The sequence below is a fragment of the Cupressus sempervirens genome, chromosome 2, assembly GCF_028749045.1.
Source record: "Cupressus sempervirens isolate cs-2001-9-10 chromosome 2, ASM2874904v1, whole genome shotgun sequence".
NCBI lineage: Eukaryota > Viridiplantae > Streptophyta > Pinopsida > Cupressales > Cupressaceae > Cupressus > Cupressus sempervirens.
Genome location: NC_143119.1, coordinates 351,133,655 through 351,205,743, shown reverse-complemented (window position 1 = coordinate 351,205,743; position 72,089 = coordinate 351,133,655).

The window sequence follows — 72,089 nt, the reverse complement described above, 5'->3', positions numbered from 1 at the left end:
GAGGTATAAGTCATGTTGCAAAATTTTGATATTTTAAAATTTTGTATAGAAGTCAAATAAGAGCTTATGTATGCTCATAAGTATAAGAGTATTAATGTATGGCCAAGTGTTATTGACACTCATGTCAAAGGGGGAGATTGCTAATTTTAGATTGGTTTTGACAAGTGAGTGTCTATACACTTAAGTCATTTACTTAGTTCATTTTCAAACAAGTAACATATGTTGAGCACAACATTTTAATTTAGAGGATACCAAGTAAACATTGAGTGCTGAGTCATTCAAGAGCTAAGAAAGATAGTATATTTTGAGTGTTTTAGGAGTTTGAGCAAGCAATGCATGCTGAGTAACACAATTTTTTCATAGTTGTTTGTATTGGTACAAACTACTATGTAAACCATTTTTGAGCCAACTTAGAGATTTAATTACAATATTTTGGTGATAAAGATGATCTTGAATTGGAATTCCTATGTATAACATGCACGCAATGAGGTAAAGGGAAGGTTTAAGTGGCAATATGGATGAATCACAACTGTTGATTCATACCTAACCCTAAGTCACCTAGGTCTTCTTAAGGAGGACAAACTATAAACTTATAGAGAGAGTGAAAGGGCATAAATGAATGATCAAGGAGAGTTTTTCACACACAAACAAGGAAATTCATGGTAATCAAGGCATTATGATTTGAATTGCAAAATTAGTTAGAAGAGAATAGAGGAAAGAAGAAGTAAATAATAGAGAGACATCTGATCAAGAAGGATCAAGTACACAAAAAAATAGAGGTGATTTTTCATCAAGCATTAGAGTGCTAACTATAGGATCATTGTTGAGACATTCTAATAGGTGAATTAGTTAAATCTTTTAACAGAGAAATCCTCTAACAAGATACTTACATAATTGTGAGTTGAAGTCCTTTTACCATGCACATTTCTAATAGGGTGTTGAAATCCTCTAACAAGGTAAGGCCTAATAGTCTTTGTAAGCCTTTAACAGGGCAAACCTTTCATAGGGTAGATCATGGTTCATGATCAAACATTGTAACCTTCATTGGATACAATTTATTACTATAGTAGTAAAGATTTGTGTGTGTCATCCCCACCCTAGTTTTACCTTCTCATTGGAGGGTGTTTGGGTTATCATATCTGGTGTCATATATGTGTGAATGCTTACTTTTTTATATGCTTTAGATGTATATTCTTTACATGGTATTTTAATTTACTTATTGAATATGAGAAATGGATGTGCGGTGAATATTTTATGTGTCAAAGTTTAAAGCATTGATTCACAACCCCTCAAAAGTTTACCTTTCCTATTGTAAATTCCAATAGGTTGTTATATGAGAGAACCTAAGGAAGATAAGGAGTCTATGGTATTGCTTCATCATAGACTGAACAAAAGAGACTGCTATTGGAAACCAAAGCAAGAAGACTTAAGGGTATGGATGGTTGAAGGGTGAACAAGCTATCAGAGTTGAAGTGTGTGAAAGCCAAACATAATGGATGACTAAAAAAGAGATTTTCAACCTGCAATATGAGTTGTAAATTATTGTTAGATCAATCCTTACTAGTACTTTCTAATTATTGTATTAGCGTTAGGTAAATCCTTTGGATTAAGGTTAACCTAACAATCATTTGTAAATCCTTTAACTGGGTGACATTCCAAGTGAATGATCTAAAGTCCTCTAACAAGGATCACTCCTAATAGGGTGATTGATATCCTCTAACCAAGTCACATTTAACAATGTGTATTGTAACCTTTAACAAGGTTGGCCTTTAGCAGGGCATTACTTCAAAAGAGTGAGAATGAGTAGCATGTTACTGGTGGTTTTTCACAAATTTGGTTTCCACATAAAATCATTGCGTCAAAAGTGTTATTAAATTTGTTATGTTTCATGCTTACATTTTTGCAAAGTTCATTTGATTATAACCTACAATTTTAAGCGATTGTATGATTTAATGGATGCATGCAGGATGAATATGTTTTATAGATATGGGTTCACTAAGCTTTGAAATTTTTTATTTTACATCTGGACTTTGGATAACTGATTCACCCCCTCTCAATTTTTCTAAAGAACTCCAATAATTGGTATTAGAGCCATTTTCTTAAGAGAAATAGTCTAAAGGTACTAGGAACAAAAAGATAAAGATGTCAAAAAGAGAGGTACCCAAGCTTAATAGAGATAACTTTTCTACATGGAAAAGTCTAATGAAGCTATACTTAAGAGGTCTTGGAGATCATGCACAATTTACTATTTCTACTAATCATGTTGATCCTGTTGGAGCCCTAACTACTAGAGATCTGAAAAAACAAGAAAGAACACAACCAAGAAATTTTGGAGATTTCCTCTCCCCTAAGTTATGATGAGTTCAATGACATAAAGGATTGTGATAGTGAAAAGAAAATGTGGGATGCTCTTCACACCATTTATATATGAGATACAAATGTTCTAAGAGCCAAATCTAAAAGTCTTAGAGGTAAGTTTGATGATATGAGAATGTAAGAAGGTGAGAATGTTGCTCAATATTGCTCTACTATAAAAGATGTTGTTAATTTTATAAGATGATCTACTAGTAAGATAGATGATGAGGCTATACTAAGAAAAGTTTTGATAACACTGCTACCCATCTATGATATTAGAGTTTCTACAATACAAGAACTGAGATGTATACCAAGTTCTAATCTGACTCTTGAAGGTTTGATAGGTAGGCTCACTACTTTTGAGCTATCTAATTTTGATAATTTCAAATATGATAATTTTGAATATGCTTTAAAAGCTAAGATATCATTAAATGAACCTAATGAGAAGAAGTAAAAAAAGGTAAAATATGTTTCTAGTGATAGTGATACAGATGAGGAGAACATAGAACAACTTGAAGCACTACTAGCAAGGAGATTTCATAGAGGTAAAGGAAATTTCAAAGGTAAGTTACCTATCATGTGTTTTAATTTCAATGAGGTTGGTCATATTGCTACTAGATGTCTAGAGAAGAAGAATTATAGAGGTGGAGACAAGCATAAAAGTAGAAGAGATGAATATAAAAAAGAGTACAAAGACAAAGGCAAGAAGTCTTGCTACATTGTAGAAGAGGAAACTAAATATGGATCTCACAATCATGATGATGAAGTAGTGTATGTTACAATGAATGATGAATCTAATGAGGATGAGGCAAATGCACTAGTGTCTTGTGTGAACAACAATGACATATGGATCATTGAAAGTGGGTGTTCACATAACATGGCTAGAGATAAAAGTAAGTTCATTACCATGAATTATTATGATGGTGATAGTGTAAGTTTTGGTAATGATGCACCCTATTTGATTAAAAGGAAAAGGTTCTATCAAACTCATAGAAAGGATTTTATGCGACAATGCTTATTATGTTGAAGGACTTAACTATAATTTGTTAAGTGTGTCACAAATAGATAGTTTGGGTTGTAAGGTTGAGTTTGAGAACAAATTTGCTAAGATATATGATAATGATGGAAAACTAAAGGGAAAAGGTGATCAAACTAGAGATAATCTATTATATCTTGATATGGATGATGCTGCTTGTCTAGTTGTAGAATTTGATGATGTGTGATTATGGCACAAGAGGTTATGTCTTGTTAATTTTGATAACTTGGTTTGTATTAGTAACATGAGAAGAGTAAGAGGTTTTCCTAAGTTGAAGAAGCCTAACAATATAATTTGCAAACAATGTCAGTTAGGCAAGATGACAAAGTCTACTTTTAAGAGTAAGGCTCATACCTCTAAAGGAATTTTGGAGATTGTTCATATTGACTTATGTGGACCAATTGGTGTGAAAAGCTATAAAGGTGATAAGTACATTATGCTATTTGTTGATGATTATTCGAGGATGATGATAGTTATGTTTATGAATAAAAAATTTGATGCTTTCCAAATGTTTAAGTGGTACTTAGCAAGAGTTAAGAAGGAAATAGGTAAAAGTCTAAAATGTTTGAGATTTGATAGAGGAGGAGAATTTACATCAAAAGAGTTTGAGATGTTTTGTAATGAAGAATCAAAACACATACATCTGCCCCTAGAACCCCTCCATAAAATGGAATTACTGAAAGGAGAAACAAATCTATAATGGATTGTGCTAGGAAACTCATGATGGAGAAGAATGCTACTTTAAAATACTGGAGTGAGGCTGCAAGTACAAATGCCTATAGCTTGAACTATGTGCAACTCAAGAAAGGTACACATTCAACACCTTTTAAACTATGATATGGATACTCAACCAATGTAAAAATATTTTAAGGTATTTGGAAGCAAGTGTTATATTCTCAAAGATTTTAGGAATGGTAAACTAGATGCAAAATGTGAACAAGGTATATTCGATGGCTATTCCACAAGATTTAAAGCTTATAAGTGGTTAAATACTAACACTGACAAAGTTGTGGAAAGTGAAAATGTGAAATTTGATGAATATACAAAAGTACATGAGGCTGAACCTATGAAGGAACCAAAGGAATATAAATAATTGTATTCTTTTATGAAGGTATGCTTTTTGACGAAGATGTTGTAAATCAAGTTGAAAATTAAAAAGTTTCAGTGACTGCCGAGTCACATAATATGAATGTCGAGTTACATATAGGAACTAAGCTATAATCAGGTGCCAAGTTACATAATGAAGTTGAGACACATTTAGATTATGAGATTAGTGTACATGAAAGATATTTTGAACTACCTGATAGAGAAGTACATAGTGATTCAAAAGTTGAGAGACCAAATGAGCAGAACAAAGATTGTCAAAGTATGTCAGAAGACATCACCCTGCTGGACAAATAATTGGAGATAAAGATATAAGGCCACTAACAAGGAACAAGTTGAGAAATGGAACATGTTTTCTTAGCATGAATGAACCTATAACACTAAAAGATGCCTTGGAAGATGTGGACTGGAGTAAAGCGATGAAAGAAGAGACTTAATAGATTGAGAAAAATAAGACATGGACTCTATTTCCTAGACCAAAAGATAAAAATGTGATTGACACCAAGTGGGTGTATAGAAACAAGTTAGTTGAAAATGGTGAAGTCATAAGGAATAAGGAAAGGTTAGTCTACAAGGGGTATGCACAAGAAGAAGGGATAGACTATGGAGAAATATTTGCTCCTGTTGCAAGATTGGAAGGAGTAAGAACTTTGCTTGCTTATTCTACATACAAAGGTTTCAAAGTTTACCAAAGGATGTTAAATTTGTATTTTCGAATGACATATTGGAAGAAGAGGTTTATATAGAAAAACCAAAAGGATTTGTTGATGCTAACAACAAAAACATGGTATGCAGACTACACAAAGATTTTCAATGGGGCTTTAAATAGAGTTGGGGAACGAGAAAAGACAAGGTGAGTAGAAAAAGAAAGCACCAAGAGCATGGTATGAAATGCTTCACAATTATTTTGTGAAGATTAGATTTGAGAGGACTAATAATATCAAAAATTTGTATTTAAATACATAGAAAGGCAAAGGAATTTTACTATGTGAAATTTTTGTTGATGATATCATATTTGGAGGTCAAGATACTTTATGTAAAGCTTTTGTAAATGAAATGAAGAAAGAATTTGAGATGTTTATGTTTGGAGAGATCAAGTTCATTATGGGTTTGCAAGTACATTAGATGAAATATGGCATATACATCACTTACTCAAAATATGTAAAGGAAAAAACTTTTAGATTGGAGGATTCCAAGCCAGTAAGAACACCTACGGTGACATGATACAAATTATTAAAGAATGATGATTTAGCTAAGGTGAATCAAACATTGTATAGGTCTATGATTGGAAAATTTCAATATGTAGTACATAGCAAACCTAATATTACATTATTTGTTGGAATAGTTCCAAGATTCTTTGCTAATCCCAAGGAGAATCATTTGATAGTTGTTAAGAGAATAATGAGGCATCTGAAAGGAATAGAAGACTATGGTCTATATTACAAGAAAAATGAAAATATTTGACTTGAGAGCCTACACTGATGCTGATTGGGATGGAAATATTGATGACAAAAAGAGAACTAATGGAGGAACATTTTTCTTAGGAAAAAGGCTAGTTACATGGACAAAACTGCATATCTCAATCTACTACTAAAGCTGAATATGTTGTTGTTGCAGTAAATTGTACAAACCTTGTATGGATGAAACAACTACTCAAAGGTATGAAGGAGGAAATCATTGAACCTATGATACTTTATTGTGATAACAAAAGTGCTAAAAATATATCAAAGAATCCTATGATGCATACAAAGACTAAGCACATTGCAATCAAGTATCATTACTTGAGAGAGTTAGTTCAAGATAAAGAGGTGAAAATAGAATATGTGAATAAAAAATAGCAAATAGCTGATATCTTCACAAAGTAATTACCTAAGGATGCTCATGAGTATCTAAGAGGTAAACTAGGGGTGATACCCCTAGGCTATTCAAGAAGTATGAGAAGTTCTATGCATCAAATGAGATGATTGACATATGTTACACATTGATGCAGTGGGCAGTGGATCTTAATTTAGGAGCTGCATAAAGTAATCAAAGAGTTGGAGCCACAAATTAGTCACAAGCTAGGTGACAGAGGAAGAAACTAAAAATGTTAATATCTTCATATTAAGATGACAAGCCTTTGACATTTTTGTCAAAGAGGGAGATATTTGTAACCATATTATATAGATATAATAGAAGATATAAAGAGAAATCTAAGGGAGATAGAAGGAACATGGAATAACTACTTAGCTGGAGATAATGTACCTACTAATTACTATAGATTAAGAAATCATTACATCTACCTAGTAAGGGGGAGATAGTGCTGAGGGAGATATAAGAAGTGATCAAGAGGGAGTCATAAGGATGAGTTGATTGTCTATTGATCACAATATAATTTTGTAACCTATACAGAAGATAAAAGCTATTGATAAAGGGAGAGATTTCAATACAAGGATTATTTTCTTTTTGGTATTATTGTTGGTTGTACTAGTTTTCCATCAATTCAAAAGAGGGAGATTGTTTAAAATAGATTGATACAAGCATGAGAATGTGTTTCAATTATTGTTTTGTCACTGTTGTCAAACCTGCTACTTGCAAGTAAGATAACTATTTAGATGATTTGAGTAGTATCATTTGCTTGATTGATGAGGAGGTTTTGATCAAATTAGATAAAAATAGCACCTAGAGGAAAGGTTGAGTTATGGTATGAAAAAGGAGTACAAAGATCAATTAAGATAGTGATGTTATAGTGCATTGATTATCTACTTAAGGTTGCAAAGGATGGGTACACTAACAAAGTCTAGAAGAACAAGTAAGAAGAATTGAGTCTATCAAGCTTGACTATGTGGATAGTAGGTGCCATGAAAAGTTAGTGCAAGATGAGTAGAAAATCAGTTAGAGCTGAGCAAAGTCAAATTTTAGTGTATGCCGAATGATAGAGTGTAAGCCGAGTAAAGTTTAGTTAGTGTCGAGCATCCATAAACTTTAGTTCATGTTGAGTGATTTGATAGTGGATGTTGAGAAACATAGTATGTGCCAAGCATCAATAGAAAGTTAATGTTTGGTGATAACATTATGAGAAAGATCATGAATTTGGTGAATCTGAGTTGACAAGTTTGATTTCTTGGATTGTGTGAACCATGTGGAAGATAAGCTTAATGAGTTAGTGGCACAAAATTCATGGTAAACTATTTTGAGGTGAATTCAAAGAGGATTAAAGGAGAAGTTAATAGAAGGGAATAAAATTAAAAGATGGCTAGACTCATTGAATCCTAAATAATCATACCTTACCCTAAAATGGATGATAGATGTTGAAGGATAAAAGATCTTAATTTTTTATTTATAGAGATGGTTGGTTAGAAGCAAAGGTTGTTATGTGTGAGAACCTAAGGAAGACAAGGAGTTCAAGGTATTGCTTCATCAGAGACCAAACATAAGAGATTGCTATTGGCAAGAAAATAAAGAAGGCTTACGAATATGGATGCTTGAAGGGTGAACAAGCTATTAGAGCTAAAATGTGTGAAAGCCAAGCAGAATGGAGGACTAAAACAAAGACCTATAATCTGCAAAGTGAGTTGTAAGCTATTATCAGATCAAGCCTTACTATTACTTTCTAATTGTTGTATTAGTCTAGGGTAAATCCTTTGTATTAAGGTTGACCTAACAACCATTTGCAAATCCTTTAACTAGGTGACATTCCAAGTGAATGATCTAAAGTCCTCTAACAAGGTTCACTCCTAACATGGTGATTGAAATCCTCTAACTAGGTCACATTTAATAGTGTGTATTATAACCCTTAATAGGGTTGGCCTTTCACAGGGCATCATTTCAGAAGAGTGAGAATGAGTAGGATGTTACTAGTGGTTTTTTTCGAAATTGGGTTTGCACATAAAATCATTTTGTCAAATGTGTTATTGAATCTATTATGTTTCATGCTTACATTTCTATAAACTTGATTTGACAGTAACCTACAAGTTTAAGTGATTGTATGATTTAATGGATGCATACATGATGAATATGTTTTATGGATACGGGTTCACTAAGCTGTGAAATTTTTTATTTGTACATCTGGACCTTGGATAACTAATTCAGCCCCCCTCTTAGTTATTCTATAGAAGTCCAACATATATTATGCCTCTTATCAACAAGTTGTTGGTGTTATGGAATGGTTTCACTATGTATGAAATCTCTAGACCAATTAGATGAAAACAATTTCAGTTCCATATAATGCTTGTGTGAACAATTCATGATACTCTAGGGTTGACACATTTATGTGGTATGTTATGTTGAAATCTAGTTGTATGTGATAGTACTGATTCCAAAAATGAACATATTTAATCCAATTGTATTGTTATCTTGTAGGTCTTCAAACAAAGGGAAAATTTGCATGTCCAATGTGTGGTCCAAAGATGAAACATTGTTATTCCAAAATTTTTAGAAAGAAGGTGTTTGATGAGAATAAGCACTTCCTCCATAAAAAAACATAACTATTGAAGTGCAAAAAAAACTTGTCAATGGGAAAGAAAAGAATACATCAAAGTCACGAAGAATGATATCTCACCTATGATAGTTGGAATATAATAGAATTTGAGGTCGTCAAGGCATCAATACTAACCACCTTCCAAAGGGAATAAAATTTTATCCCAGAGAATTTAGTAAGCTACCCTACTATGAGCATCTACAAAATGTGCATTTGTTTGATACTATGCATATTGGAAAGAATATAATAGAGACACTATGGAAAATATTTGATGGAAGGTGTGACAAAGAAAAAACTTGCCAAAATTTGTAGTGACATTCATGATTCCAATCATGCAATGAAAAAAATCATTGAATCAAATAGAAATGTAGACTAGATTAATGCAAGTGCCCTTCCTTGGTTATTAATGGAGCAGAAAAGTAATGCCATAAAAGAAGTCATACAAAAAATTCAATTTCATATAGGATTTCCTATGAATAGAAGCAATCTCACATAAGAGAAAAGTGAATTTTGCCCAAGGCTAAAAATGCATGATTGACATACCTTTATCAAGGTAAGTCACAGTCTTTTGTATTTATAATATATTTGTCAAACTACACTCAATTTTTATTGTATTACATTAGAAAAAATGAAATTATTAGTTGACAATTGTTGCAGTATATGCTACCCCTATTGCTCCAAAACAACTTTGACAATAATATCAAACAAGTGATATATGTCTTGGAAAATACATGAGGTCAATAGTGATATTTTTTCAATATCAAACAAGTAATATATTCTAAAGTCTTGTATTTATATTTTTTTGTGTCTTCAATCCCTTGTAGGTGGTTTTCATCTTAAGAAATCCATAAAGAAGATATAAATAATTGGAAGAAAATATTTCCTCTACTAATGTGTGAAACACAAAAGTGTTTACCTTCAACTTTTTTCAATGCACAAGAACACTACCTCATACACCAAGTTGAGGAGATTGAATTGTGTGGACCTATATAATTGAGGTCAATGTGGATGGTTAAGAGAGACTTGAAATTTTTAAAGGGTTTGGTTTGATAAAGAGAACGTCTTGAGGGTTCTATGATTGAGGGATATATGACATACTAGATGATGGTGTATGTTACTCAATATTTTCCTAATCTTTCAACAAAGACACATATAGATTGCATTTGGGATCTCAACTCCATTAAAAAATTTGAAGCGGAGTACTTGGTGGGGAATGATAGATTTAGGAAAGTGAAAGGTAATAAATTATGAGATGTTATTTTGGTTAATTAATTCTTAATCTTCAAAATAAATATGTTGTAAGTCATCTATTTACTTTTATATAGCTGCTAAAGAGTGGAATGCAATACATTTTTTTATTGCATATAATCAAGATTGGATGACAGTATGGATTGAACGATGTCAACATTTTGGTCATAGATTAAAATGGGAATCCATGTCTTCATTGGTTAAATAAGATCATTGTAAAGGAGATCCCAATGTTACACAAAAGAAAATAGATTTACCATTTGGTTTAAGAGATCTCCAAGTACTTATAAGTTTGTTAATCAACCGTATATTTTTCAACTCATGATGAAATAATTTATACATGTTTGACATTATTGTAGGTGAAACACCACAAGACTATGTTTTTCAATGGTTATAAATTTTTCATCAAAGATTTAGATGACACAAAGGGACCTTCTGATTCTGGGATGAGTGTGGTCTTCCCAGTGACCAATATTTCATCTAGAAATGACTTACATCCTCAAGAATCTCAAAATCGATACTATGGCATTTTGTTTGATATACTTGATTGTGACTTTAATTCCTTCAAATTAGTTCTCTTCTTTTTCAAACGGTGTAGACTATGACTCAATCAAAATGATCCTAATAGAACTATTATTGAGTATAAGAATGGATTTCCAATTATTAATACAAGATTGTCTAAGCCAGTTGGGGATAAGCTCTATGTTCTTCCAACCCATGTGAGAAGGTATTTTACTTAGAGGTTCCACATAAACCAGGTTGGTCATTTATTATTAGACATGATCCAATGGGAAGGCCAATAAAGTATAATGTGATGGAAGAAGAAGATACTGACAAAGAGGAAGAAGTGGATCAAGATCATGAGTTAGTTGATGATGCTCTTGATGTAAATGATGTTGCTACTGATGATGATGATGATGCTTCTATTGATGATGATGATGATGCCAATGATGACAATGACTAGGATAGTGGTGGTGACAATGTCGACAATGATGATGACAAGGATCTTGATGATGAGATGGATGAAGAATAATATCAATGATGGGGGAGTTTGAATAGCTAACATTGGAGTGGGGTTTGATTATCAATGAGAAGAATGAAATGTACAGTTATGTGATCAATGCCTATGTTATTCAATATTTAGTTCTTGATATATCAATGATTATTTTGATTAACTTGTCATGTACCTTTTACTATTTATAATTCATATGTGATGCTTATATTCGATGTAATTTTGAGTATATGTATCATGAAATTTTTAACTAACATAGGACAATTGATTTACTATTGCAAAAACTGAAAGCCATTTCATGAGCATCCTACATAGTCTCATGGATCATCAGGTATTACTTGGAGTGTAGGTACCAGCAAATAGGTATTTTTTAGAATTTTATTTGTTGAGTGAGGAGAATGTAGGAATGGAAGAAGAAAGTGAGACATTTAGTATGTCTAAGTCAAGGAGATTGACTCGAGGTCAAAATATCAGAAAGAAATTCAATAAGTGCATGAAATTTTTCCTTTCTCAAAGGGGGTCATGGTTTTATGATGATGAGAGTGAAGGTGACTTTAATGTGCCCTTTAGGTACAAATATCTATACAAATAATGGATCCCCAATGAACTTCCTCCAATAAACATTGATATTTGTGTTGGAGAGAAGATATATCACATAGTACTATCCTCATTAGATGAATTGGGCCTATTTTCCATTGATGGCATAAAGGTCTCTTATAACAAGGTTGTTGAATTGATGGAGTATGTCATACCTTGCTATGATTATAGTAGTTGGATGCAAATTTTTAGATTAAAAAAAAGTATGTGTAGGTATGCACTCGTGGAAAATTATATACAACAAACAGTTAGTGAAAAAAGTAAAATAGTAGCTATATCCATTGACAAAAGGCCAAAAATATCAGAGAATATTGCGGGTTTTATAAATAGTACATGACCTGCATCAACTAAGAAGTGACCCAATTGCATATTTGTATGTGCAATAAAATCAATATGTGGAGGTGAAGAGCTTCTTATTGATTACAATTTGAATTGCAAAGATACAAACAAAGCCACTATCATAGGTGAGATGGTATGTACTATGCACATTTAATTTAAAATCAACTCCAATCAATGAATCTAGCACACCATTAAATTTGTATATTTTTTTGCTAACTTAGAATAATAACATGTGTTTTAACATGTCTCAATGATTTTTTTTTTGAAATGTAGGGCTATAGTATGGATCAACAGCCACACGATACACATGACGGCGATGGTTCTTCTTCTTGATAGGTAAAACTCATTGTCACTGTAAAAATTAGATACAAGAAATATGTCAATGCATAATTATTATTATTTTTTATTCTTCACTAATATTTTGGATTGATTTTAAATATAGAGCCAATAATATTGCTCTTGCAAATGAGTGCTGATCAGGAAAAGGGAAAGAAAAGGTAGTCCATGATGATGAGGAGCTACATAATGACCCGGCTGAATTTATTATTGATTTTGATTTAGTTGATGATCTTGTGTTGTCATTGAAAAATTTGATTAATGATATAGCAAAAAAGTTATCACAATTGGCAATAACTCAAGCTCATACTCCTACATTACAAAATGAGATTGATAGGTTGGTGAACCTACTTTGCACATATATAGTAAGTATTAATGTAGTTTTTAATTATAAAAAAAGTTCAATAATGGTTTTTATAGTATACTCTTTTATTTATGTCATTAAATTATATGCATATGTGTTATTTTTTTAGAGGATCCTGAGGACGTTGAGGGGCGATCCCCTAGAGGATGATACTTTAGGTGGTTTAAGTACATCACATGTTGTTCTATACTCTTGTTTTATTGTGCTCTAAAAATCTCATTTTCAGCTCCTACCATTGATCCTCTATTCACAACACCACCAGCTACAATGAACAAAACCAAAGAGCTACTGTTGACTATAAATTTGACAACACGTAGCTTAGCGACAAATGTGGTGGCACCACTTATTAGAAAGTAGATTCCTCTTTTTCTCTCTCATTTTTCATGTGTTTATTTCACTTGAACTATTATTTCTTAGGGGTCATTTTTAAATTTTAGATTCATTTTATGTAGGAGGCAATGAGGACCTTCTTGGGTGTTAGATGTACCGGAACAATAAAGAATTTTGATCAATTACTCATTAGCAATGAAGATGGTCTTATTTTGAATGTACCCCAACTTTTAGGTACTTTAAAGATTGATCATTTATTTTACTATATAGTCTTACACTTATAATCAAATGCACTAACCTCTTGTGCAGTCCCTTGTAATAACTACTAATCACATTATAATTTTGTAGGGAATAATATATTTTATGAAAAAGTTATGATTAATGTTTTCATATATTAGGGCCAACCATACACATAGGGTATCATATTTTGATTTCATTTCTAGATCACGTTTCTTGAATTTGATCAATTTATTCAAGTAAATTATAAGGTAGCTTTAGTTTATTTATGAATCTAATATTTTTTTCTTTTCTTAAAAGGTGGAATTTACAAAAAAAATAGTTAAAGGACAACCTCATTGATGCCATGAAAACACTTTTTGGACCCAACATTTTTCAATGACTTAGGCTCCTTGATAAAGAGGGCCAAGCTTTGAAGTATATTAGGTTCAACTACCAAACCCAAATAAGAAAACCATTTTTATGAGCGCCCCCCCCTTGATATTCCCATTATTGAGTTGTATTCCACAATGCATGCCCCATTTCTCCCAAGAAATGGGGACCCCCTAGTTTAATTTTTTCTTTTCTAGACCCCTAGTCTACGATCTAAGTCTTTTTGAGGGTTCTATCTAGTGTTTGAGTCAACCCTAGTGCTCTGCTTGAGAAACCAAGTTATTAAAAATTGGAGATTTTGAGTAAAAATGAGATTAAAAGAGGAATAGGTGTGCAAAAGTGCACCTAGTGCACATGTGCACCTTTCAAGGCACTAGTATGCTTAGTGGCTAAGTGCAAGAACACATTCTCTTGGATGTGTGCACTTGCATACATGCACACCTCTAAGAGGTGTGCTTAATCTTGAGCCTATAAAAGCCTAGGATCCTCATCAATTTCTTCAATTACCTCCATTTCTCTGACATCAAGTGTACCTCCATAGCCTTTGAGGTGTAGTTTCATCTTCAATGCCCTGCACACACATAAATCACTAAGATAAGCATAAAGGTGCACAATGTGCACACCTTTATTTCATTAATCAAGAAAGAACCTAAAAAAATTAACACTTTATGTAAGGTACGCATATGCACACCTTACAAAAAGTGAACATATGATAAGGATTGTGCGTAGGTGCACACCTTTCCAAGGTGTGCACTTGCACACCATTTTTTGTTCCTAAGGCTAAACCTCTAAGGGATTAAGGTGCACACATTGCACACCCCACAAGGTGCACACCCTATTGTTAATTCACCAAGGTGCCTTTGTAATGTAAGGGTGCACAAATTACACACCTTGCAAGGTGTACAATGTGTGCACCCTTTAGTCAAAGCAATTATTAAGTATGAAGGATGCACCTAGGGCACCATCAAGGTGCACAAGGTGTGCCAAAATTTGCATAACAAGAGCATAAAGTGGGGTTTAAGGTGTTTTTTGATGTTTTAGGGTTCTAGGTTAGTTTGATTAGTTATTAGGGTTTGTTTAAATTTGATTTTCCCACCTTCTGGACTAATAGGCTTTTATTTTTTAGAAAATATAATGGCTTCTTCTTTGTCCTCCCTTGCTATAAAGATTGCTCCTAAGCTGGTGGTTTTTAAGTTTAAAGGTGTCCAACCAAAATCATGCTTCTAGGATGCACATTCAGAGATCTGAGATATAGAAATGGGTCACATTGAATGGAATGCATTCTTGGTTCTATGCAAAAATCCAAATGGGAGGCCCCCAATGGTGTCTATACTTATAAGATCAAGATTAGTAAATGTAGCTTCACATCTAGTTTCAGTACAATCTTCTGAGATGATCATTGCTTTGGTTGAGAATTATGCTTTAGAAGAGAGTGTGATCAAAAGTATAACTAGAGATATCATTCTCAATCTAAGACCCAAGAATATAGAGAAATTATTTCATCTTCTGAGGGTAGATCTATATATAAGATTGACATACCATCAAGCAGAAAGGTGGTATATAGATAATGAACAAGAAGCCACAGAAATGATTCAATCTTCATATCTCATTGATAGAACATCTTTTGGGAAGAAAATTTGGAAAAATAGATATGACAAGAGGTTACATGAAGGATGATATCAGATATTCCATAGTGCTCCTAAGTAGAATCATGGAATTACCAGTAGTTGGACACTTAAACATACAGATGGTAGGCTTCATTAAAATCATCAGAATGACAAAGATGTCAATTGACTAGGCCAAAATTGTTAGTGAGAATTTAGATGAACAATTGGTGGTGATAAAAAATGATCTAAGGTTTTATATGACATCTTATTTGGTGTATCTGTTAGAAGCAAGACCTACAGATTACTAGGGGTTGTTTAAGAGGGCGACCTTGCAAGATGTTGATGCATGGCCTTATGTGGTATACCCCTAGCTGGTGAAGAAAAACCTCTCGAATCATAGTAATGAATATAGAATACTGAATGATGCTTTCATTTTTGCAATCATCTAGTTCATTAAGGGAGACTATGCAAAAAGGATGTCAGAAGAGCCAGCAACAAAAATTACGGAAATAAGTGCCTACTACATCTAGTTCAAGACATTCACCTACATAAGGGTAGTAGGTACACCTATAAATCATAAGAAGCTCCCTATGTTGTTGGAATTACAATAGGAAAGGTAAGCTTCTGAGAGGGGGGAGGGGGTGAATGAGTAGTTTAAACTTTGACCCATAAAACATTCACGCCACATCCATCTCATACATTCACTGAGTAAACTGAAATAACATGTAAAGCATATACATCTAAAACATGAAAACAAGTAAACATTCATACATGAAAGACACCAGATATGATTATGCAAAAACCCACCAATGAGAAGGTAAAACTAGGGTGGGAATGACACCCACAAATCTTCACTACTATAGTAATAAAGTGTATCCAATAAAAGTTACAATATTTGATCGCTATTAAAGGCTTACAAAGACTTTAGGTCTCACCCTGTTAAAGGATTTCAACACCCTATTAAAAGCGTACCTTGATAGAGGACTTTAGCTTAGAATTAAGTAAGCACGTTATTAGTGGATTTCGATATAACATGTTAGGACTACTCTGTTTAGAGATTTAACTAATTTACCTGCTAGAATGACTCAGCATTGATCTTGTAGTTAGCACTTGATTGCTTGATGATAGATCAGCTCTAGATTGATGTATTCTTGATCCTTCTTGATTAGATGTCTCTCTGTTGTATGCTCTTCTCTTCCTCTATTCTTCTTTAACTGATTTTGCAATGGAATCTCAGATCATAACTCCTTAGCCACCATGAATGCTCTATTTGTGCATGCAAACTTCTCTCTTTTTCATGCACTCTTGAAAGTTTAGGGTTTGTCCTCCTTTAAGAAGACTTAGGTGACTTAGGGTTAGGTATGAATCAACGATAGTGATTCATCCATTTTGCCACTTAACCCTTCCCTTTTTTTGATTGACTACATGTAATGCATTGAAAATATAACTCAAGATTCATTCTTATCTCCAAAATATCATAATTCAATCTTTAAGTCAGTTCAAAAATGGTTTACATAGTTGTTTGTGCCATTGCAAACAACTATGACAAAACTATCCCACATGACATTCGAAGTCTCTGATGCTTGACATATACTATTTTCTATACTATGACTTGACATTTGTATTACTCGACATCCATTGCTTTCTTGGCTCTTGTATCAATCAACATACACTGTCTTCTTAGAACTTGAGTGACTCAGCACATGAGTGGCTTGGCACTTACTGTAGACTTGACATGCTCTATCATATACATGTTGTGCTTGACATGTACTACTTGTTGAACATGAACTAAGTAAATGACATAAGTGTGTTGACACTCACTAGTCAAAACCAATCTAACATCAACAATCCCCCCCTTTGACATGAGTGTCAAAAACACTTGGTCATGCATTGACATCCTTATTCTTATGAGCATAACATATCTCTTATTCGGCTTATGTACAAAACTTCAAAATTTTAAAAGTTTGTAACAACTTATACCTCAAAATTTGATAACTCCCCCTAATTTGATAGGTTTGTTCTATATTCAAAATTTTGTACTTCTACTAAGTAGATGTATCTCAACTAATACTCTTTCATCTGATACTCATTCACTTCATCTCCCCTTTTTCTCTTATTCTCCTCTCTATCTCCCCCAAATTCTATATCTCCTCTTTTTTGACACTGATTTCAATGGGCTATACACTTATAGTGTAATTTTCCAAAAAGGATTTATGGATTTCAGTATAATCTTGAGAGTTGCATCCCAATTTCCACATGCTACATCCAAAGACTTAATTTGGATAGCCATCTGGTGTAGAAAGATTGGGGTCTTGCTTCATAAGAGTTCCAACATAGCCTAATTCCTTGTGCAAAATCTCCATATCTGGAGTCAATGTTGTTTGGATGCTAATCAGTTTGGCCCTTATATTGGCTTCATCTATAGACAATGCTACTAACTGAATCTATGTCTACAATAAAGCTCTAAAATGTTTTTCACTTTGAGATGGATTCATAAGCAATTTTGGGCCTGATGAATTAATTTGGCTTTCCAAGCTCAAAATGTGACTTCTTGTCTCTTGTGTGAAAAGTGTTGGATTGCACAGCTTAGTGTATAATGAGAAAATTTTCTCAAGTACCTTCTTCACACTTTCTACCTTTGTTGCCAATGCAACTTGTGTGAGTGCTATGTCACCTAATTTTTTCTCAGTCACTTTACTTTGGAATTTCCTTTTAGACCATTCTAATAGTTTAGCATTTGTATTAAGGTCTACATCACTCACATTTTCCACTATGTTTGTTAGTTGTTCAATGAGTGGCTTTGTCTCATCTAGAGTAGGTAGACTAAATGCATCTAAAAGGATGTCTTTGATGTCCAACAATGCATGCTTCTACCTATGCTCCCTTCTAAGCAGTTCCTAATGATTCTTTCTAGCTAGTGCTTCTTGCAAAATACACATCTACTCTATTGTCATTGTATCATAATCATCCTTTGATAACACAATCTCTTCATCCAAGCTTACATCTCCATATTGTATTACTTCTTTAGCCTTTGATGAGCTTTGGACTTGACACTGAGATCTACAATGGTGTTGCATCTGTGCTTGGATTTTGAAGAGTATGATTGGAAGGAGTGCTAGATTCTAGTAAAGTTACCAAGGCTTGAATTTCTATTTTCCCCTTCACCTTTGGTGTCAACTCGGTCTCTTAAGGCTTGTCCTTATTTTCCACAATGCCTTGTGATGCACCTTGAACTTGTGCTAAAGGTGCAGACAAGATTATCTTACCTATTTGAATCTATTTTTTAGTGGTACCTTGGGTTTCCACTATGTCCTTTTCTGATGTAGCTTTAGGTACTTTATCCAAAGATTGCACATTATTGACTTGAGGAGTGATAGTAGGTAGTTCTTATGTATTCACCTCTTCCCTTGTAGTGTCGGTCACTATTTTCTACAATTAATCTACACTCACCAATACAAGATTATCAAACAATTTTGTCTATAGTATAGACTAATCAAGTATCTTTTTCAAATCTTCCTCTATTAGGAGATTAACATTATAAGTAGTTAGATTATAAATATCCTTTATTGTAACTATTTTAGTACTCTCACTTGTTATTTGTTGAGGGATGACATCTGGTAGTTGTGTATCTTGTATAGTCTATTCTTCTTGTTGCTTTGTCTTAGCTATTGCTTGGTCATCTACTTTCATTTCTATATCTCCCTCAATAGTGTCTTCATTGCTATCATTTTCCTCATCAATTTAACCTCTATGGGTTCCTATTCTCCTTCTTTTACTATAGCAAGCCTATAAGTGATCTTCCACATCTATGTGGAATTCTTCACAACAACTTCAATATTTTTGCAGTATGCTGAAGGCTCTATATTTTGGAGCAAATCTAATAGGATATTTCTTCATAGCCTTAGCAATTTGTGCCTTACTAAGTTTAGGCATAACTTGTGCAAGTGATGTCTCCCTTATTTATCTTTCTAGATTTAAACAATTATGCCATTTTTTCTCTACTCTCTCATATAATCTTTTAGGCATAAAGTTAGCAATTTCTAGTGGGGCTTTCTTAAAAATTTCCATCATGGCATATATATCTTCCTCCACTTGATTCTTTTAAACTTTACCAAGGTTATCAAAATCAACATGAGAAAATCTAGACAAATCTACCCTATTCTTAACATTTTCACATAGGTTGTCTAAGTCTAATAATGGATTGTGACTCACCACTTTGAATTGCCTATTGTTAGATTTAGGTTGTGCAATGTATTTCCTCCTTATCTTTTTCTAAGCTCCTCCTTCTTGATCTATTGGTTTGACTTTCTCCTTTTCCTTTTGTGTAGTGACACATGTACTAGCCCTTGTAGTAGGTGTAGTTGGTTTGGGCTAGTTTGGTTTGACAGTCTTCTTGAACCTTGTCACTAGTTGAGCCTTAGCCTTTCTTTTCTTTTGATTAGTGGGAGTAGGTTCTTCCTTGGCTTCTTCTTCCTTGGTATCTTCTACAACTTTTGTCTCCTCCTCTTGCTGATCTTCTCCCATTCCTTGTGTTAATACAAGTGGTGCTTGGGTGTCTTCTTCCTCTTCATCCTCTTCTTCTTCATCCTCTTCCTGCTCAGCACCTTCACCAAAATTTAGCATTTAACTTCTTCACCAACTTCTCCTCCTTCTTTATAAAAAAGGTTTTCTTGAGTTCCATGGTAATCTTAGATTTTTCCATTTCATAGTTTCCTAATGCCTTGACATTTTTGTCTATCTCTTCTACAAGTAATGTTATAATAGCTGTAGAGGCCTCATCTACATTGATCTCATATCCTAATGGTCTCAACCATTTTACCCTTGGGGTTTCTATTTGAACAAATGTATAGTCAACATCAACTAGGAAACACATATCTTCATAATGCTTTTCCACTAGTGATATTGGAATTCTTAATCTTTTCTTCATAGACTACTTAAAGTCCTCAATGTAGCTAATCATTACTGATTCAAAGTTTTTACTCAATTGTTCAATGAACTCACTAATTTGTACTGCCACTGACCTATTTGTTTTCCATGCAACTATGCCAAATGTTGGAAATGTGTTTTGAACATAAAAGAAAATACATATCAAGATTGATCCAAATTTGCATTGAGCACATTTTGTCTTTCTTATAGCTCCTAGGTTCTTAATCATTTGCTATAGTTGTAGCTTGGCTAGATCATATGTGTGATGATTTTTCACAATCTTATAACCAACATCTGCTACAATACATAACACGCGCAATATGCTAGATTGGTAAAAGTTATGAGAAATAACCTTGAATATAATGTCTATCACTGGATCTGTGTGGTATCAATTGTCATACCTTTCTTATTCCACATAGCTCCTATGTTTTTCTCAATAACCTCTTTTGAATCACGCCTTAGAGTATTAGGCCAATCTAGGGTTGGATACCCTATTACCCTATGGATTATCCTCTTGGTTATTTTAATAGGTCCATTGTCTAACCAAAGTGAACTATCATGAGTCTTGCTCAACACAATCCTAGTCCATTCTATTTTGAAAACATTTGGGAAATGCATGGCATGATTTAATTGTTTCTTCTCTACAATTTTGAATTCATCCCTTAATATACCATTTTTACATAATCTATCATATGCTTGCCTAATCTCCATATCTCCAATACTCACAATTTTATAGTTATAATATTTTCTAACATCTTGCACCATTAAATTTTTTAGTGGTATCATGGATAACACATTGGAGCGGTCTTCTTTGTAAGCAATGTTAGGTATGGCCTTGAATATTGGTTGTTTGACTTCATTACTAACTAGTTGAACATTTGAAACCTCCTTACCCTCTACATCCTTTGTACTAGATGCCATTATGCAAAACTAGGGTTTATAAAAATATAAATAGCATAACTCAACACTTCATAAATACCTTGCAAGATCTGATGAAACAATGTTGATTCACTACTCAAATCTTTTGCAATCATTTCTAGTGGAATTTCTTGATCACTTCTTGCTCTTATTTCTCTTTTTCAATTTTTAAATGATGTAAAATGAGTTGAAATTGATCAAATACCCTTTTGAAACCCTACAAATAATGTTGAGTGCTTACACAACTGTAAGCTCAACATCAACCAATTTCAGGCTCATTCAACATCCATTAGCATTTTACTCATTCGATAACCATTGGGAACTCGACATCAACTAGGCAGTTTGTTAGCTTAGGATCCTCTATCATTTCACTCAACACTTATAGGAAACTTTTCATGCTCGATAGTAACTTGAAAAACTTAGAATATTTCTTGGATTCTTAATAACATTTTGCATCTTTATTCATACTTATGTAAACATTTTAGTACTAAATCCTTTTGGAACTGATGAATGATATAACTTTTAAATATCAGTCCCACATACCTCTTGATTGCTTAGTTTGATGAAGTGTGATCACCTGACCCATTGGGTGAAATTATCCCTTCTCCACTTGATGTGCTACAATCCTCCTTTTTATTTAATGTCTTGTTCATTTTATTTCTGATATTTTTAACATCTGCCTTGCCTTTTCTTTTATCAAACTCACAACTTGGTGCCTTTGACTTTGCTGGAAAATATTGACTAATATGGCTGGACTTCAAATAGCTAAAACATGTGGTTTGACTCAACCACCTTTTGTAGTCACCACTGAAGTGTGTCCTAATAGAATTCTTAGGTACATGTCCATATTCTTAACAATAATGACAACTACATCTTGTATTATAATCCCAGTTATAAGAGTTTCCATTATTTCTTACCTTTGTTTGCCTATTTGATGACCACATGGGCTTGGATCTACACTCAAAAGCTCTATATCCATACTTATGATAATTTTAACAGTACCTTCAAATATTTGAGTGTGCATGGTCATAGTTCTGGATTCATGTGCTTGATGACCTTGTTTGTTGCACTTATGATAGTGAACCATGCTCTTATGCTTGACATTCTAATTTATAGTCTTGTTCCTACACACATTAGTAGTATGTCCTTTCTTACCATAATTATGACAAGTACATTTGGAATTCTCACCTGTGTTGCTCCTTTCTTCAACACTTTTAGATGACTCTCCTTCTTTAGTACTTGTGTATCCCAATCTAGCTGTATCATTATTGGATCTAGGGGATCTCAATAATTGCTCAAAGTATTTGATGGCTTCATTAGATTTATTGAAACTTTTAGCAAATTCCGTTTCCCTTTTCTCATTCTATAATTTCAATATTGTTATCTCAATGTCCTTGACATTTAGCTCATAGTTGGCATTCATCATTTGACTTAGAGTGTCCAGTTGCATGTTGGAAATATTGGTTAGCTCTAATGATTTCTCTTCTAGTCTATTTCTCAAAATTCATTTGTCTTCTTCAATCATGGCTTTGTCTTCCATTGCTTTCTTCTTCTGTTTAGTCACCTCACATGGTAGTATGGCTTGTAATTCTTGCTCTAACTTTAGATTTCTAATTTCCTCAACTTGGGATCTATTCTTTTCCATTATATTTTCAACTACTACATCAAATTCATTGGAGTCTCCATTAGAAAATAGCTTAGTAGTGTCTATCTCTCTGTATTGTGTGTCATTCTCCTCAATAGCAATTTTCTTCCTTTTCTTGAAAGATTTCTTTAGTTCTTCTCTTGCTTCATTCAGGTAATGTAGAATGAGTTGTATTTCATTTCCTTGATTCTTAATGATATTTCCCAACTTGTAGACTTCCATTTCAAGATCTTTTTTCAAAGCTACAAAGCTTCTCTTTTAGAGAACTAGGCTTTGATACCAATTGTTGGAATTACAATAGGAAAGGTAATCTTCTAAGGGGGGTAAGAAGGGGGGGGGGGGGGGTGTGAATTAGTTCTCTTCCTCTGTTCTTCTTTAACTAATTTTTCAATGCAATCTCAGTTCATAACTCCTTAGCCACCATGAATTCTTTTTTTGCGCATGCAAAATTCTCTCCTTGCTCCTTCATGCACTCTTGAAAGTTTAGGGTTTTTCCTCCTTAAGAAGACTTAGGTGACTTAGGGTTAGGTATGAATCAATGATAGTGATTCATCCATTTTTTTACTTAAACCTTCCTTTTTTCTGATTGGCTACATGTAATGCATTGGGAATCCAACTTAAGATTCATTCTTATCTCCAAAATAACACAATTCCATCTTTAAGTTGGCTCAAAAATGGTTTACATATTTGTTTGTGCCATTACAAAAAACTATGACAAAATTGTCTCACTCGGCATCTGAAGTCTCTAATGCTTGACATATACTATTTTCTATACTGTAACTCAACATTTATATTACTCAGCATGCACTACTTTCTTGGCTCCTATATCACTTAGCATACACTATCTTCTTAGCACTTGAGTGGCATGGTACATGAGTGGCTCAACACTCACTATGGACTTGACATGCTCTACAATATACATGTTGTGCTTGACATGTACTACTTATTCAACATGAACTAAGTAAATGATGTAAGTGTGTAGACACTCACTCATCAAAACCAATCTAAAATCAACATAGGTATCCATGTGATAGACTCATTTTTCTAGAGATTGAATGACACTCTCATCTGAATATGATAGAGCAAGTAGTATAAGAAGACCTAGGTATTGCCCATCACCATAGGTCCATTTAGTATCAAGCAGAAGCAAGATATTGTGACTTTTGAGTCAGAATGGGGTCAATATCTCTTGGAGAATTATAAATCCCCTTTTTTATGTTTTGATAACATTGGTAGAGTCCAATTCTTGGTAGGAAAATAACTTAAACATGAAGATGTTATAGATGATCACTGGATGAATGCAATAGATAACTATAATATTTGGGTAAGGAATTATTGTAGGATGACTCTTTATTTGGTATGCAGTACCTTGAAAATAAAGGCCCCATTGAAGGTTGTTCAACAAGACACTTTAGATGTTTTGGATCCTCTATATAATTGAGATAAGATATGTGATCAAATGATCATGAATGTAGAGATTAATAGAGAAGAAAATGCAGATATTAATCATAGGTCAAGGAATATCATCTAGTTTGCCAAGGAATGGATTAAGAGACCATTCAAGCTGGATCTAGTTCCACAACAAGTAATTTTCCAAGGTACAAACTGCCTAGTGAAAGGTAGAGGAGTGAAGGTTACAATACCAACATTCATAGCCTAATCTCTAGTTAGGCTATAAATAGTGTATCAACACAATAGGGAAGTTTGGTACTTCAAGGCATGTAAGGGCAAGAATAAAGGGAAAAGAGTTTCTCCACAACAAGCTAAGTTGGAGGTTGAAGGGGTTCAAGGCCAAGAAGCCACTCAAGCTCAAGATAATCCACACGTGCCACCACCAGAATAGGGATAGGAATATGAAGAGAAAGCACAAGAGGTGTCCCCATAGGTTTAAGAAGAAGAAGCCTATCTGTCAGCTCCTAGGAAGAAAAAGGCTAAGACTCTAATTAAAAGGACTAGAAGATAGAGGGTGAAAAGTAAGGTTATTCCTATTCCTTTAGTCTTGGAAACCATTCTTGAAGGTGCTTAAGAGGATGAAGAAGATGAAGAGGATAACCTTCCCTTGAGTCAAAGGATTCATCTAGCTAGGGCTACTGAGGAAAAATGAAGGAGTTCCACTATAATGCTACCATCCATTCCTATACAACCTATTCAGGTTACAACTTTGGAGGATGAGTTACAATAGTGGATTGATGAACAAGAGGACCAAGGGGCTGATGTCTTTAAAATGTCAGATTTTGACTTAATACATATAGGTATTGAACTTAGAGGTGACAAGATAAGTGATACACCAACAAATCAACCTTTGGGAGAAAATTGGAGTCAATTTCCATCTTCTTCACAAAGACCTCTAGGTGCCCTGCCATCACTAGCTCAAGATATATCTTTAGTGGATAAAGGTTCAACCACTCCTCTTCCTTCAATTAATGAAGAATAGGTGAAACTAGTGCAAGAAGAGAAGCCACAACAAAGACCTTCTAATGAAGTATTAGAGGAGGGGAAAATATATGAAGAACCCTAGCAAACTTCTCAAGATATAGAGGTAAGGATTTTGGACTCTACAGATATAAGGATGCCTGATATAGATCCCTCACAAAAAGAAAGGACTCCAGAGAGGAGTGATAAGGAAAAGGGTCTAGTAGAAAAAACCCCCTCTTCATCTAAGTATAAGTCTCTGATGGAAGATAATCCAAGGTGGTTGAGAAAAGAGGTGATGGTTAGGTATAAAAAGAAATTGTATTGTATTATAGAAGAGGGAATGAGAGAATTAATTGAAGCTCTCAAGAAGCCTGAATTACCTAAGGGTGATTTGTGTACATTGGATTTCATTATAAAGGACTAAAATTAGGACTTGTTTTCTCACATTACAATCCCTCCTCTACATGCAGATACTGAAGACTTGACCACAACTGATTATTAGATCAAAGAAGCCTTGCCAAGAAAGCCAACTATTGACATGATTAAATTAATGGTCACCACAATAATTAAAAAAGTGTTTAATCACTAAGATAAAGATGAGGCTGAATTGGTCAAGTTGAGAAAGTAGAATGAAATCATAAAGGAATTTCTCCATGAGTTAGTCAGTCCTATTGACCTAGGTAATTCAAAGGCCACTGTTGAAGCAACTTTAGAGAGGAAAGATAAAGAAATAGGTAGATCCATTTTTTAAGGTTTGTCAGTTAAGGAAATAATTTTTTGAGGAAAAGGTTATGCAGATAATATAAGGGAACCTCCTCAAGTTATTGCACCATAAAAAGAATAATGTGGAGAAATTGGTTTCTATTTTAAACCAGGATTTTGGATTGATGAATGAGATACATACCTAGGGAAATGACCTTCCAGCATTGAAATCAATAAAAGGTTAGAGGTATCATATGCTGATGGATGTATATATGGCGGATGAGTTAAATAAAAAAGATGATTGGGTTGAGAAGATTTTGATTGGTAATAAAGTAATGGAATCATTAGATGTGGATATTTATAAGCTTAAGGGTGAAACCCAAGAGCAAATTTTGGAAGCAGAGAATTATTATAGTGATGCATGCCTTGAAATTTTTGAAGACGAGTCAAGAGATAAACTCTTTTTGGTACAAACATTCATTGAATATTTTTGAAAGATCTTTGATAAAGCTTCGACGAATGAAGACATTAGACAAGCATTTATGACAGAGGAGGCATTATTAGAATTGGATTTAAAGCTTGAAGACTTTGTAGAGACTTGTATAGAAGTGGGCAATTATCAAAAAATAGTAAAAGATAAGTGTGATGCTTTGGATTTGTGAGATGCAACCCAAGTGAGGCAGATCATAGAGGAATTCAAGAGAGAAAATCCAAACATAGCTTTGGTATGAAGGGGAACAAAACCCAGAAGCTAGAATTTTAGTTTTGACACTTGGGGAAAATTTTGCATTTTTTGGACCTGTCTCCCAAGGTTTATTGTGCAAGGTGCACAAGATGTGCTTCTCCAAAGGTGCACCAATTTTTTTGAATAATTTAGAGGTGCATTGATAATTAACCATTAGTTCCAAATTTAGAGGTTTCCATGCACCAAAAATGCATTCTGACGATAATTCAACTCCTACAAACCTCTAGAGAAGGTTGATCTTCTATTTTTGGCATCTCCAAAGACTCCTACCTCATCTAATCGCTTTCTTCTTCTTATTTTCTCATGCTTTCTTTTTTTTAAGACATGTATAGGCTCATGCACCCATCAAATCATATAAAAAAGGGTAGAGTCCTACTTAGCACCGATTAGAGAGTCAATTTGTACATAAATAGATTTGTTTTATTAGTTTAGAAGCATATATTTGCATGAAGAGATCTCTCAATCTCAACACAAATTGAGGATAATATTTCCTATAAATTGAGGAATTAAATATGTATTTCAAGCCATTATTTTGATGCAATAATATATTGTATTGGTGCTCTCATTCTGAGTGTAGTTTTTCTTGCTAGAGTGTGTTATATTTTGTGAATCTATGTTCATGGAGTTTAATGGATCCAATTGTTTTATTTTGTTATTTTTATTGAGCGATCTTTTAATTTTGGTGTTTACCATGTGTTTACAAATTATGCTAACATACTTAGTTGGAAAAGAGATCACCCTATTGTTCCTACATAGCCTTTTGTCTCGTATGAGCGCACTTTTTGTTATTGAATTCCCATCAACAATTGCATTAGTGGAATTAAGGAAGTGTTGCTCCTATTTTCATTGGTTACCTACTGATATTTTCAAAGGCTTAATTTGTAGATGTGTTGTTTCCATGGCTTATATCCATTAGGGATTTACTTTTCTAGCCATTTTCTTAAACTTCTTGTTACCCTATGTTTGTTATTTTCTTTTACAAACACTTGGTTAATTTAGGAATTCATATAGTTGCATAGTTAAAACTAAATTCATTATAAATAAAAAAATAGAAAAATATATTTCTTTTTGTGGTTACTTTTTTTGAGATAACAAGCAGATTCAATATCTTATCCAAAATTGGTCAAACCAACAAAGGCCTCCTCGTGAACATTCACATTTATCTTCTATTGAGTGGATTTCAGTAGGTCACAAGATCACCTAGAGCCTTGGAGTTGATCGTAGAATAGCTTTTCAAGAGAGGAGTTGAAAAATATTCTTGTCATTAAGCATCATATAATATGATAGCTCAACAAGTGGAAGAATATTAAAAAGGATGCCAATGAGAAAAAAAAAGACATGATGGAGAAATGGTTGTTGGAAATATATATGATAGGCTAAGTTACTAAGAGGGGAGTGGTGAATCAGTAACCAATAAAACTTAATTCTTAACTACCAATTAATCCTTCACGTGTATTCTGATCTAATTGCATGCATGAATAACTGAAAGCATTAAAAAATTCATAACACTTTGACACACAATTTGGTGACCTAGAAACCTTCAAATAGAATGTAAAATTGGGGTGGGAGATATACCCACAAGCTTTAGTACTGTAGTATAAAGTTGGCCTATTAAGGCTTATAATGATGACTTTTGATGATCTTCCCTATTCAGAGCAATAAGGACTACTAGGTCCACCTTGCAAAAGGAATTACAAACATACAATGAAGTATGCACTTAGTAAAGAGATTTACAAAAGACTGTTAAGTCTAACTTGTGAAAAGATTTGACTAATCCACCTATTAGGATGAAATAATGGTTGATTTCTGATTTGCAACTTGGTTTACTAAATGAGATTACAAACATACAATGAAGTATGCACTCAGTAAAGAGATTTACAAAAGACTGTTAAGTCTAACTTGTGAAAAGATTTGACTGATCCACCTATTAGGATGAAATAATGGTTGATTTTTGATTTGCAACTTGGTTTACTAAATGAGATTCCATTGAGTGTAATGATGAACTTGTTGTGATAGATAAATCTTTGCTACTCATTATACTGCTTGTAGACTTGTATTTCACACTTCTACTTATCTTTGCTTGTTATCTTCCTTCCATATGATCTATTGGATGTGATACAATACATTACTTATATATCAATGTAATTTACAAATCAACAAAGTTGACTAAAATACAAGTTTACACAAAATATGCAAAGTTGGCCCAATGGCAAGAACTTAGGTTCTAAAGACTAGCTCAGTGAGGTTTTGATACTTGACATCCACTATCAATGCTCTACATCATCATGCAATCGGTAGATGTAGAAGCTTGATCCATACTGATCACTTCCAAGTAGTCTAAACTTGATCTCCATTAGTGTCTTAGTGAATACTGTGAAACTCAACATATAAACTGAATCACTTGATTCACACTACATAGCTCAATAAATGCTATCACTATGATCTCAATATAAATCAAGTCACTTGGTTAACACTAAGTGGCTCAGTCAACACTAGATGTACATCATCATAACTATGAACTCGATAAGCACTGCACAACTTTATTTTCACTTAGGAACTTGGTAAACCTTATGAAGCTCAATTTACATTGCTGATCACCATTATGGTAGAAACTGCTCAGTGCAAATTTGAATACTATTCCTTGGACTCGGTAGCAACTATAGAACTTGATAGACTTTGAAATGTTTGGTTAACTCTATTAACCGTACAATATGCTCGGTAGATACTTACAATCTAAATAAGTGTGTGTCACTAATAAAAAACATGACTATAATGTCAACAATCTCCCACTTTGGCATTAGTGACAAAAACACTTATCAATCAAAACTGAATTCAAAAATACCTTTTATTTATCACCTTGTGTCTCCAATTTGTATAGTACTATATTTTTGAGATTTGTCAAAATTGTTTTTGTAAGAGATGTATCTCTGAGTATTTGTACATATGTAATTATCCCCCATACATATATACAATATACTTTACATCTTTTCACATCTGATATATACATTCTCTCCCCCTTTATGTATACTTCCTCTTTTAATATACATCTTCTTTATAATATACATCTTCTTTACAATATGCATCTCCTCTACAATATACATCTTCTCTACAATATACATCTTCTCCCCCTTTTTGACATTAATGCCAAAGATTTGTGCTATATACTATACAATAATACCAAAATGTGACAAGAAATTTAAAATGTACCTTTAGAATTAACACCATTGTCTTGTCCCAATTTTCTTGCAACACCTTGAATGTGTGCATTACAATTTTAACATTTGCTAAAAGTTCTATCATGTGATCTGCAATTGAGAAGTTGTTATCATGGATGAGAAATTTGGCATGTGCAAAATGTTTCTATAATGTATCCATTTTTGGGATAATCATGCCCTGTATGTTTATCAGTGTAGCTCTTATCCCGGCTTCTTCTCTTAGAAATTCTACTTCCATATCAGTTAAGAATCTGATCTTTGTGTAGTGCACAGAGTTGTAATTCAGGTCAAGTTGCAATTGTGATGCACTTTCCTACACATCTTCATCAATCTTTGATAGTTTTTCCTTATTTTCTATAGTGAAAATTGAATTATCATAGAGTTTATTGAATAGTGAAGACACATTGTTGCAAGAGGTCTCCAGTGAGCCTAGAATAGTAGATAATTCTACTTGATGAATAACAATCTGCTAAGCTATCAGTTCGAAAACTTTGATCCTAAATTTCTTCTCAACTCTTGGCAACAATTTCTCCTATCCATTCAAATCTTCATTGAATTTCTAGACTACCTCTACTAACTAAATCAAAATTAGTTGAGAAGTGTCAACCTCTGTGTTTAATGCCTCTGCTAGGATATTCTTTGCACATTCAATTATTTTAAATTCTTTGTTTCTTTCATCTCTAAGCCTCTGCAGCTTAGCTTTCTTCTAAAGAAGTTCTCCAAATATATGCATTTGATCAGGGTTTAGATTGGAGATGTTCCAATTTGGAATAACAATCTCCTCATCAAGATCTATATCTACTTCTTTCTCTTTGCCTTTATCCAAAAATCTTGTGCTCGGTTGAGGCTTGGTCTCAACTATCCTTGCACTTATTATTTGCATGCTATGAATTGAAACAATGGTAGAAATGGTAGGACTAGCTAATAAAAATAGATACTATACTTATTGATGGAATACATTGTGTAATAGAAACTAATTAGGAGGGAAGTGCTAATTGCTTGGTGGATGAAGTACTTGGCACTTCTGCTAATGAAGTACTGAGTTGAAAAGGTGAGAAAATTGATTGCGTGCATGTACTTAAAATATTTGACACAATCAATCCTATAGTAGCTTTCTATGGGATTTCTATTTTTAGTGCTTCACTCAAAGAATGAAGAAGTGAGGCTACGACAACTAGTACAATTTTCACTGGGTCGGTCTCCTCAATGTTCTAATCTTTAGGTAAATCTTCCTCGATAGCTTCCTATCCCTATTCCTCTTCCTCATCATCTATATTGTCATAATGTGTGACTTATTCATCATCAATTTCTTCATATTTTTTATTTTCATCATCATTTGTGTCACTAACATTGACAACAAAATCACTTGGCTTGTGAAGAACATAAATGTTCTTCCACGTGTTGGTGGCATTCCTTACCACATGTTCAATGCCATTCAACAATATAAGACATGTGTTGAATCTCAAGGTAAGTTTTTCTTCATTATTTTTTAGAGATTGTTTTACCTCCTTATCATTCAAACTCGGCATGAGTTGCCTCAAGGTCTGCTCATATATGTCTTTAGTAGTTTTCATGGAATTTTCCCATCTTGGCTTGATCTTCTCCATTACATCACTTAGTATCTTCTAAGAAAGTTGGTTTGGGGAGTACTTCCACTTACCCATTTTAGACATTATCATGTCTTGTATCATCTTCTACTCCTCTATAGTCCTAGTCTCATGCCTTAGTGATTTAAAGTTTGTTATGCCTGCTCTTGACTCTATTTCCTTCAACCTTTCTTCAAATGTGGGTAGTGGCATTTTGAAGACCACGTCTCCTCCTTCTTTGTCAAGTTTCTTCCTAGACGTACTCCTTGTGAACACATTAGTAGATGGTTTGGCAAGATTGGTTATAATAACCTTACCTTTCATCTTTAATGGATCTTCTTCCTCTAATTTTTCTTCAGCTTCTACTTCATCATCCTCAATATCATCTCCTTTTTATTTAGTCAATAGAAGAGTGGTTATAGTTTTCAATCTTTCAATTCTCTTCTTCCCTTTGTTGTCTACCTGAGGGAGTTTAATTTCAAATTCAATTCTTGTCTTTTCCTCATCATAGGTACCAAAGTATGCAACTTTTGGGTCAATAGGCTCATTAATTAGTGCTTTAATAATGTCCTTGGTTTCATCTATGTTTACCTCATAACCTAAAGGTTTGACCCATACAATTCTTGATCTAATTGCTTGTATATACACTTTATCACTATCAACCATGAAACAAACGTCATGTTTGTAATCATCAAAAAGTTTCTTGGGGATCCTAAATCTATTATTCATCTTATCTTTGAATGCATCAAAGTATTTGTCCATAATACTGACATAGTTTTCTCCCATTTCAGCTATATATTCATTAATCTGATAAACAACATGTACATCCTTTCTCCATACAACTCTATCTTTAGATGGGAAGAACTTTTGCACATAGAAAAATATAAAAATTAAGAGCGAACTGAACTTATAAGGATTTTTCTTTGAAGTTCTTATACTCTACATATTCTTGTTGAACTAGCTCAACATCAACTTGGCAAGGTCAAGTGATAGGTTATTCTTGACCATTTTGTATGCGATATCCACTACTTCACATGACATATTGTTTAGTCTGCTCAAGCTATATATTTTGTACACAATGATATGTATCCTAAACTTTAGTTCCATGTCTATAACACAACTGATTATCATTCCCCTTCCATCCCACTCCGAAAGGGTTTTCTTCTCTAGCTCAACCTAACTTAGGGTTATAGTTATTTTAGATTTTGCCAACATAGGAAGACTAGTGATCCTATGGATCATCTTCTTGGTTATCAAAATAGGTTGTTCCAACCACAACTAACCATTATGCACATGATTAAGAATGAATCTTATCCATTTTACCTAAAATTCTTGTGGTATATGCGGAATGTGAGTTAAACCTTTTGCTTCAAGGTGTTGATGCTCAAGTTTTAACACACCATTTACACATAGCTTCTACAAGGTTTCATCCATTTCCAATGTTCAAATATCTTTAATAGTAAAAAAAAATGTGAATGAATATTATTTATTAACACTACCTTTGGTGGAATTTGTGATTGAACTCCACTTGGATCTAGGGTTTTCGCAATGGCAAGACTCAACTTAAAGTCTAGCACCTTCCATTCAATGCCTTGAACCAACATATCAGATCCTTTCTCTAATTTACTGGCAGTGGATTCCATTTCACTTAGTAGGGTTTGAGAGAACATGGAAATCTCCAATAGTGATTCACTCAAATTGCTTGAATGCTCAAAAGTCACTTTGCTCAAATAGCTCTTGAAAATTCATGGTGAGAAATGAATTCAATTTCATCCTTTTATCAAATTTCTCCTTTTGATTGCCCTAAATGCCTGGTAAAATTGTTCACTCAAATGATAGATTGGCCTCCACTTCACTTGCATTGAATGCTCAGTAGAAGAATCCATGACTTAGTTACTATAGGAAACTCAGTTACTCTCGACCTTGCTCGATAGAGTTTTGTGACTTGACCTCACTTGGTAAGGATTGCAACCCAACATTACTCGATAATGACTAACACTTCTTGATTTCTTGATGATCCCTTTGCATCTTGAATGCTGATATGGATCTTTCATTCTACTAACTAGAACTAATGTGAGATATCTTCTTTAGAATCCTAGTTCCAGTACTCCTTATGAGATCAAGTGGAAATGTTGGAGTCACTCAATTCTTGAGTGACATGATCATTATTACTCAAACTTGCATTCTCAAAAGATTTTTGAATCCATTATTGTCTCATCTACTTTCTGATGTTATTAGCCTTGGCTTTCTTTTCATCTTCAATTCTTCTAATATTCATACAATGCTTAGTAAGATGACCAAGTTCTATATAGATAAAACATCTTCTGGTGGTGTCTCTTGTCCTCATGTGATGTTTTATACAATTCATTCCAATGTGTCCAAATTCTCCATAGTAATGACATTTGAACCAAGTGTTATAGTCCCAACCAAATACATCTTTTAGAATTTGTTCTGCTAGGTTCAATATCTTAGTTTTGCATTCTGAGGATTTGTGCCCATGCTTCTTGCATTTGTGACATTTGCCTTCAAATTTAGGTTTCTCTTTGTACTCATTAGCTCTATGTCCACGCTGATTGCAATTGTAGCATTTTCCATTGAATTTAGCTTTCCTATTGCTCCAACATTTGTTTGATGTATGTCTAATCTTACCACAGTGACTGCAAGTAGGCCTTTGATTCCTTTGAGCTCCTTGCTTGGATGGTTCACCTTCTTCTGTATATCCAATTTCTACTTTTCCTTTTTTTCTGTAATGATTTTGATCATTCAATTGATTCATGTCTAATTGAGATTTCATCATCCTTTCATTGGTTTTCTTTTTAATGTTTAGATCATTCAATAATCTTTCATTCTCTGATTTTAGATTCATGATTTCTTCATTTGCATTGACGAGCTGATTAATGAAGTCTACCTGTTGAAGGGATAGATATTGAATTTCATTGTTATTTCCTTCTATATATTCTTTTATCTTATTTTTCTATTCCATGCCTTCACATAATCTTACTGATAGCATTTCTTGCTCTCTTCTTATCTTTCTTACTTCTTGTTAAGTGTACCATTCTTTTCTAATAGTTCTTTGATTGCCTCATTAGCTTCATCTAAATTTCTTGAATGGATGTCTTCAATTATTTCTCCAATGTAGAGTTGGTAATTCATCTATACTGGAAGACCTTTTCTTCTTTTCAAGGATTAAGAGAGTTGCACTTTTTCTTTTTTGAGTTTCCCAATAGCCAAATCCAAATGTAGCTTCTCATTGTCAATAGCCTTGTCATGTTTGAATATCTCCGTAGCCTCTAATCTTTTCTTAAGCTATTAAACTTTTCTTTGAGAACCATGCAGCTCTAATTCAAATTTTTGGAAATATGTATGATAGGATAAGTTACTGAGAGGGGAGTGGTGAATTAGTAATGATGCAGGAGCCTCCAGAGGTATAAGGGCAATCCTGTGTCACCCAAAAAATATACTTAGACTTAGTTTCTATTTCATGTCTTTACATTTTTGGATACCCATTTGGGTCAAATAAAGGTTCCAACTCTCATAGTTCAACTATCAGTGTGTTTGAAAATCCTGAAAAAATAGGAGCATGCAATTTGGCCATCATTTTGGTGACCTAGAAGGTGTGAATCGGCCAAATGAATGTAATCGTGATTTAGAGCATTCCAAAAAAAGAATCAGGTCAAAAGGCCCCACAGTTTGAAAGTTATTGCAATTTTTCAGGTTTTGGAGACCCCCTAAGAATGCTTCAAAGTCAGGTTAGGGGCATTAAATGACCTCGAAAAGGGCTAAAAAATGGGGGATGAGAAAAGCTTGTCCATAGGTCTATAGAGCGCTTCGAGAGCTTTCCAAAAATGTAAACGGTTTGTCAATCAGAGCTACGGTTCAAAAGTTATGCCTCCCGAAAGTTCGATTACCGTTTCTGGATTCTTCTAGATTTGCACAGACTTCTAACGCAGCTTTCAGAACCTTCTATTTGGTCGGTGGATGCCTACTAGCACTTTCTAGAATGTACTCCTAGTCCTTAACCCTCTGGGATCTATTTAAGGAGATTTTTGGCATTGTAAGAGGCAGTTTGGAGTGGAGTTTGAGAGGAGGTGCTAAAAGGAGAAATATTCTCTAGATTTATGCTATTGTAAGCCCTTAGGGCATGTTCTGAAGTTTATTTTCTCTGTACTATTTGTACTAGCTTATTTTCTCAGTTAATATAATTTCCCTTTTATGTTGTGTCCATTCTATTCTTGGGTTGTGTCCCCATTAGGTGGTATCAGAGCGAGGTTTTCCTGAGTGTGTAGATAGAGCGCTGACTGTGAGGCAGTTTACACCAGGACTGTGTGGTTGTGGGTTCGAGTTAGAAGATGCCTCCATGAAGAGAGCATGGTAGAAGGGCTAGAGCTATTGATCCTGAGGAGCTTAGAGCCCTCCATAGGCAGGTACAAGCATTGCAAGAGGAGCTTCATAGAGGAGCAAATGTTGCCGCAGGTGACAATAGTGAGGATGACAATGAAGAGGAAGTAATGGGACCAGAAGAGGAAGTTGACGGGGAAGTTTTGAATCTTGTAGAGGAAAGGCTTTTTAGGGCCATTACTAAGTTTGGGAAAAGACCTAAAATTGAAGTGGGTATATTTTTAGGTGAGTTGATCGATTGGATCAATGAACTGGAAGAATACTTTGAGTATGAGGATATAAGGGACCCAGATAGGGTTAAGTTTGCAAAGGCCAAACTGAAAGGCCATGCCAAAATCTGGTGGCAAGATGTTCAACTGGAAAGACTTAGAAGAGGAAAGGAGAAGATCACAAGATGGGATTGCATGGTGGACAAATTGAAGAAGTAGTTCATTCTTGTGGACTACGAGCTTGATTTGTTTAAGAAGATGCATGGGTTAAAGCAAGCAGGAAGATCAGTCCAAGAATATACAGAGGAGTTTTACCGACTCTTGATTAGAGCAGGGCATGCAGAAGCAAATAAGGAGAAGGTTGCTTGTTATATCAGTGGGTTGCGACCTAACATCCAGGTGGAATTAAGTCTAGTAAGAATGACCATCGTTGAAGAAGCATACCAGTTTGCCCTACGAGTTGAAGAGAAGCTGAGTAAAAGGTTTGAAGGAAGACAAAGAGGGTGCGGTCAAGGAGGAAGGGGAAGCGGTAGATCATCTGGAGGCTGCAATGAAACCCAAAAGAAAAATGAAGATGTGGGTACTAGCAGAAACTAGAGGAATGAGGGTTTCAACCGCTCCCATGATCAAGACTTTGGAAATCAAAGAGGAAGAGGTAGAGGATGTGGACAAGGAAGAGGAGGCTTCCGTGGTACTTGTTTCCATTGCAATGAAGAAGGTCATCGTGCCTTTGAATGCTCTCAACGACAAGGAAGGACAAATAGGAGAGCTGAGGGCCAAGCTAGGATTGCTCATGTGGATGAGGATGCACAATCATCACATTCAGAGGATGCAGAAAGAGGAGAGACCTTGGTAAATGAAAAATTCCTACTAAGTGGTGAGAATGAACCAGGACAACGAAGGAGTTTGTTCCGTACTAAATTCAAGTGTGAGGATAAATGTTGTGATGTGATCATTGATGGTGGTAGCACTGATAACTTGGTATCAGAAGAGATGGTCTCTAAGCTAAAGCTCAAGAGGGAGAAACATCCCCAGCCCTATCGAATTTCTTGGGTAAAAGATGATCATAAGGTCTTGGTAAGTGAACAATGTTTAGTAAAATTCAAAATTGGGAGTTACCATGATGAAGTTCTCTGTGATGTTATTTCGATGGATGTTTGCCATCTATTGTTGGGTAGACCATGGTAGTTTGATAGACATGCAATACATGATGGACATGCAAACACATACTCTTTGACAAAGGATGGAGTTCACCACAAATTGAAGCCCATGAAAAAGGAAGGTGAAAAGGTATGTAGCAGTGCTAGGATTTGTCTTGTTGATGGAAGGAAGTTTTTAGATGGCATGAAACATCAGCATATGTGCTATGCTTTGATTCCTAGGAAAGATAAAGAAGGTAGTAGTGAAATACCATTTGAAGTTTCAGATTTACTAGGGGAATTTGGAGATATTATCTCTGATAATGTTCCAGATGGATTGCCACCAGTAAGGAAAATTAGTCATCAGATAGATTTGATTCCAGGAGCTAGTTTGCCTAACAAGGCTGCTCACAGGATGACTCCTACTGAAACAGAGGAGCTAAATAGATAGGTTTAGGAGTTTCTAAGGAAGGGCTTGATTTGAGAGAGCCTGAGTCCATGTGCAGTACCTACAGTACTTGCACCAAAGAAGGATGGAGATTGGAGGAAGTGTACAGATTCTCGAGCTATAAATAGGATAACCATCAAGTACCGGTTTCCTTTACCAAGGATGGATGATCTTATGGACTGCTTGAGTGGAGCTCAGTACTTCACAAAGATAGATCTGAAGACTAGCTATCATCAGATACAGATTCGAGAAGGAGATGAGTGGAAAACAACCTTCAAGACCAATGAGGGTCTTTATGAGTGGTTAGTCATGCCCTTTGGATTGATGAACGCCCCAAGCACCTTCATGCGGCTCATGAATGAGGTACTTAAGAAGTTCTTGGGAAAATTTGTTATTGTCTATTTGGATGATATTTTAATTTTCAGCAAGACTTTGGAAGAACATTTACTGCATATTCGTAGTGTCCTTGAAAGGCTAAGGGAAGAGAAACTATTAATTAATCTAAAGAAGTGTGTCTTTGCAAAAAGGGAGTTAGTCTATTTGGGATTTGTTATATCACCTAAGGTCTCAAAATGGATCCAGAGAAGGTAAAAGCCATCTTGGAATGGCCTACTCTAAGGTCTGCTACTGAGGTAAGATCATTTCATGGTCAGGTTAGTTTTTATAGGAAGTTTATTAAGAATTTCAGTGGCATATGTGCACCCCTAACTGATACAATAAGAGGGGATAGAAAAGAGTTCAAATGGACTGCAGCAGCTACGAGAAGTTTTGAATTGCTGAAGAAGAAGGTGACTAAACAGCCTGTATTGGCACTTCCAAATTTTAGAAAAGTGTTCCAAGTGGATTGTGATGCTAGTGGAAGTGCTATTGGGGCTGTATTAAGCCAAGAAGGTAAGCCTATTGCATATTTTAGTGAAAAATTGAATGATGCAAAGAAGAAGTATTCTATTTATGATCAAGAATTCTATGCCATAGTTCGAGCCTTAAAGAAATGGAGGCATTATTTATTGCCAAAAGAATTTTTTTTGTATACTGATCATCAAGCATTACAGTACCTAAATAGCCAAGGTAAATTGAATCAGAGGCATATGAAGTGGGTAGAATTCTTGCAGAGTTATACATTTGTGTTGAAGCATAGAAGTGGAAAATCTAACAGGGTTGTAGATGCACTAAGTAGGAGACGGTCATTGCTTACAGTAATGCAGGTTGAAGTAGTTGGGTTTGATGAACTCAAGAATTTGTACCTCGAGGATCCTGATTTTGCTGAAGCATGGAAAGCTTGTAAAGAGCCTGTTGCTGTAGATAGAACAAAGTGGTTAGATTATTTGATTCAGGATGGCATGTTGTTCAAAGGTTGTCAATTGTGCATTCCAAGGAGTTCCATGAGGGAAAATTTGATTAAGGAGAAACACAGTGGAGGGATGGCAGGACATTTTGGTCGAGATAAGACCATTTCCATTCTTAGAGAACATCATTTTTGGCCTCAAATTTCACAGGATGTGAAGAAGTTCGTACAAAGTTGCCAGGTTTGTCAAGTTGCCAAGGGGTTTAGTCACAATACGGGTCTTTATCAGCCGTTGCCTGTTCCATCAAGGCCATGGGAGGACATAAGTATGGATTTTGTTCTTGGATTGCCAAGGACACAAAGGGGTAATGAATCAGTATTCATGGTGGTTGATAGGTTCTCCAAAATGGCACATTTTATTCCATGCCACAAAACTCATGATGTTGTCCATATTGTAGACTTGTATTTCAAAGAGGTAGTAAGACTACATGGTCTTCCAAGGAGTATAGTTTCTGATAGAGATACTAAATTTGTGGGGTATTTCTGGAGGACATTGTGGAAGAAGTTGAGAACAGACCTAAAATTCAGTTCCATGCATCACCCACAGACTGATGGTCAAACAAAAGTGGTAAATAGAAGTTTGGGCAATTTACTAAGATGTTTAGTTGGGGATAAGCCCAAGGGATGGGATTTGATTCTACCATAGGCAGAGTTTGCTTATAATAACTCTATAAATAGGAGTACTGGAAAATCACCATTCCAAATTATATATGGGAATAGCCCAAGGACTGCACCAGAGCTGAGGAAGATAGAACAAGGGGAGAGGACAAGTGCTGAAGCTGAGGAATTTGCTGAACATATCAAGCATCTACATGAGGAGGTTCAAGCACACATAACCAAGATGAATCAAGAGTATAAAGCTAGGGCTGATCAAAGGAGAAGACATAAGGAATTCCAAGTAGGAGATTTAGTCATGGTACACTTAAAAAAAGAAAGATTTCCAGCCAGTACTTACAATAAATTGAAAATGAAGAAATTTGGCCCTTGCAAAATTTTGAAGAAACATGACTCAGGAAATACATATGAAGTGGAGTTGCCAGATGGTATTCAGATTTCTCCCATTTTCAACATTGCAGATTTAACAGAGTATCATGATGATGGTGTAGATGAGGAGCTGGTGTTAGAGCCATGTCCAATTCCTACTTCTAAGAAGGAGGAGATAGAAGACATTCTAGATCATTGTGTGGGTAGGAGTACCAGAAATAGGCAGTATGAAGAGTATTTGGTCAAATGGAAAGGACGGCCGATCGAGGACTCAACTTGGATTTCAGTAGCTGAGGTTTCCCATTTGGGATTTCCTCTACCATCCATAAAGTGACAGGGTCACTTTTCAATCTACCCTAGGTGTCTGATGTAGGAGCATCCAGAGGTATAAGGGCAATCCTGTGTCACCCAAAAAATGTACTTAGACTTAGTTGTTGTTTCATGTCTTTACATTTTTGGATACCCATTTGGGTCAAATAAAGGTTCCAACTCTCATAGTTCAACTATCAGTGTGTTTGAAAATCTTGAAAAAATAGGAGCATGCAATTTGACCATCATTTTGGTGACCTAGAAGGTGTGAATTGGCCAGATGAATGTAATTGTGATTTAGAGCATTCCAGAAAAAGAATCAGGTCAAAAGGCCCCATGGTTTGAAAGTTATTACAGTTTTTTGAGTTTTGGAGACCCCCTAAGAATGCTTCGAAGTAAGGTTAGGGGCATTAAATGACCTTGAAAAGGGCTGAAAAATGGGGGACAAGGGAAGCTTGTCCATAGGTCTATAGAGCACTTCGAGAGCTTTCCAAAAATGTAAATGATTCGTTAATCAGAGCTACAGTTCAAAAGTTATGCCTCCCGGAAGTTCGATTACCGTTTCTGGATTCTTCTAGATTTGCACCGACTTCTAACGTAGCTTCTGAAACCTTCTATTTGGTCGGTGGATGCCTACTAGCACTTTCTAGAATGTACTCCTAGTCCTTAACCCTCCGGGATCTATTTAAGAAGATTTTTGGCATTGTAAGAGGCAGTTCAGAGTGGAGTTTGAGAGGAGGTGCTAAAAGGAGAAATATTCTCCAGATTTATGCTATTGTAAGCCCTTAGGGCATGTTCTGAAGTTTATTTTCTCTGTACTATTTGTACTAGCTTATTTTCTCAGTTAATATAATTTCCCTTTTCTGTTGTGTCCATTCTGTTCTTGGGTTGTGTCCCCATCAAGTAACCAATTTAATTTAATCCTTAAATACCAATTAATCCTTCATGTGTATTTTGATCTAATGGCATGCATGAATAACTGAAAGCATTAAAACATTCATAACACTTTGACGCACAATTTGGTGACCCAGAAACCTTTCAAATAGAAAGTAAAATTGGAGCGGGGATGATACCTATTGCTCATTTTTGCGCCCTGCCAATATTCAAATTTTAAATGCTTACTCGCCAACGGCTAGTTCCCAGAGTTAATGTTATTTTAATGCCTGAGAAACATAAAAAAAAAAAAAAAAAATCAAACTTATGATATGTTTTGGCTGGCCTGTATCCTATCCCATCGTTAGATCTTTTCAAGATCTACGACCCTCGCTACGTTGCCAAGAAAAGCTACTTGATAGATACGCATAGAAACCTAGCGAGTGTTTGCCACGTGGATTGGCAGGCCCAGTTTGGTAGTGGTGGTTTTTCATTTTTTTGACGTTGAGTTTGAATAAAGTCACTGATGCTCGCTACCTCACTACTAGAAAATTCAAATAGCTCATCGTTAGTGACATAGCGAGTACGTGAAATGAGTGTTTGGTGGGACCTCATGCAATGTGGATGCTTAGGAGGGATTCTGACTGTCGGATCAATAAAAAATCAACAGTCCTCGCTAACTCACTATGGAAAGTTGTAAGCTGTTTACTCATAGAAACTTAGCAAGTATGGGACCCACTAATCTTTAGAATGCCTGATGTAGTTTCTTCACCCTTAGATTGACCTCAGATCAATGGCTCTCATTAACTCGCTATGGAAAGATGCTCAGAAGATATATATAGCGATATAGTGATTCGTTGCCACGTGTCTTGTGGGGCCAAGTTTTTTCCATAAGCCACAGGGTGGACCTCGAACCAATGATGCACTAAGAATGAGTGTACATATTAATGACACATTGGTAGTTGGTCCATTTCTCATTGGCTAGGGTGATGACAGTACAAAAAGTGGGCTAGTCCCTTCAGTGCATCTTTCACTATCGTCAGATTAGCATGGATCAAAGGTCCTCGTTAACTCGCTATGGGAAGATGCACATTGTTTAGGTATAGCGAGTTAACCACCTGGCAACATGTGGATTGTGGGTCCTATTTTCCTTGGCAGGCCACAAAAGCAAGAACTTACTAGACAAGTTGGAGAAAGGACAAGTTTCTATTGGTCAGCACATTGATAGAGTGGGTGTATCTTAAGGACCGTTGGATGGTGGAAGAACGATGTTTCTCATTAGATTGTTATGGAAAGATGCTCGATCTTTAGCTATAGTGACATAGCAAGGATTTTCCATGTATCCTCACAGTTCTATGGGTCTAGTTGAGGCAGTAACAGTTAAATGCAGCTGGCGGTTAGTGTAACATCGCGGTCAGGATTCTTTGAGAAAACTTGGCACAATTAGTGAAGAAAGGAATGGTCAACCATGTAAGACCTGCGAGGTGGTAGAATGGAATGAACTGATTGGCCCATGTGGCTCATCCTGGTGCCAAGATAGATTGACTAAGTTAACTTGCTAATTCATGAACTAGGAACAAAGGAAATCAAGGTTTTTTATGAATCCAATCTTCATGATCAATCCCAACCATCAAGAAATGAATGCTAAATGCGAGAGAGCACTCCACTGCCTTCAATAATCCATCTACCTAGTCAAAGCATAGTTATGGCACCATTTCTATCTTCTTGAGACATTATTTGACATAGAAGATTAGATATCGTTGCCCTAGATCTATATCCATGATCATATTTTCCCCATGATTGTTCTTTGCAGGACTTCAATGCAGTGGTTGAGGAGTAACTACAATTAGAGGACATCTCAGTTATGCCTACACTATAAAGGTAGATTTTGTAAATTTTGAAAGGGTCAAAACATTCTCTATTGTTCTCTGCTATTGCTCTGCAACCCCAGTGTAAAATTCCCCTTGCCTCTGAACTGTATGATTCTCTACCTTATCTCCTTTAGCCATTGGTATGGAAGTGCAAGAACTCTTTGCCTTTGCCATTGTTTTGTGGAAGTCTGTAATCTACTTGATTGAATCTCTTTTAGCCTATGAATGACATATAAGTGAATCTTCTCTTCCCTTATATCATTCATTCAGCTTTTCTGGTCTGCATGTGGTTATTAGATTACAAGCAAGTCTGAATGTGTATATCCTTAGTTTCATTCTAGTTCAATAGTGCATATATGGGCAGAGATTAGTTTGAACACACTATTTTGGTGCATCATCTCTTTAGATTAGATTAGGTAGATTTTCCTTTCATGCTCTCCTTCTCCCTTTTTCTCTCCATGAGTAGTTAGGTACATCCTAATAGTAAGAGGAAGTCAGCCTTCTCCGGAGCCTCAACCTCACAGTTCAAGTCCCACAGCTTGGAGGTTGTTTTCATGTTTCACTAGGTTCTCCTCATGCATAGGATTTGGAAAAGGGTGCAAATCTAAGTGACAATAGTTTTTTGGCACGCCTGATGGGACCACAAAAATCTTAAAATTTCAAGCCTACTAGTGTCAAAGGGAAGATTTCAAGACCAATACCGAGGAGATAGTACTGGCTTCAATGTTCAATCCTTCAAGAGGCTCATTCTTCAAAGTACTTGGTGACTCTGAGCTTCAATACATATCTGGTTCTAGACCAAAGGTACAGTGATTCATGCCCAGAGCTGAAACAAGGGCATCTTCTAGAGGTAAGTTTCATTACCAAGAGCTTTTGCTTTCAAATCCTAGAAGAAGGAGGAGTAGAATATCTTTATCACTAGTTAGGAGTGCAATAGTAACAAATATCCCTGCAAGATCTATCTCTACTCTTCCTGCTATTAGATCTCAGCCTAGATTACCATCAATACATATCAATAGATCACTTGTCTATATGGCATTTCCTAGAGCTCATACTTTTGCCACCTTTAATGGTGGGAGCACTCTCCTATTAGCCCAAAGACATGATATACATGTAGCTGCTCTCAAAAGTATACCAGAGTTTACTGGTGAAACTTCTATCTCTCCCTTAGAATGCATTCAAGAGGTTGCAAATGTTTGTAATATCCATGGTATTACAGAGGATGATGTTTTAGTTAGGCTCCTAGCCTCATGCTTGAAAGGAAAAGCACTAAAATGGTATAGAGGTTTAGCTCATGGTTCTATAACAGATTGGGATGGATTAAGGGTAGGATTGTGCAAACATTTTGAGGATAAAAGTGACTATTTGTCACTTTTAGAGTAGTTGACTACTATAAAAAGAGCCCCCCATGAATGTATGACTGATTTTAATTATAGATTTCAAAAGACATGGGATAGAATGCCTACTTCAATGAAGCCTACCCCTGGTAATGCATTCTTTCATTATCTTAGAGCTTTTAACAGTGATATTGCCACCACAATCCAAACTATGGGAGGAGATACCTTACCTAATGCTTATGAAATAGCAATAAAATTAAAGAACATCCTAATAAAAGGAGGTAAGTTAGCTCCAAGGCCTCCTATGCCCCTCTTCCCTAATGTTCCAAATCATCAACCAACAGTGGCTCCTCTTACCATAAATTCTACATCACAATCCCTTGTCCCAGTCCCTCAAGCTTTTACATCTTCAAATGGGATAGATGAAGTTAAAGAAATGATGCAATCTCTGATGCAGAACATGGACAAAAGAGAGAAGAACCTAGAGAAAAGATTGCAAGATCAAGGAAAGAGGCTGGAGGATAATTTCTCTATGATGCAGAAAGTGAGCAACAAGGTGGTAACATTAGAAAGATAGCAAGCTCAAGGTAGTAAACCTCATTAATTGCATTATCAAACCCCAAGCGGTGGTATGCCTCCAAATCCTAATCATTGGAATAATTCTTTTGATCAGAGTAGGCAGGGTGGCCATGCTTCAACCTTGAATGTAAATCAAAGTAGGGCCATAGTCCCTCAAAACAATATGGCTCAAGATAAAGATTTTTGTCTATCCTGCAACTACTCCTATGCCTATTGTATATGTCAAAAGGCTGAATCTTTTATGGCTTTGACAGTCCAAGAGACTGCAACAAAACAACCATACAAAGAGGACCAACGTAAGGATGCCTCAGATATGAAAAGACAGGGTGATTGCTCTTTTATGAATCATCAAATGGAGGAGCATTGTAATGTAAACTAGGATTCTATTGCTCATAACACTAGAAGCAAAAGAAGAGCTATGGAAGATGTTATCCCCCCCCCCCCCCCCCAATCAGGCCTCAACTTCAAGTGCAATATCTTATGAGCAAGAAGCAAATAATCAATCGAGTACCTTTCAGCAACAAAGGCAAAATCATGGCAGAAAGGAAACAAGTGATCCTCAAGCTATTCCACCTCAACCTCATACAATTGCAGCTCCCAAAGTTTCTACCAAGACACCTACTATACCATTTAGAATGGTAGAGAAAATGAAGAAGAAAAATGTGAATATCTCCATGTGGGATGCTGTTGCTACTATACACACGCAAAAGAGGTTGCTGCAACAAGAATTGGAAAAGATTGAACCAAAAGATTTGACACCTAGTATGGAAAGTGCCACAAGTCTAGTACAACCATCAAGGGAAGTAGAAACAAGAAAAAAGGTTAGACCTCCTCCATTCTATGTTTCTCTAATTATAGGGGGCAAGCTATTCCATAATTGCATGATTAATTCAAGAGCTAGCAGTTTAGTGATGCCTAGGTGTGTTGCTGATGCTTTGGGAATGAAATATGAGCCCATTGTTAGGGATGTATTACAGTTGGATGGTAGTACTGTCAAGACTGTAGGGATCCTTAAGAATGTGGAGATGGCCTTACATGCATGCCCTAGTTGTACTATAACCCAAGATATCTATGTTGCTGAGGTTAAGCCATATTTTTCCATCTGTCTGTCAAGAGACTTTACTGCCCAAATAGGTGGTTTCATATCTTCTGATTGGTCATATATGTCTTTCAAGATGAGATATGGAGAAAATGCTTCTATTAGAGAAGAGCCTCAAGCCCTCCATCATACTAAACCCTACATCCCCAACTCCATCAACATGAATTGCCCTATCCTAGAGATGGATGAGAGTGACATAGTGAATGAGCCCACTACTTCCCTAGCAGAAATACCTGATTTTTTCTTAGATGAGTGGGCTAATGCATATCAATTTGACCCTATGTCGAAAACCCTTGAGATAGGCCTTAGTACATATTGCATAGTGGAAAAAGATGCTCTAGTTCCCAATCTTGTGAGTACTAAAGAAGATATGAGTGGAATATGGAGTATGTACTTTGATGGATCAAGAAATAAAAATGGACCAGGGGCCAATGTGATGTTGATTTCTCCAGCACAAGTAAGTTATTACTTCTCATTTAGGCTCCAATTTAGTTGCACTAGTAATGTGACTGAGTATGAATCCTTGATTCAAGGCCTCCTACTTGCTCAAAAAAGAGGAATCCAAGCCTTAAGGGTGTATGGAGATAGTGAGTTGGTGGTTAATCAAGTGAGAAATCAGAATACCACCAAGAATGGTTTGCTCAAGTCTTATAAACATAGAGTGTGGGATTTTCTTGAAGGTTTCAATGCATTTAACATTCAAAGCATCCTAGAAAAGAAAATAGACATGCTAATATACTTGCAGCAATAGGTGAATCTTATGATGTGCTAGGGAATCTTGAGGAGGAGAAGAAGCAACAAATAAAAGTGGTAGTAAGGCTTGCTATCCCTGATAACAACACCCATTGGCAAGTGTTTGAGTCTGATGAGAAAATTGTGAGTTTCTTGCAGAATGAGGCAAAATTTTGAGAGAGAAATCAGTCAAGACTGTAGAATTAGTATGATGATTAGATCATTTGTCTCAGTTTTAATAAGCTGCCTAAGGGTCTCATTACCTTAGAAAGTGTTTTTAATCTTGATGACCAAACAAGAGGCAGAGGTATGCACCTAGCTACTGATGAAAGTGACTATATTCTAGTCATCATTGCTGATGGAAGGTCTTTAAACTTGGGTAAGGTATGTTCTAAAATTGAACAAGAAATTTTTATTCATTTGTGTCAAGAATTTAATGATGTTTTTGCTTGGACATATGATGATTTAAAGGGTTTTGACCCAAGGTTATTTCAGTATACCATAGATCTAGTTGATAATGTAAAACCAGTAAGACAAAAATAGAGACCAGTGAATCCCAAGATTGAACCTTTAATGAGAAAGGATCTATCCAAATTGATTGAGGCCCACATAATTTTCCCTATCAAGCACTCATCATGGGTAGCAAATGTTGTCCCTGTTAGAAAAAAGAATGGAGAAATTAGATTGTTTGTGGACTTTAGGAACCTTAACCAGGCTTCCCTTAAAGATCACCACCCCCTCCCTTCTATGGAGCAGATTTTGTCCAAGGTTAGCGGTTCAAAGAGATTTTCATTTCTTGATGGATTTTCTGGGTACAATCAAGTGTTGGTTAAGGAGTCTGATAGATACAAGACTACATTTACCACTAAATGGGGTACCTATGCTTATTGTAAGATGCCATTTGGGCTAACCAATGCAGGTGCTACATTTCAAAAGGTAATGGAGATGGCTTTCAAAAGATTGATTGACAAGTTTGTCTTAGTTTACCTTGATGATATTACTGTGTATTCAAAGGATGTAGAAGATCATTTTGATCATCTAAGATAGGTATTCTTAAGATGTAGAGAGTTTGGGGTTTCCCTTAACCCAAGCAAGTGTGTCTTTGCTAATAGCCAAGGAAAATTATTAGGACATGTTGTATCTGAGGATGGCTTAACCATTGATCTAGAGAGAACAAAAGCAATATTTGCCCTCCCTCTTCCTAAACGCAAGAAGGGGCTGCAAAGTTTCCTTAGTAGGATAAATTTTGTGAGAAGGTTTATCCCTAATCTTGCTACCATGGTAAAACCTCTTACATCTATGCTCAAGAAAGGCATGGTATTTGCATGGACCAAGGAAGGGAAGGAAAGTTTTGAAGAGATCAAGGCAGCCATAGTCTTAGCCCCTACTCTCATGAACCCAAAGTTTGAGAAGGATTTCATCCTTTATACTCTAGGTGGTGAGTCAAGCATTTCTGTTGTCTTGACTCAAAGAAATGATAAAGGTGACGAGCAGCCCATAGCTTTCTTTAGTGAAGGGCTTAACAAGTATGAAGATAAGTACAGTTATGTTGAGAAGCAAGCCCTTGTAGTCATCAGAGCTTTGAAGAAATTTAGACACCTCCTATCTCATAATAAGATTCATTTGTTAGTACCCCATGCCAGTGTGAAGGATTTCCTTTTGAATAAAGATATTGGTGAGAAAAGAGCTGGCTGGATTACTAAGGTAATGGAATATGATGTTGACATTCAGATTACCAAGCTGGTAAGAGGGAGGGGGTTGTGTAAATAGATGTTATCATCTCAGGAACCTGATGAGGAGGTTTCCATGGGACTGACAGAGCAACAAGAGGTGAGAAATGGTGACCTAAAGAGTTGGATGGATGGTATGATGAATTTCTTATTAGGGAATGGATACCCTCAAGGATTAGATAGAAATAAAAGGAGACAGTATAGACTGCAGTCAATTCCTTATGTCATAGTTGATGATATCCTTTTCAGAAGAGATTTTAATGGAGCCCTATTAAGATGCCTTGATATAGACCAAGCTGAAAGAATGATCAAAGAACTTAATGATGGTCCTGATGGTGGCCATTTCTTAGCAAGGACAATTGCAATGAAGATCATGAGGGCTGGTTACTTTTGGCCATCCCTGTTCCATGATTGTCATAAGTATGTGAGGAAATGTGAAAAATGTGCCTTCTTCTCTGGAAAACAAATACTTGTAGCTCTCCCCCTTCATCCTATCCAGTTGGATCAACCTTTTTCTCAGTGGGGATTGGATTTCATAGGCCCTATCAATCCTTCCTCCAGTTCTGGTCACAAATGGATTTTAGCTGCTACAGATTACTTCACCAAATAGACAGAGGTAGTTGCATTGAAGGATGCCACCGAATCTTCAGTTGTTGAGTTCCTTGATCGAATTGTGACCAAGTTTGGTGCCCCTTCAACTATTATTTCAGATAATGCAAATTCTTGTGTTGGAGCTCAAATTTGTGCATGGGCAGTGGATCATAATATCTATTTGAGCACATCCTCAAATTACTATCCTCAAGGTAATGGCCTGGCTAAATCATCTAAAAAGAACCTGATCAGAATTATTAAAAGGACAATAGAGGATAACTAGAGGTGTTGGCATAAAAAATTAAGGACAACACTATGGGCTGACAGGATAACACCTAAAAGATCAATAGGGAATTCACCATTTGTGCAGGTATATGGTAGAGAAGTAAGGCTTCCAATTTCATTGGAGTTCCCAGCCATAGAGTTAGCTCATCAGTTGGAATTGATTGAAGATGAGGCCATGATAGTGAGAATGGTAGAATTGATGGAGCTAGAAGAGAAAATGAATCAAGCTATGCAGACCCTAGAAACACACTAGTAGTAGGTCAAAAAGAGTTTTGAAAAAAAGGCTAGGGTCAGAATCTTCAAGAAGGGAGATTTGGTTCTAAAATGGGATGCAGATAGGGCAAAACTAGGAAGACACTCAAAGTTTGGTGCATTGTGGAGTGGTCCCTATCTAATTGGAAGTTATAAATAGGCCAATGCTTTCCAGTTAAGCAAGCTTGGTGAAATTTTTCCTATCCTATTCAATGAGATTTATCTCAAGCCATGTTTCTAAGGGTTTGAGATTCCATGTATATAGTTAATTTAGTTTTGTTTTCCTGTTTGTTCTTTGCTTTTCCAAGAAGTGCACGGGTATAGTTTTCTCTGTAAGACAACATGTTTTAAAATTTTGAAAGTTGCAAATGAAGGTTTTGGTCTCTGGTTCTAGTTGCAGAGACAAGGGATTTTCAATGTTTTGCTATCTTAAAGGTAAGGTTAGGGTTTCACAGTGCTCAAAATCTACGTATTTTACAACTCTGTAACCCAATGGATGCTTCAGGCCACTGGTCTTATGCGTAGCAGGCTTGCATCCCCTGTGAGTCGCTAGAAATGTTGCTCATTTTTGCACCCTACCAATATTCAAATTTTAAATGCTTTCCCACCAACGGCTAGTTCGCAGAGTTAATGTTATTTTAATGCCTGAGAAACATAAAAAACAATTTTTAAAAATCAAACTTATGAGATGTTTCGGCCAGCCTGCATCCTATCCTATCGTTGGATCTTCTCAGGATCTACGGCCCTCACTACGTTGCCAAGAAAAGCTACTCGATAGATACGCATACTGACTTAGTGAGTATCTGCCACGTGGATCGACGGGCCCAATTTGGCAGTGGTGGTGTTTTGTTTTTTTGGTGCTGTGTTTGGATAAAGTCACTGGTGCTCGCTACCTCACTACTAGAAAATTCAAATAGCTCATCATTAGCGACATAGTGAGTCACTGTGAAATGAGTGTTTGGTGGGACCTCATGCGATGGGGATGCTCAGGAGGGATTTTGACTATTAGATCAATGCAAAATCAATAGTCCTCACTAACTCACTATGGAAAGTTGTAAGCTGTTTACTCATAACGACTTAGCGAGTATGGGACCCACCAATCTTTAGAATGCCTGATGCAATTTATTCACCCTTGGATTGACCTTAGATCAATGGCTCTCGTTAACTCACTATGGAAAGATGCTCAGAAGATATATATAACGAGATAGCAATTCACTGCCACATGTCTTGTGGGGCCAGGTTTTTTCCATAAGCCATAGGGTGGACCTCAAACCAATGATGCACTAAGAATGAGTGTACAGATTAATTACACATCAGTAGTTGGTAAATTTCTCATTGGCTAGGGTGATGATAGTGCAAAAAGTGGGCCAATACCTTCAGTGCATCTTTCATTATCATCAGATCAGCATGGATCAAAGGTCCTCGTTAACTCACTATGGGAAGATGCACGCTATTTAGGTATAGTGAGTTAACCACCTGGTGACATGTGGATTGTGGGTCCTATTTTCCTTGGTGGGCTGCAAAAGCAAGAACTTACCGGACAAGTTGGAGAAAGGCCAGGTTTCTATTGGTCAGCACACTGACAGAGTGGGTGTATCTTTAGGACCATCGGATGGTGGAAGATCAATGTTTCTCACTAGGTCATTATGGAAAGATGCTTGATCTTTAGCTATAGTGACATAGCGAGGATTTTCCATGTATCCTCAGAGTTTTGTGGGTCTAGTTGAGTTAGTAATGGTTAGATGCAGCTGGCAGTTAGTGTAATGTCACAGTCAAGATTCTTTGAGAAAAGTTGGCATAGTTAGTGAAGGAAGGAATGGTCAACCATGTAAGACTCTTGAGGTGGTAGAATGGAATGAACTGATTGGACCACGTGGCTCATCCTGGTGCCAAGATAGATTGACTAAGTTAACTTGCTGATTCACAAACTAGGAACAGAGGAAATTAAGGTCTTTTGTGAATCTGATCTTCATGATCAATCCCAACCACTAGGAAATGATGCTAAATGTGGGAGAGCACTCCACCACCTTTAGTAATCCATCTACCTAGTTAGAGCACAATTATGGCACCATTTTTGTCTTCTCAAGACATTATTTGACATAGAAGATCAGATATCATTACCCTAGATCTGTATCCATGATCAAATTTTCCCCATGATTGTTCTCTGTAGGACTTCAATGCAGTGGTTGAGGAGTAACTACAATTAGAAGACATCTTAGTTATGCTTGCACTATAAAGGCAGATTTTGTAAATTTTGAAAGGTCGAAACATTCTCTGTTGTTCTCTACTATTTCTCTACAACTCCAGTGCAAAATTCCCCTTGCCTCTGAACTATATGATTCTCTACCTTATCTCCTTCAGCCATTGGTATGGAAGTACAAGAACTCTTTGCCTTCACCATTGTTTTGTGGAAGTCTGTAATCTGCTTGACTATATCTTTTTTAGCCTGTGAATGACATATAAGTGAATCTTCTCTTCCCTTGTGTCATTCATTCAGCTTTTCTGGTCTGCATGTGGTTATTAGATTAAAAGAAAGTCTAAATGTGTATATCCTTAGTTTCATTCTAGTTCAATAGTGCATATATGGGCAGAGATTGGTCTGAACAATCTATTTTGGTGTATCACCTCTTTAGATTAGATTAGGTAGATTTTCTTTCATTCTCTTTGTCTCCCTTTTCCTCTCCAAGAGTAGTTAGGTGCATCCTGCTAGTAAGAGGAAGCCAGCCTTCTCCAGAGACTCAACCTCACAGTTCAAGTCCCACAGCTTGGATGTTGTTTCCATGTTTCACTAGGTTGTCCTCATGCATAGGCTTTGGACAAGGGTGCAAACCTAAGTGACAACAATACCCACAAACTTTAGTACTGCAAAATAAAGTTGGCCTATTAAGGCTTATAATGATCACTTTTGATGATCTACCTTGTTAGGAGCAATAAGGATTGCTAGGTTCACCTTGAAAAAGGATTTACAAACATTTAATGAAGTATGCACTTGGTAAAGAGATTTAGAAAAGACTGTTAAGTCTACCTTGTGAAAGGATTTAATTGATCCACCTATTAGGATGAAATAGTGGCTAATTTTTGACCTGCAACTTGGTTTGCTAAATGAGATTCCTTTGAGTGTAATGATCACCTTGCTGTGATAGATAAATCTTTGCTGCTCCTTATACTACTCATAGCCTTGTTTTTTGCACTTCTACTTATCTTTGCTTTTTATCTTCCTTACATATGATCTATTAGATGTGTTACAACATATTACATATATATCAATTCAATTTAAAAATCAATAAAGTCAACTATAATACAAGTTTACACAAAATACAAAAAGTTGGCCCAACTACAGGAACTCAGGTTCTGAAGAATAGCTTGATGAGATTCTGATACTCAACATCCACTATTAATGCTTGGAATCATGATGCACTTGGTAGATGTAGAAGCTCAATCCATACTGATCACTTCCAAGTAGTTTGAACTTGATCTGCATTGGTGACTTGGTGGATACTATGAAACTTAGCATATAAACTAAATCACTTGATTCACACTACATAGATTGGTAAATGCTATCCCTATGAGCTCAGTATAAATTGAGTCACTTGGTTAACACCATGTGGCTCAGTCAATATTGGATTTACATTGCTATAACTATGAACATGGTAAGTACTGCACAAATCAGTTTGCACCGAGGAACTCGGTAAACCTCATGAAGCTCAATTTATACTGTTGATCACCATTATGGTAGAAAATGTTTAGCATAAACTAATTACTATTCCTTGGACTCGGTAGCAATTGTAGAACTTGGTAGAGTCTAAATTGCTTGGTTAACTTTGTTAACTATACAATATGCTTGGTAGATACTTGCAATCTGAATAAGTGCGTGTCACTAATAACAAACATGACTGTAATGTGAACAACAATACCACTTGAGGAAAAAGGTATGTAATAATATTAAGAATGAAATTATGTAATAATTACTCTTAATACTTATGTGATCTAACATATTTCAAACTTTAGATAGGTTTCCTAACACATCAATAGAAACCGAAGCAAGAAAATAGAAGCATGAGTAGCACAAGCTTGGCTTGGGTGGATATTCAAAACTTGTTGCATGAGTTGTAAGTATAAGTAAATGAAAAAATATATGCAAATATTTTGCAAACAATTTGGTCTTTGATGAAATTGATTACAAAAAAAATTCATGATATCAAGCGAAAATGTAGGCCACGAAGTTTAAAAAAAAATCTCTAAAGAGGACAACAAATTAGGCTACACAAAAGGCTATATAGTCATGGCTGAATAACACTGAGAAATGAGTGTGCAAGGTTCTTTTGCTAGATCTATCAATGAGGTACATAAATCAATTGATTTTTATTTCAAATTGAATATTTTAGGAATTACTATATTCGATATTATGTTCCAAAAATATTAGACATTATATTGGATTTAAGCAAGGAAACAATGATTATATATTTGTTTAAAATTTTAAAGTGGATATATTTATATGTATTAAAATGAATGATTAATATTTCTTAGTATTTGTCTTATATTTATATATATTTTTGATAAATGCACTAATTATTTACATTAGATTGTAGCCTGCCAATCCTAATATATCAGCCGAGCACCATGGAGACAATGATTCAGATGTGGATCCTAGTACTCAAGGTATATATTTTCTATTGAATTTTTTATTTTTGAATTATTAATACAAGTAAATATTTTTAATTGAATTTGGTGTAGTAATACAAATTTAACTATAATATGTTTTGGGATTAAGAAAAAATCTTGTATTGTAGTTGCAGGGGATGCAAAGGTTGTTCCTGATGAGTGTGTTGAGGTCCAAGCCGGTAGGAAAGATGATGTGGTTGGTCAAGGTAAAGAGCACTACATTGTTCTTTAAAATATTTAAAGTCTCAATTTTTTTTTAAATATAACCCTTTTATTTGTTATCATAGAGGACTTTCCTTTGCAAAGGACAATGAGTGCATGTGCACGAGTGAGAAGAAATATCAAAGATGACATGGATATGCCTTTGCAACAATATAGGGAAGGAAAAAAGAAGAAAAAAAAGAAGAAAGAAATGATTCATGTGATCTTATGTAACTTATTTATGTAACTTATTTGATAATGAATGATGTTTATGTATAGATGTTTTATTTATGTTCTATTGAATGTTCATGTGAATGTTCTAATGAATCTTATCTTTCAATGTTAATATGAATGTTCTAATGAAACTAACATGTTAATGAATGTTATCATGTGATAGTTGATGAATGTTACATTTTATTAATAGAATGAATGAATTTTATATGTTGGGGATTGGGTGGGGGGAGGATGGGGTGGGGCTAAATGAGCTTCCAACTTCACGTGGTTGGCCCTAATTAGTAGAGAATATTAAACTATTCTTGAAACCAAATAAAGATCAACATTAACCTATGATTGCATGATAAGTAACTATGTGAATCTCTTGATTTTAGGCAATGTAGAAGGATGCCATAGTCAAACTCATTTATTTATGAAATTTAGTTGTAGTGTATAAAGTATTAAAAAGAATGGGATTGCCTCAAATTATTCCTCTTTAAGGTATTCTATTGTTTTTATTTATCTGAAATCATGTTTGATTGCATTTGATAAATTTTGTTTTAAATTGGATACATAAAGAAGAATTTGAATAGTGGAAAAAAATGATATTAGATCATTCTAAAGTATACATTGATTCATGAACTATTCTCATTATTTCTTTTGAGTGTGTTGATATGTTGAATAATATTACATGGAGGAAGTAGAGGATCCTAAAGTTTGATCAAATATTTTTCTTCAAAACATGGCCACCACAATACATCGTGTACTTGAACCTATGTTTCATTTTTTTGAAAGTGGGAAACACTGGTCCCTTTAGAATGGTCTCACACTATGTGTTCTATATGACATGCAACTCTTAATGGAGAAAGTAGGTAACATTTATATTTCAATTACTATTTAAAAATTCCAAGTCCATTTTTTCATTTTAATATTTTATGATATTTCATGCTTTTTTGCTAGTCAATTCGCAGGCCATTCTACTCATTTTCTGTTGTCCATGCTCATTAAATATCTTGATCACAAGAATGTGGTGCAACAACCTCAAATGCAGATTAATATCATTGAAATTTCTGTAGATTAATATTAGAAAGAGGAACTTCCAAGAAAGAGATGAGCAAGGAAGACACACATCCCCCATTAAAACACCAATTGGTAAAGTGGACATGACATCACAAGTACCAAGGAAAGGACCTCTGGTGACACCATCAATAACGAAAAGAGGAAATCAAAGCACGATAGAAGCAATTGGAACCATCATAATGGGTTCTTGGATCACATGATCTTCTACACAATTTTGTGAGTTATTAAGCATGATTTTAAGATCATAATTACAATATTTTAGTATACATTATTTAGAGGAAAATGATTCTTGGAAAATACTCCACAAAATCACATTCATTGCTCATTGATTTTAGGGGATACTTATATAATGCTATGTATTAAATATTTTCTATTGAAATCAGCTATTATAAAAAGAGCTTTTAAAAAGTTTATGACTTAACATTGGATTCAATATCTTCTCAATTGAAACATGAATGATGAATAATGTAGTACACCTTACATAAAAAGGAAAATATAATGATAGAAAAATATTTTTTATTAACATTATTTTTGGGATTTCTATTAATGTAATTGAATTAGATTCTTAGTACATTGATTTTTTAGTACCTTATATATATTTAGTCTTATATTGGAAAAATGGTGTGTCTGTCTTGTTCATAGACTAGAGTTTCTTCAAAACACATTGGAGTTGTATAGACATGGAAGGATTTCAACATCTATTGTAAAGTTTTTGCACAAGATCATATTTTAATGTATCATAAAAGAGATTCTTATTAATTTAATGATGTCTATGTTTCCATTCAATATGATCACACCATACATTTGTCTAGTTATAACATTCACATTATTTGCTTGGTTTAATTAAGTGAAATAACTGACTATGCACTACTCTACTTCTCTATTCTTTGTTCAATGGTTATCATGCAATGTAATATATTTGCAACAAGGAAACTTTTTAAACTATTTATGAGAAAATCAAGAGAGCATTATGATTAGAATAATTGCATTTACATTTTAGTTCTACAACTCCTTCAAATATGTTATATGTTGATATGAACATTTAAAAATTCCCACTTATCAACAACTTGATATCCTTGGTCACTTAACCACCATTTGTAATAAAAAATTTGAAAAATGTGTAGACTTTACCACAAAAGAAAATGGCACCTTAAGAATGACTCAATCCTCCAAGTAAATCATTGAACTTAAATCACAAAGACCAAATTCCATTCAAAAAAGACAACCATTTTACTTAATCAATTCGACCAAGTGTAGAAGTGAAGCTTGCCATCTTACAAAAGTCTACTTTCTAGAAAAAAAACAAAATCTGAATAGAAACATGTTATTTTCTTGTACACCATCATCACCCTTTCAATCAACATCAATGCATACATTAGCATCTTCTTCAAGAGGTTTGAAAAAAATAGAATTACCATGTACTTCAAACAATAATTAATCTATATCACTCATGCAAAATGAAGATGGACATAGGTAACCCTTGTTACACCCCAACCTTTTGCATATAGATTAGTTCCATCCTCACCTCATCCACATGTGTGCCTTTAGATCAGTTCCACTCACACCTTCTCCATAAGCATATAGTTCACTAGAAGTTTCACCATATAAAAATGAACTTCAATTCTTAAAACTCACAAGTTGGTAAAACAAAGAAGACCCAATTTTAACCCAAACCTAGGGACTCCAAAATAGCTCAAAATACTCAAAATTATAATCTCAATATTGGGCAAGTTTCCAGCATGGTCTTGCTACAAGTTCATCCATACAACATCCAAAAACACTCACAAATGAATAACTTAGCTCCAGTTACACCTCATGGGTTTTTGAAGTGTGAAATTACTAATAGGATGTTGCCTCTGTATATATACATTCATTAAATTCTTGAAAGCATTTGTGGGAGTAGTGTAGTACCTTTCTGGTATATATAAGATGAGTCAAGTTGTTTGTGCATGTTAGGTTAATCTGTTTGATTATGAGCCTTCTAAAAGTCATAGTAAAATTTGTTAATTTTTTATTAAAATATAAAGATGGGTTAAACCCAACCACACCCTTATATAAACTCACATATCAATAGGTGTCAAATAACTTGATATGACATCAATTATGTGACTAACTATTTATTAGATGGTTATAGTCATTTTCCCACTTTTGAGCTAATATTTGAATGACATAAATCCTGTAGTCTCAAGAGATTGCAAGCTTTGTAGAACTTGAGATTTTGTCAGCCCCTCATTATTATTACAAGCATTTAAATGAGTTCATAAATATATCCTCATAAAAACACTTAGCATCTAAAATAATTATAAATGTTTATAGACATTAATAATTGCACAAAATAAATTTTAAACGAATGAATAGCTTGTTATTTGTGCACACCAAAATGATAGTAAAAAATTAAAAAATATGTAGGGGTCCAAACATTGAATCCTATATGTTGTTAGTAATTGATGAACTAAGAAATTTGAAAACCATATCACAACAGATTGTGAAAATTTAGTTTAACAAGACTGATCACTTCCATATTTGACAAATAAATGGCTCAACATATGTTTCTCTGATACCCTACCAATACTAATGGAATCAAGTTGAGAGATAGATTACATGCGACAACCATTGTGGTTGGGGTTGCTAGAGTCAATTATGAAGCTTCCAAATGACAAAATTTTCCTAAGAATCACTTCAAGACCAACTCAAAAAAGGGGTTGAATGGATGAAAGAAAAACTTTATTGACAAAAATGTCTTACAAAGTGGTTAATCATCACATGGTAGCATTTTGGGACCTACCAAATAGAATGAACATTAGATATCAAATATTTTTATGCTGGTATACTCGCTACTTAGGGAACATACAACTTTTCATTCACATTAAGTCTTTTGCATAGTTTCTTGAGAGTTGCAGGTGAGTGTTGCATTGCATTTAGCTTCATCTCCCTTGACATGTACTGCAAAACATAAAATCATAACAAAATTAAGTTTATCATGGGAAGAAAAAAATATAGAAAGCCAAAAAATCCACCCCCATCCACTTTCCCCATCTCATTTTTTTTCTAAATATTTCACCAGGTCATCACAATTGTGATAGCTTAATCCAACATAATGATGTTGCACCAACAATATTTCGTTGCATACACATCTGTATTGTGACAAATAAATCAGATGGATTGCTATCACACCCATGACACTGCTATCACATGCCATCACACGTGGGATGACCCTATGAAATTGTAAGATGTTGTACTTGTGATAGTTTCCATTGCAATTACAACATTGTGACACTAAACTCTTGGCCTTGTGTTCTTCCAAATTGCAATGACTTTGGGCGTTGCACTAAGGATAGATGAGTTTTTTGTTGCAATGTTGACTCTAAAATTTTGATGCTTGTCCGATAGGAGCCAATTCTTGATATTGTCACTTGGGCCATAGGTGGTCATCATAATTGCGATATCTTGCCATCACAATTTGGGTCCAAATGTAGTAGTGACTTCTACCATTTATACTAAGCTTATTGGAAATCAAGAGAAAAGTTCTCTTTGCATGCTCTCTAAAGATCCTTTTCATGATCAAATTATGCCCTCATTACCTTGTTTGACTTCTCCATATTCACCTCATATATCCCCCATTATTCCTAATAATATCCATTACAATAAATACCTTCAAGCTTCAATTGATTCTATCAAATAAGTTGCTCCTATCAAATCTATTGGTAGTCTTGTCTACATTTCTCACTCTAAAGATGCTATGATACCACTATCGATTATCCCTTTTCATCTTCTAAATCAATCCTTGCTCCTTATCCATAATTGATAAAAAATTCAAACATTCCATCTATATTGGGTCCTTAGATTGCTCCATCTCCTATACCTTTTGCTCTTAGCCCATCGCCCTATTCTCCCAACATACCTCAAGATCAACAAACACATGCATCCTTCACAAATTTTCATCCAACCATCTATCTAAACCATCTATATCAACATAATCCATCCATAAATCCAAATTATTTTAGAAGGAATTTTTATGTATAACATGTTGAAAATAGATTGATACAAGTATGATAATGTGTTTCAATCATTGTTTTGTCATTGATGTCAAACTTGCTACTTGCTGGTAAGACACCTACTTAGATGATTTGAGTACTATCATTTTTTTGATTGACGAGGAGGTTTTGAAGAAATTAGGTAACAGTAGCACCTAGAGGAAAGGTTGAGTTATGGTATGCAAAAGAAGTATAAAGATCAGCTGAGACAATGATAACATAGTGGATTGATTGTCTACTTAAGGTTGCAAAGGATGGATACACTGATTAAGTTCAAAAGAACAAGTAAAATGAATTGAAATTACTAAGCTTAACAATCTACATAGTAGGTGCAAAGAAATGTTAGTGTAAGCCAAGCAGAAAACCATTTGGAGCTGAGAAAAGTCAAAATTCAGTGTATGCTGAGTGATACATTATAAGCCAAGTAAACTTTAGTTCATGCCGAGTGATTTGATAGTGGATGTCGAGAAATGCAGTATGTGCTAAGCATCAGAAGAAGGTTAATGCCTAGTGACAACATTATGAGAAAGACCATGAATTCAATGAATTTGAGACAACAAGTTTGATTTCTTGGATTATGTGAACTGAGTGGAAGGTACGCTTGATGAGCTAATGATACATAATTCAAGATGGACCATTTTGAGTCAAATTCAAAGAGGATTAAAGGAGAAGTTTCTAGAAGGGAATAAAATGAAAAGATGGGTAGATTCATTGAATATTACCTAATCCTACCTAACCCTAAAATGGATGATAGAGGTTGAATGGCAAAGGATCTTAATTTTCTATTTATAGAGATGACTGGCCAGAAGCTAAGGTTGTCATGTGCAAGAACCTTAGGAAGACAAGGAGTCTAAGGTATTGCTTCATCAATGACCAAACATAAGAGACTTATATTAGCAAGCAAAGTAAGAAGGCTTAAGGGTGTGGATGCTTGAAGGGTGAACAAGCTATTAGAGTTGAAGCATGTGAAATCCAAGTAGAATGGAGGAATGGAACAAAGATTTGTAATCTACAAAGTGTGTTGGTAGTTGTTATCAGATCAAGCCTTACTATTACTTTCTAATCATTGTATCAGCCTAGGGTAAATATGTTGGATTAAGGTTGAACTAAAAATCATTTGTAAATCCTTTAACTGAATGACATTCCAAGTGAATGATCTAAAGTCCTCTAGCAGGGCTCACTCCTAATAGGGTGATTGAAATCCTCTAACCAAGTCACATTTAATAGTATGTATTGTAACCTTTGACCAGGTTGGCCTTTTATAGTACATCACTTTAGAAGAGTGAGAATGAGTAGCATGTTATTGGCGGTTTTTCCAAAATTGGGTTTCTATGTAAAATCATTTTCTCAAATGTATTATTGAATCGATTATGTTTCATGCTTACATTTCTGCAAAGTTGAGTTGACACTAACCTACATGTTTAAGTGATTGTATGATCTAATCAATGGATGCATGATGAATATGTTTTATAGCTATGGGTTCAATAAGCTATGAAACTTTTTATTTGTACATCTAGATCTTGGATAATTGATTCAGCCCCCTCTCAGTTATTCTAAAGAATTCCAACACAACATATAAAGAAGAAATGTAAATTCATTTACAATTGAAGATCATTGTGTCCTATATTATCAAAATGTGAATGAAAAGAAAGGGGAAATACTCAAGAGACCATCAAATTCCACTAAAAAAAGAGTTAAATCAAAGAAAATTTGGGTTCCAAAATCCATCATTGAAGAAATGATTCCTAGAGCATCCCAAGGAAAAGAAGAATCAAAATCTATATAGATTCCCAAGTTTTTTTTTAAAAGACTTAAATTTTAAAAACAAATCAAATTTTAAATTCAAGCTTCCAAAGGCTTCCATTCCATCTTCTAGATATCTACCCTCAAAATCTTTCAAATCCATCCACTTCATCTTCCTCTAAAATTAGCCTACCACCTCAGACACCTAAAGCACATGATATTTCATCCATGTTTCTATTAGAATATTTAGAATAACTAATGTGGGGGGGGGGGGGGTGGGTGGTGAATAATTTATCCAAGGTATAGATGTACTGATTGAATAAACAAACACTTAAACAACTTTAGATCTTATCATTCCATAGCTTGGTCTCTATTATCAACTATTAGCAACATCAACTAGTTGTCAACCATTCTAAATATAACAGACTTGTAGAATGTAAACATTAATTAGTAAAACACCATAATAACATCCACACAAGTTTGATAATAGGATTTAATGTGGAAACCCCATTTGGGAAAAACCACCAAAAACATGTCACTAATTATCACTCTTCTAAAGTGATCTTTGTCAGGAGCAAACCCTGTTAAATGTTACAAAATACATTGTTAAATGTGACCTTGTTAAAGGAATTAATCACCATGTTAGGAGTGGCCTTGTTCAATGACTTTGGAAATTTATATTAGAATTTCACCTTGTTAAAGGATTTACATATGACTGCTAGGTCAATATGACTATTAGGTCAACCTTGATTAAAGGATTTCAAATACCATTACAATGGTTAGAAAGTAACAATAGGGTTTTGATCTAATAAGTACAAATCACTTTGCATGTACAAATATTTGTTCATTTCTTGAACTGATTCACCAATAGGCCTCCATTGACATCTCAATCTCAGATTTGCTTGGCAACTCTTCAATCATTCACACCTCTTCTCTTCTCAATTCATCTTAGCCTTCTACTTAGATTTTCTTGTCAATAACATCAAAATTTGTTACAACTCTCTGGAACTCTTTCACACACACATATACTCTTTGAAAATACTTGGGCATCTAAAATGTTTTCCCTTATACCTCCTTTAATAGGTAATTATATCTTTTTCTACTTAAACATCACCATAGATCTTAGGGTTTATGATTAGATCGATGAGGTTGACACTAGCATCACTCGATATGTACTTCAAAGTCCTTTAGTCTTGTGCTTTATTTCTTGGTCAAGCATATGTATTTTATCTATCTTTGTTCACACTTTCAACACTTGAGCATTACTGTCTTGTCCACTTGTAACATGATTTAAACAACCAATCTATCTTGTTAAAGTCCAACTAATAAAATGTCCATTTGTAGTTTCCTCTTCATAACTCAACCTATCCTCTAGATGCTTTTTTTTTGAAAAAATTTTCAAATCCTCTTCATTAACCAAATAGAGATGACATTTAGATTAGATATCAAACTATCTCACCAATAGGTTTGACATCAATGAAAAAATAAGAATTATTTCAATTATGGTTTCCAACAATTTTCTCTATCATTCCACCACCCTTCAAGGTGTGTTTCAATAATGATATTCCCCACTTTTTCTTCTACCCTTTCACATCTCTTTCATACCCTATCCACTATCCATCGATTTTCTATCCTCCCACTTTTTATTCTTACATCCCATTTATCTCATCTAAATCCTAAAACCTTGTCCTCTATAAACCCTTATTTTCTCTATCATCTCCTTTCCATCACCCTATCAACATCTTTGAGCATACCTTTATATGGTCTTGGCTTATCGTGAATTATCCTTCCAATAGGAGTACTATCCAAATTGAAAAATATTGAATTCTTTCTAAAAATACAAATAGAAAAATAAAAACAAGAAAAAAAAGAAAAAAAAAAGATAAGTGCCTTTGTGAAAACCTAGAAAACAAGCATCTTGGTAGAAAGGTAAACATAAATAAATTCTTCCTAAGGTAGAAACTACTTTCTGTGACTCCTTGGATAAGTAAAATGATGAAAACCTTGCAAACAAGCATCATGCATAATTCTCCATAATCTATCCATTCCATCTTTCCCCTTTGAACTTGATAATTTTGAGCTATCCATAAGCATTGGCTATCTTATCCATCAACTTTCCTATCATGATCATTCTTATCCCAAATCATTCACTCATAGCCTCTATAATAAACTTTATCCTTGGCATTTTTTCCTTGTTTCTATCTTATCCTGACCCTTTGGTCTTGACCAAAAGAACAAGAAAAAACATGGTTCTTAGAAGCCTCTTGACATGTACACTCTTTTGTGGTATACACTGTCATGACACCAAGTCATTTATCCTATATGATACCTTTCTTATTGGCTTCCATTGATGATACAAAACATGCTTTTTTTATGGTTATTTTTCCTCTTTCCCTAGCTTAGGAACTATTGAAGTTGATGAAAGATCAACCCCATAGCTACCAAGAATCACCTGCATGAAAACACCTGTTACAAAAGAAAGAAGCAAAAAACTATGATGGCAGGAATTGCAAGATCTATAGATTAGAAATTCTTGATGAGCAAAAAGATAGATTTCTATTAATCAAAAAATGAATTGGTTTTTAATTACAAAGAGAGATCATCCTTATAAAGGATATCGAAACCCTAGAAGGGTCTAACCTAGGTTGCATAATGATAATTAATAAAAGAATTAATTATTATATGCCTAAAGTTTAGCTTAAGCAACTAGAGTTAATTAGGAAACATCTAATTACTCTAACATACCCTCTTAAGATAAACTTAGGGAGTAGCTGAAAACCTAGAAACTACAACTGAAAGTAGATTTGGGTCCCTAAAAATAAGGCTTGATGAGGTACCCAAGCACAACCAAATCTTTGAAAAAAGGAGAAATGGGGAAAACCACATGGGAAACACCCTACTCCAAAAAGAGATGGAAATAATACTAAAAGAAACAAGTGAAGGACTAAAAAAACCTCCAAACTAGGGAATGTCCTAGAAGATAGGAACAAAAGATGATCATGAAGAACACCACTGAAGCATGTAGAAGTTGCAAAACTCTGCCAAAAGTAACCATTGATCTAAAGAGCCTCTAGTGAAATAGAACCTAACTAGGTAGAGAAGACTGTAATATGCATCAATTCAGGAGGCACACAAAGAAAAAAAATTGAACTCGAAGATACAGATGACATGAAACACCAAATCTTAAAGAGCTAATCAATCAAACGTGGAAGGCTGCAACCAAAGTAGGAATGAAAAGAAGAGTGTCTATATGGTAAATGATCCATCTCACCAAAATGTGTAAGTACCTAGCCATTACATCTACTTAGTACATAGGAAAAAAAGATAAATACATAGCTCACTCCATCAAACCAAGGAAGCATGAGAAACAATAGAAGAACCCACTTAATGTAGACAAGGGTGAGGTGATAAACAACTAGAAAAGTGGGCCAAAATAACTACATGTCAAGGAACCGTGATCAAGATGCACAAAAGAGTACATATGTGTGTATTGAGGTGATCAATCTTAGACACGTCATGAGGCTAATGTCATAGAAGGGAAGCTCACTAGACAAAGGAAGATGGCAAACAAAGGTAACACATCAACCCCCCATGACACTTTAATCATAAATAGTGCATGTACTAGAAGGCACAAGATATGGTGAATCCCAAGAATGCAATAATGTGTACAAGTGTTCTCAGATGACACTACTCAAATCAGAAGGAAAAACAAGGAAAAAATATTGAAACAAAAATATAGATGATGTATGAGACTTTATCTTAGTGTGTTTGCAAGAATGCATATAAATGATGTCTAAATAGACTAGAAGAGATATAAGACTACTAAATTAGATACTAAAAGTCATGAAAAATCATCTCAAGCAAGAAAATTGATCCTCAGACTTGAAACAACCAAGTTATCCACCAGAATGCAAAAATGCAAAGGACTAAATACAATGCACTTGGAGCAAAGTCTAGGAAAAAAACCAACATCACTGGAAAGATCTTTCCAATGATATAAAGAATTCCCAAATCAGAGATTAGATGCTCAAGATATGTGTTTAGGAGTGCAAAATTGTACCCCAAATTTGATAGTAGAAAAAATTATAAAAAAGCATCAAAACTAAAAACTAAATGTACCACTGTGATGACCTCAGATTCAACTTTTCAACAATATCTTGTTTGCAAAAAAATGGAGTCCATATTCCCAAGATATGAGAAAAAATGTGAAGGTAGGTCCAAAATACCTTGAGGAGGTGATAGGAACATTGATGCAATGTTGATGTGTGCTGATGTCAGCAAGTGACAAGCTCAAATTTGATGGGAAAAGGTCATCAAGGCATAAAAAAGCTAGAAAAAGACCCCTATCAAAAAAAGAAAACTTAAACATGTGGAAAAAAAGTTATAATAAAAAAAAATCCAATCCATAAAACATGCTTAATAATTCCAAAAAGGATGTGGCCCAGTGTATAGCAAGGGAAGAGGGCTTCAAATAAAAGGTCATGATTTAAAAAAAAAAAATACTCTACCCAAAAAATGTTGGCCCACATCTGTAAACACTGTTGCTACTAAAGGAAATGTAGAGCCCAAAAAGAACTTCGAAGGCCACATGGAGCCAAAGAACTCGCAATGCAGAGAAATCGATGTCCATCTGCCTAGACCATGAATCACAAAGTCAACAATTTCCCAATCAATAAACACTGCCCAATATCACTCCCTAAGGGTTAAAATGCAATCAACGCTATGCCTCAAAACAATGATCCACCGCATGGAAGGAAGAAGTGCACCAAGGAAAGAAAAGTTACTGAACGCACACAAAAAGTGCATGACTTCTGAATGAAATATGCAGAGAGATTTTGAATAATACATAGGCCTGATCATGAAGTATAGTCTAAGGCTTGAGATAAAATCCCCCTATCACATGCATAAATTTCCAAAAAAATGATTTATTTTTTATAAATGAAATAAAAAACCTTTACCGCAACCTTGATTTTCCAGTCCAATCATTGCCTCAATTTGAGTGCCTATTCAAAACACCCTGGCTCATATTTCAATAGTGTCCAAATATGACTGTTTTCTATAGAAATGGGGTTTTGAGCACTCTTAGCTCAATGATGAAGTCTATTTTTCCTCAAAGTGCCTAAAAAATTAGTAACCCCCTAGATCTAATAAAAAAAATCATTGAAAGTTCAAATCTAAAGACCAATGGAAAATATCTCAAGAAAAGAACATGGGTAATGAAGATCTAGAGCTCTAATACCATGTTGAAGTTGATGAAAGATCAACCCCACAACTTCCAAGAATCACCTACATGCAAACACCTATTACAAAAGAGAGAAGCAAAAAGTTATGGAGACAAGAATTGCAAGGTCCATAGATTGGACATTCTTGATGAATAAAAAGATAGACTGTCCTTATAAAGGAGATCAAAACCCTAAAAAGGTCTAACCTAGGTTGCATAATAATATTTAAGAAAAGAATGAATTATTATATGCCTAAAATTTAGCTTAAGCAACTAGAGTTAATTAGGAAATATCTAATTACTCTAACAAGAAATTTCGAGGAGATGGTTCTTAAGGATCACATTTATCTTGCTTTGTGCATCATTTCCTATTCATCTTTTCTACCATCTTGCTAATCCATCATTCTCTACACCTTGCTAGACACTAAGAAAAAATAATGTATCTTGCTTGACAACTAGTAATCTCAAAATCATTCTAAAAAATATTCAAATATGGCTATGAAAATATCCTAAAAAGTATAAAATGTTCTAAAAAATGATCATCTTAGTGAAAATATAGCAATAGGAACATTGATTTATCACCAAAAAAAATTAAAATATCTAAAAAATACAAAAATTAAATAAAATGTGTTGACAAAAAAAACTATTACAAGTGGTGAAAACCTAGAAACAAGTGTTACTTGAGGCCTATGCACCTATATCTATTATATCATAATTTTGACACTTAACCATTTCATTCTATCTTACTTGTCACCTGGTTCAAAATTTTCCTTTGTTGGGTCTAGGGGGCATGCACTATGTCAACTTTGGTCTCTTGGATATGCTAGCCTTTAGGGATACCACACAAAGAATATTTCTCAACACTTTCCTTAACACATAGTGTCCTTGATCTTACACCTTGTTTTTAATATTGGATCACAATATTTATCAATTGAAGACATAAGTCATACATAGTCAACATTTTCTCTCTCTTTTTCTCTTTCACATCATGCTTAAATTTAAATTGGCTAAGATATTCTTGAACTTATTTTTTGTGTATGTTTCTTGTGCTAATTTATGAAAAATTGTACCCTAACTTAACCTCAACATCCTAGATTCAATTTTGGGATCAAAATAAAAAATTGAGCTCATCTTTCTTGTCAAAATTGTATTTTAAAATTTTCATTCTTCTACATAGTTGGTCAACTTTATTAGGCTTAACCTTCACATCTTTTTGAGGAATTTATTATTTTCTCCTTCTACATAATTCCATCTCTCTCATTACCTATCTCTTCCATCATAATTTGATTACCTTTCTTCTTACTTTGACATAATTCTATTATTTCATTATTTCACTCAGACTAGGGCACATTCTCAACACTTGGTGGTAAAAATTTGGTTCTTCTCTAGACCTATAGACCTTAAACCAATTTAATATCAATTCAAACTTCATAAACTTTCATATCAATAACTTTTTAACCACATTCAACATCTAAAATTAAACTTGTAAACCTTTTTCCATCAAAAAATCATCTTATTGTTCCTTACTAAACTGAGTATTAGAGAAATCACTTAGTATATACTGAGTTGCAATATTAAATAATCAACACAAAAATAAACTTGCAAGAAAATAGACAATCACATATTTGAGACATATATTTAATATGGAAACCTTGTAAAGGAAAAAAATGCACATTTTTCGTACGATCTTGTCACATGGTTTTCACCAAAGATCATCTAGACCTTATCATTAATTGAAATTTCTAAATAGTGGCCTTCTCTAAAGGACTTACAAAACATCACTATTGGATACTACCATATCAAATTTTCAAGACTTGTAAGGTACACTTGATGAAGATATTTTTATCTTCTACAATGCTAAGAAAGTAATAGTCAAGTACTTTATTATGTTTAGCACTACCTTGTTTAGATCTCTGCTTTGCTCTAACTGTTCCTTCTAATCTCTATATGGTTGATTTTTACACATTTTCACTTAGCACTTCCTTTGCTTGATCTTCTCAATTTTGTTCTTCTACATTTATCTACTATATTCTTCTTTAATTTTCATCAACAACAATTTTCCAATGATCAACACATAATCAAAAAACAAAACAATCTTGATCACCCATTTAAATAGACAACTTTTTCCTTTCACAAATGTTCCAAAATTTTCCACTTAATTATAATTGCATTTCTCAAATTCACTAAATTTAGATACTTAAAAAATAGAATTCCTTCTTGTATTTCATATTGTTAAATCTTCACCATTAAATCTCCTTTGAATTATTTCATCCATTGATCTCATAGAAAAATTTGACTTTATCTTTGGAACTTCTTGAACATTCTTAATTTTCATCAGATGTCACCCTCAGATTAAATTTTTTCTTCTTGTTCATACTTGGTGAACACTACAACTTTACTCAAGCAATACATCACTTGGTTAACACTCAAATGACTTGATTAACACTAAAATTCAACTCTTCAATTCTAGATGCTTGGTGACAACTGTAGTAGCTTAGTTAATACTTTATTCCTTCATTCACCATGGAGTTCGGTAATTGTAACTTGACCATACACGATCTTCATTACTTAATCATAAATATTACATGATTATAAAATAATAAAATCAAAATTACACTCTCAGGGTCTAACTTATTCAAGTATCCATTGAATACCATCCTTATTATCACTCTAACTTATCATACTTTCTTCAAATCTTCATCATCATCAAATGATATGGAACTCTACTATATTAGCATATGTCTTACCAATTTCAACTTGATATCAATGAAAATATAGCAACTGATATAACTCTTTTACATATGTTAATAAAATTATCATTTTGGGCTAACAATCTCCCCCTTTGTCATTGATGACAACACATAAGAATATAATTTTACATTTCAAAAAATTACAACATAGGATAATCAAATGTATGCATTGAAAACAATACAACTATTCAACTAGAGTAACTATCAACCTGCAAATTCATGAGGACCTACAAGGAAGGTGGAATTCCAGAAGCTCATTAACTCTAAGATGTTGATCATGAGTGACTTTAGCAAGGAAGATAACTTGAATTTTCTGAACAATGCTAAGAACAACATGATGGACAACTTTAGGTCCATTAAATGGTTGTTCCATCAAATTTTTGAGATTAAGGAAAGAATGATTTTTCTAGAAGAAAAGAAGATAATTGTGGAAGGGGAAAGAGATGATTCCAACCAGTGTGTTGACCTTGTTTTCTTCTATATTCTAGAAACTAAACTGATGGACCTTACCAAAAAAGTGGATGCCACTCAAGCTACTTTGTAGGGCATAGCTAACTAGATCTACCATATCCTAAAGGCCTCCAATTAAATCCTCAATGCTCTAATTAGTAGAATGGAGGGCAATAGAATGGAAAAGGTGATGATCATCGTAGATGATGGGGGGTTTTAGAGCTAAGACAGAAGGCCTAGGGAGTAGGACTAGGTCCAACAATAAGAAGAAAGAATTTGACTACAAAAATGAGCTCACTGAGATCAAAGAGGCTTCTAGAAATATAGATACTCTAGTGAAGGAGGTTGTGAACCTCCTTATGAATATGGATTCCTAGTTCTAGTTGTCTCTTTTGTGTCATTTTTGGTTATCCTTGTATTGATGTCCTTTCCTACTAGACTTATTCATCGCTATCCTTTTTTTAGCTTGGTCTTTTAATGTTTTACTCTCTAGCACATTAAAGGATTTTAGTGGCCCTTCAAACCTATTTTCTTTATAAAATACAACTGTTAAGCTCTCTAACTTCATTCAGGTTCTTTGCAATAGATTCAACATCATGTTCACTCAGTCTGTAACTTCAAGATCTTCATCTTGAAAAATTCTCCCCTTTTCGGTGTACTTCTCTATTCAACAATATATTTATATCTCTTGTTCTTATTACTTCTCTTCACACACTCATCTCCCTCTTAGGATATCTTCTCCTTATTATTTCTTTCCCATTGATTCTGTCCCTTTGATGATAATGCCAAACTTAAATAGAAGTTCTAATGTGAAATTTATAAAACCTTATAATAATACCTTGTACTTTGCATGTACAGTTTACATCAGTTTCATTACAATTAAATTCAAAACTTTAGGAAACAATCTCTAAAGATTAAAATCTTTAATCAACTCCATAAATATGAATCTCTTCATCCATGAATTGATGCAACATAAATCCTTAGGAAATGACTTAGTGAATATGTTTTCAATTTTCTCCTTAGATTTTATATATTCTAGTCTCACTTATTTTTATTGTACTTGATCCCTCAAGTAGTACTACTTGGTAGAGATATGCTTGGTTTTTTTTTGCATCAGAGGATTCTTGGATATTTTTATTGCATTAGTATTATTACAATAGATAGTGAGATGCTTGGTAAATTCTTCATGCATTCCTTCCAATAGTTTCTTGATCCAAATAATAATTGATTAATTAATTTTAGTATTGAAATACTCAACTTCAACTATAGATTGTGATATGTAGCTCTATTTATTTCTTAACCATGTAATTTTTCTTTCTCCTAAAAAGAAAGTGCCACCACTTGTACTTTTCCTATGATCAACATTTCCAACCCAATCAGCATTAATGTAGACTTTTAGTTCAAAATCACCTTCTTGTTTGTACCACAACCCAAAGTCATCTATTACTTTCAAATATCTATGTATCCTTTTAATTGAATCCATGTGTGTTTTCTTAGAACTAGAGGAAAATCTTGCAACAATACCAACTTTATGTACAATATCAAGTTTTCTATTCACAACAAACTATAACTTTCCAATCATTAATCTATATTGTGTCTCATTAACTTTATAAGTAGTATCCTCCTTAGATAGTTTTCATCCATTCACCATAGATGTACCGAATGACCTTGATTTATCCATACCAAATGTCTTCAAGATCTCCTTAGTATGCTTAGAGTGAGTCATATATATACCATCTTTTATTAGATAAACTTATAATATAATAAAAAACTTGATCTTAGGAAAGAAAGACATTTCAAAATCCTTACTCATTTGATTAGAAAATGATTTGCGTAGCAAGTCATTCCAACCAAATATGACATCATCCACAAATATGTCAGTAATCAATAACATGCTTTCAGCTTCAATTTTCAAATATAGGCTACATTTTTCACTTGTTCTCACAAATCCAATCTTAATCAAGTATGAATGTAGCCTTTCATGTCATGCTCTTGGTTCTTTCTTT